This window comes from Drosophila yakuba, chromosome X (genome assembly GCF_016746365.2).
Source record: "Drosophila yakuba strain Tai18E2 chromosome X, Prin_Dyak_Tai18E2_2.1, whole genome shotgun sequence".
Lineage (NCBI taxonomy): Eukaryota > Metazoa > Arthropoda > Insecta > Diptera > Drosophilidae > Drosophila > Drosophila yakuba.
The window spans coordinates 3,164,797-3,227,500 of record NC_052526.2 but is presented as its reverse complement, the minus strand read 5'-3'; the positions used below and the strand labels follow the sequence as shown (position 1 = coordinate 3,227,500).

Below are 62,704 nucleotides of genomic sequence, written 5' to 3'. Positions count from 1 at the left end.
ACTTCACAAATTTGTATTTTTTGTGTGGTAATTCCTAAGAATGTTTCTCCACCCTGTGATGTTAAGATTCAATATTATGATGGACTGATTCCTCACTTAATAAATATTAAAAAACAAAAAAAAAAATCTTCTACTCAAAGATTAATTGCAATCGAAGCTTTGCGAAGCTTTAAATTTCCGGCAATTTAAGCAGTATGGTGTGTATTGATCCGTAAGTGATTTCCTGCATACGCAATAAGCCGAATGTCCAATAAATAATTGTGTGGTGCGAAGTGAGTGAGGTTTTAATAATGACGGCATATTTTCCCATATCGAGTGTAATTAAACAATTGAATGCTGAGGCAACTGAACCACCGAATCCTCGTTGAATCGCATTATAGCTTTTGGAACGTACTTAAAGTACTATATCTTAAGGATTCAACACTTGATAGTGCCACATACTCGTACGTCCGTGCGACTCTATGTTCAGTTTCCAAACGGATAAACCGACACCTTTGCCAGGACCGAGACATGCTTTATGGACCCACAGAACATGCAGGATTCTCAGGATACTCAAAGCTGTGGCGATTCAGCAGCGAAACCCCTGAGGCATATCAATCACTCGGAGTCTTTGTGCTGACCAAATTCTATGAAATTGAAATCGAAGTCCACTGTCTTGCATGCACTACACAGTAGTTTGTTGGATTGCGGGTATGGTACTAAATTTGCTGGCTGGGTAAATTTACAAAATAATTATTATAGTTAAGTTTTTTAGTTTATGTGAAAGTCATACAACAAGGTGCTATGAGTACTTGCCTACTATATAAAGCTATAAAGGCAGGTACATCTGACAAGAATCCACCCATTTCCAAACATTTGTTGACGTCACTTTCACTCCTTTGATCTTCCGAGGAATTCTTGCCATACTTGCCAACTTAGCTCCTTTTTTGTTTTGCCTCTGTGGCTTTCGGTGTGGTGCGCCTAGTGTCCTGGAAGGACATGCCCCAGGCAGGAGCGCAAAAATGCAATTATAATCCCAGGCAGCAGGCGGCAGGCGGCGACTGGCAGTGCAACTGCATTGGAAATTGCAGCTGGCCGTGCAACTTTGCATTTCAAAGCGCATGAGAAGTCCCCGGGGGAAATCCGAAATCAGAAGGACGAAAAGTTGACAGTGGGACGTGTTTCGATGTCCTTGGGGGCGGGCAACTACGCCTTCAAAGACACGGACAAAACGCTACTGTTTCCAATTTGATTATAAAGAAACATCGCTGAAGTGGGCGCACTTCATGCTTCTCCAATTCAATATGTTTGTTTGGCGACACACTGCGCGAAAGCGGGCGTGCAGAGTCGCTTAAACTGTGCACTGCCAAGCGGACTACAGAATGGATGTGATGATTTTTCTCGCCGTGCACAATCCGCCCACTCGGACGGCGAGTTGAGTTGGATGAGTGGGCTTATTGATTTCGGCAGGGCCACTCATAAACTGGGATCTAATCGAGTGCTGGAGCGACTCAAGTGGATGCCTGATGCCTGGGATGGAAACCAAAGCAACACGCTACTACTACTTGGCTTGTAGTCGCAAAATCGGAAATATGACAAGGAAGTCCATTTCCCCTTTGTCTAATCCGACAAAGGATGCCGAAGACGAGTTTCATGTGCAGACGACAAGTCATCGAACTTCTAATTGTTCACCTGAGCCGAAAGAAAGTCCGCCAGTTGGCAAGAAATCCAGAAAGCCAGAAATCCAGAGACTCCGAGAATCCAAGAATCAGAGAATCCAAGCAACAAAGCATCAATCAGCGCGCAATCGAATCAGGATTCAATTGAAATCTCCCGCAAATAAACCAGCCACATGCAATGAAATTAGAAAAGGATCTGCGACAAAGGACCCCGAAATGAAAAAACATGAAACCGATAAGGAAATTGCATTTCCACGGGCTCTGCGCAGCACATAAAAGTTAATGACTTTTAACCATTTTGCGCATTTCTCGCTGGCAAGTCAACGACCCACAAAACCAAAAAAACCGAACGCATAAAACGGCAACCGCAGAGTTAAAAAATCATAAAGCATCGATGCCACGCCAAAGTTTATTGGTTTGTTGTTGCTTTTGCCCAAATTGTAAGTGAATTTCCACAGAAAATCGCATGCAATGTGAATATGCGATTTATGAAGGTGTTCAAAAGTATGCTACTATACTCGCATGTGTACATTTCAATGATTTCAAGCGTGCTATCTGTTCAGCAATGCAAACTGTGAATTTCCGCGAGGCGATAAACGAGCACACAAAGTGAAAACTTTTCCCATTTTCCGCGAAATGCGAGTAGAGCATCCGTCGTTCGACTGACTGCAGCTCATGTGGAAGTGCGAAAGGCGGGAATCTCGTATCCCAAGTCACGAGTCCTGACTCCTTAAACTGAGATGCGGTTAAAGCTGCGGATGCTCTTCAGTTGTCGAGTGGATGGGGCTACATGACCAAGTGTCAAACACCTTGAGACTTTCTGGTCGATGGCAAACAGCTGAGAGAATTCAAAAACAAAGCGCGGCGCTAAGAGATTAAAAAGCGCTTAGAGAAAAGCAACAATGCCGGGCCACAATATAAATGGCTGGGAAAGCGGGACAAGCGGGAAAAACGAGGAAAGCAATAAAAACAAGAAACACAAGGGCAACCGGAGGAGTCAAGCAGGGGCAAGCATGTAAACAAACAAAAACAAACAAAAAACGAAAACTCCGAGCAAGGAAAACGCGCAGACGCACGGATAAAGTGAAAACTCGGGGCGGGAAAAGCGGACGGATAAGTAGGCGGCGGATATCCAGCAGCTGGGAACACTCCATCGAGGTTTTTCCGAGGCTTTTCCGAGCGGCAACGAGCGGCAAGCCGCTGCCGAAATATCCGCCAACACTTTTTCGAATAAAACTAAAGAAATTTGTTTGTTTTGATTCAGTCGTTGCGGGTTTTTTAAGGCGAACACACAGCCCTGAAAACAAAACCGGAGAGACAAGCACCAAATCAAATTCACCAAAAACCGAATTCCGGCTAACTAAAAAACGTTTTTTGAAAGCGAAACAGAACAACAAAAAAATTATAACAACTGTGAAAAACTTTTCAACGTTTCGAAAAAAGTCTTAAAAAAACATACAATAAATTTAAGAAATACATTTTTTTGCGCCTTTTTGTTTCTGTGCCCTGTGACCATTAACACTCAAGCAAAAATCAGCAAAGAAAATCGAAAATAGAAATCTGCCGAATGTCAGGAATTTGTCAGGTAAATATCGCATTTCTTCGACCATTTTTTTGTTGATTGTTCTAAACAAAAAGCACTGGACAGATGGCCAAACAATGGCCCAAAATTTATCGCTGGCCTTTGCAGGCATAAATAGGCGAAAGTAAAGAATTACGAAATCAAAGAACAGATCTTCCTGTCGCCGATACAATGGTCATTTATCAAGTAGGACCCACAAAAATCAGTGCGAATTAATGCCATAGATTATGATAATATATGTCTGCCCCATGGCATTTGACAATAGTTTCTTGGCACCAATTGAATTTAACTGGCTGCAGTAATCTTGGCTCTTTGTGTTGGCCAAATTGCGATTCCCACGCTCTCGAAAGTTTAAATATTGAATTTTTAAATCGTTTTCCACGACTTTTTGTGGACTTTATCCGGTGTTCAAAACTTTGCACCAGTCAACGCTGCAAAACAACTTAAAGTTATACGAAATGCGGAAACAACAAAAAGTGAGGAAACAAAAATTGATAGCAAAAAAAACACTTGCAGTTTGAAACTTGTCAGTAACTTGCACTTTTGCCCTGACTTTTCTATAAGTTTTGACTTGCTGACTTGGTGAGTCGCTGCAGAAAGGATTTGCCTGCAAACATTGGACAGCAATCAAAAGCAAAGCAAGGAAATAATACAAGAACATAATTGTGCAATATTTTGTGATGTTAAACTAGTGAGATTTGCATTTTAACCGAAATTGGTATGGTTTTATAAAAGTGAATAGAAATTTTGTATGAATGCAGGAGAACTCCATTTATATTACAGATTTTCCGAAGCAATTTTTCTGAAAAGAAAGTAATTTTGCTGATGGCATCGACAAGGACAATTGGCAATTATCAGAGTGCGCGAACTATTAAGATTTTATAGTAATTAATGCACTTAGCTGGGAAATGGCGATGAAGAGGAAAATCTGTTGGGAAAATTGGCAAGCTGCTGTACTGAAAATAAATTAATTTGCTCTTCTCCCGATTGCAATTTCCAATTCACATTTTATTGCGGTCATTCATGTGCTTAAAAAAAAGAAAACCTGTAACATTGGATTTTAGCTATGCTTTAAAAATTTCATCAGCTTTTTGGCAATTAACTTCAGTCTGAAAAAATGGGTTTAGCAAATTCCTACTTCTTTTCGGATGTTTAAAAGTTCCTTTAATGCTGTTTGTAGCCCGAATTTGAACTGCCATTTTGTGTGTCAGCTCAGCAAGCGATTTGTTAATTAAATGTGAAAATATGAAACATTTTTTCCACATAATTAGGCCGACATAAAATCGATGCCCGTTGATGCTGCAACAAATTGCAAAGCGAAAATCGCTCTTATCAGCGGCGGGCAGACCATGGTAAAAATAAATCCAAATAAATGGCAGCGAACGGCAGGGAAAACCTTTTGAGCTTGAGTTTTGACCTGCGGACAAAGGCAAAAAGGGCAGCCACTGCGGTTGCAAAACAAAGCCGGCGAAAAATAAGAAAAGCCCCTGGAAAAATGCAGCACGCACAAAGGCAGGCAAATGTCGAGAAGTCAAGTAAATCGTTTGGGCGAAACCCTTTTCGTTGGCCAAATCCGGTGACCTTGCACCTCCAGCAGCCCGCCACCCACCTCATTGAACTCATTGACTGGAATGTAGTCCCCTTTTTTTTTTTTGTTTTTTTTTTTGAAATTATTGAAAGAAAAACATTAAGATTTGGTCTTGCGGTCGGTCAGTTGGCCACTTTTTATGCCAGGCAAAATTCGACACGCAGTCGAGCGGCAAACACACAAAAAGCTAACTGTTGTGATCCCGTGGCCTTTTTCCACCGCTTTTCCACCCTGCTTTTCCCCCGCTTTTCACCGGCTTTTGCCCAATTTTTCCTTTTACTTTCCACTCGGGCTCCACTTAATGGCACCTGTGGCTCCTGCTAATCATGATTTTAATGACTTCTTGGCTACCCGGTTGTTTATGAATGCCGCCGAAAGGTTTATCCGCACATCGCACTGCCCGCACAAGAAAAAAAAAGGTTACAATTAATATTTTAAATGCTTTACAGCCAAAGTTTGTCTTTGCTTGTTTTTCTTACATTTTTCTCCAATTTTTTTGTTTTTTTTTTTGTAATTTTTCCGGGCTCTCCGGATTGAGTGTTAAAAATGCAATTTGGGGGGCTTGAAGTGGTTGTTGGCTAGCTGGACCCTAAAAAGAGTTATTGAGTTTATTGCGGCCACTTTTCACTACTATATATAAGGCATAATGTACTTGCTAATAACTGACAGCGGTCGCAGATTAACAAGTTTGCAGGCTCACTTATTTTTGGCCAACTTTAAGTCGGTTATAGGGATGGAGAAAACCAATTCAATCATGCGGCTTGATAACCAAAACCCAAAGACAAACTCAGCTTGCACAAACGAGGAGCAAAATCAACTTTGTGATCTCATTACCAATCAATGTCGGGTGTAACCTTAGACCCTCAAAAAAATGCTGGCCTTGGTTATATAATCGGGCAAAATTTAATTCCTTTACAAACAAGCTACCACCGATGGGCAATAGCGATTTCAATAAATTATGTGCCCGGTTTTTTACTCGACCATTTGTTTGCGCTTTCCGCTTTTTGTGCCCCTTGCTATTTTCGTTGTTTTCCTCAGTGAATGTGTGTGTGTTTATACGTATTGAGAAGAGCCTGGGGGCATAGTCAATATTGGCACAACACGTTGTTTGCCCACACTCACACACATTCACACACACACACACACACCCATCCATACACCCTAACAGACATACAGATACTTACACTTACACCTACACACAGGGACTATGCAAACGAAGCTGACCAAAGATGAAATATGTTAAACCGACAACATATTGAATTCAGATTTAGTGTCGCCAAAAAGCAGGGCCATCGAAAATTGAGCAGCGCGCGTGCACAAGGATTTTCATTTTCAGTTTTCGGCACTCGGCGCTCGATTCTGAATTCTTTGTAAACAACATCGATGCTGTCATAGTCAACGGAAGAGGAGTCTCGGTTCAATGACATCAAAGTGCTTGTGTGGCAACAACAGTGTGTGCCGCCGGGCAAGGACATGTGCCCCCAGGTTGTGGCATCCAGGAGCCAGGTGGCACGAGCGCCAATGCTCAATATGCATAAATACGACAGGGAACTGGGTACGGGGTACCGAATACCGAATACCGAATACCAGGAAGTGGCACGCCAATGAGGCGAACTTTCCTTCTTTGTTTCTTCGGGCCTAATAATAATTATACCTCAGCGGAGTACTTCAAAAAAAAAAGATCATAGGCTAAAGAAATACATATATATTTAAAAATGGCCGAAATATTTCGGCAACGTTAATCAGTTATTACGAACTTTTGTGTGATTTTTTTGTGGGATGTTTTTCCTCATTTTTCCTGTGCAAGTTCGCATAAGAGCACATCCTTGAAAGGTGCGCAGTGTGGCAATTATTACACGGCTCAGCAAATGCCAATGAAAAGAAAACATCAACGAAGTGAAGAAAATGCGAGTGGAAATGCGGATGGGGAAAGGGCATTCGCTGGGCTTTCCTTTTATGAGCGGCGGCCAAACAATGCTCAAAAAGTGGAAAGTAGAAAGTGGAAAGTTGAAAGTAGAATGTGAGAAATAGAAGGTGGCAAATAGAAAGTAGCAAGTGGAAAGTGGAAAGTGGAAAGCGGCGGAAAAGGAAACCGTGTGGTTACGGTGTGGATCCTCTAGAGAAGCTGGCTAGCAACAGGTTGGGTTTCCCTTTTTCGCTGGGGATTCTCTCCGAGATTGGGATTTAAATTGGCACTAAGACCTCTCCTTTGCTTTTCCTGGTAGCAGGAGTTGAAACCATGGGCAAGGAGTATCCCGATAGGCATTTTTCGTTGTGAAATATATGTGAAAGGGTCGCAAAAAGGCTGGTTTCACAGTGATTTATGGTTTTTATTTGTTTCCCTCAACAGTTCACATTGGAATTGCTAAACAATTCAGGAACATGAATAAGTAGCGTAAGACTAAGCTGGTTTCAGTCAACAATAATGATGTGCAGTCTCAAAAATGCCGTGTAGGTGTAGTTCTTATCTTTCGCTCTTAGTTTAGATTGCACATCTCGGAAATTTCTGGCTTTTGACAGATGGCCACGTGAATAACAAAGCCAGCACGACAGCCCAGACTCCAATTGCAAAATTCCAAGTCAGAAGATAATAATGCAATAAGGACACTCGTAAGACACTGTAAGTAATTAACGAGTGCAGCCATGTGTAACTACGAATCCATAATACATAATACATTTGCAGCATCTCAATGCCATTGCATTGTGATTTATGCACGCATATTACACACGCCTTCAGATTTGGGCACTTACATACATTTAAATAAACCGATTTAAGCCTTTTCAGCTCGTTCTAAATTCGCCTGATTTATTTGCACAGACATTCAGGTGTTTATACAAATGATAAGATTATTAATCATATTTGTTCGAGCCCAGCTAATTAGCACATCATTAGAGTAACTTTCGAAGGTTTTGGCTTTAAGAGCTTGTGCTTCACCTTGTACATGTGCATATATCTGTATATACATATACATATTTACATATTTGACTCTTGGCGCATAAATAACCATATTACGTATACGCAATGTGTGCATGAAGAACAAATTAATTGAATCAACAATCGAATTAATCAATGTGCAAAACGCAAGATAAAACCAGAAGCGAAAAAAGAAATTAATGACGGTAGCGAGAATGTCGACGTACTCTCTTTGTTTCTGTAGAAAAAAAAGGTGTTTGTGGCTATCCAATCCATCAATTTTATTTAATCATTTATTTAATCAAATTACTGATTATGCAATCAACCCAGAAAAATGGCAAAAAGTCAGGCAGAAAGAGAGACGCCAACGCACACATATCAAATATATAATAAAGTGTTCGAACATTCGGACTCTGATTCATTTCATTTTCATCCACCAACCGAATTTGATTACTTCGTCACCCAAATGTTGTCTACTTACACAAATTGGTATAAATATTGTTCACAACCCCAAAAATAAAACGGCTTACTTTGTGCGTTAATAGTAATAATGTTCATTTTAATTGGCACAATCTGCAGATTTACTTTGCCTCGCAATTTAAACAAGAAATGTAAATATATAATGTTGAAATGGAGGAAAAATTGCGGAAAAATGGGGGAAAAATGTCAAATTTTCAAAAGGCATTTTAAGCAGTCCCTTTTTTCTTGGTCTTTTGCTCCCTATCTATTCTTGTTTTCAACTTTTTTTTCCCTCTTGTATTTACTTTGTTAGGGTCCTTGTCACTTTGGTCCTTGATTATGATGTTTTGAGCTTGATAATGTTTGTAAACGTTTATACAAAACAATAGAGAAAGGGCGCAGATGTGCAGCATATGTATTGTAAATTGTAAATTGTAAATTGTGAATTGTAAATTGTAAATTTGTATGTTGTATGTCTGGTTGTAAAATCAATCGCAATTCCCATTAGTTTGCTCACTGTTGTTTGTTGTTTCGCAAATAGATTGCTGTCAATGTAAATGCCGTGTTTTAATTGTCATTGTCTCTCTAGTTGACTTGGGCGCCCGTTAACCCTCTTTTTGTGGCAACTAAATTACACAATTGGACATGAATGCGCGTTGCAGTGGCATTCAGTCATTCAGTTGACCCCATGTTTTGATGACACGTCAACAGTTTGTGATTTATTGATGTTTTGCTTGATTTATGTTTGGTTTGGTTTTGGTTTGCGACTGGCTCTTTGGCGCGTGTGCTAACCATAAATTTCATCGTGTTTTCCATCGACTTTATCAGCCAAACCCCCAATGGGCCAGACATTAATTGAAATTGCCCAGGGATTATTCCAGTAGCCGGAGCTAATGCAAATTTAATACCCTGCAAAATGTGGGCACACAAATTTAAGCTCTAAACACTCGGCACTCAACCTTTGGGTTGCCGCCCAAAAAAAGAAGAAAAAACACTGAGGATGCCAAGATAAACAATATCCAGTTGAGATTGCTGACTGGGCCACAGCAACAGCAGTCCACAACTAGCAAACTGTTGTCGTTTAGTTTTCCTCTGGCGCACATGGCGTATGTGTAACATTTTTGGCTGGGCTTGCACGTTTTCTTTTTTTTTTTGCGTACGCACATGGCGCTACCCTAAGTTATCACAGCCACCTATCTGCGTTCAATAAAATGTGCATAGTAATCATAAGCAAGGCTTAAGGGCAGACACTTGGCAACTCATCGATGGTATTGATGCCATCTTAAGTCCTCTGACTTTAGTTCAGTTCCTATATTAGTGGCTTCTTTCATCGATGTTCGCTGTATGCCGCATATCTGCGTGAGTAGCCTAATATTCCCAGAGGGATACCCATCTTTTTGGCCTGCGACTCTTAATGAGTGCTCTTTAAAAACTGTCACCTGGCGGGTATAGAATGGATGCAGGTGGCAAACATGTGGAAGACTGTGGCAAACTGTGGAAAGTCGCCCCATATGCGAGCACCTGTGTGACCTTCGTGGCAATGGGCGTGGCTACGCGGTGGGCGTTAGTGGGCGAGCACATTGATGTTTCAGCCAAATGTGTTAATGTCCTCCCGATTCACGATTAACGATTCAAGATTCACGATTACTCGAATTCAGCTGGGAGTTGCAGACTGCAGAGGTTTTAAAAGTCGCTGGAATAAAGTGGCTGGCTGCTGCACAAAGAAACCGCCTGCCCTTTTATCAAACTTATTAATTTGGCCATAAAAACCGGCATCCCACGCCAACTGGGTGCAACTAAAATGTAGTAAGAGCATAAAAACTTTTGGCCGATTTTCCCCTACAGCTTTGGGGGAAAAACAGCCAAGGGAAAACTTTGCGCCCAGACTGCGAAGCTTGATTAAGACTTAGTTACTGTGTGTATACTGTACATCATCATAATGAAGATGGGCGGCAGTTAGGACGATAATGCTGATGGACCTGCAGACATATTAAATTCTCCGATTCCCGGCTAGAAATTGATGCAGCTGATGCAGCCCGATGGGCAAAGTTACAACTTGCTTGATAAGCATATCAGGTGGTTTGAAATCATTTGCTGAGCCATAAAGTTTAATAGTTTGCCTTAAAACGTATTTTAGCCCAGCAGTTCTTCGTGTTATAATACTTTTTTGTTTACTAGAATTTATAAAAATATTTAAGTGCAGCTTGTTTTTTGTGTTGTTTTGAGGTCAGCTTACAAACACACTACAGTTTGTAAAAATAGACACAACATGGCATTCACCGTCACAGTTTTACGCGTTTGGCCATTAAAAGCCAGCGAAACCGCAACGTAAAATATGGATACTAATCCTGAATGAAAAAACAATATATATATACGAAGCGAAATTAATATTGGTGTAGCAAACATAAACTGTGCATAAAATGTAACTTAAGTAAACAGAAGTAGAAGAATTCAGCAGAACCGCAGCCACTCAGACAATGTATTCATTTTATTTTTGGGGTGCAGGAAAAGCGGAGAGGCGGAAAAGCGGCTAAAGCGGCGGAAAGTGCGGGAAAAGTGGCAAGTTTTATGAGCGAAGAGCGTCAATTATTTGTTTTGGGAATTTCCCATTTCCCGGTCAAAGAAAAAGCAAGGAAATGGTCACAGAAAAACACACAACTGACACACCCCCTCCAACAATTATGTGCGCCAATTAGTTGCCACAAAAGAAAAATTGGGAAAAAAGAAAAGGAAAAGGAAAAAAAAAGAGTGCGTGCAAGTACTTGCCACAATTATTTGGCGAAATGTATTGATAACAACCAGCAGTTGTACAATTAATGAAAAACCCCCGCTGCTGCCAAGTGAGCGATAAGAGAAGCGTCGTGCTGCGGAAAATTGAGCGAGCAAGGGTTTTGGGTTTGGAAAGCCAACAACAACCCAACCCAGCTGAATGCTACGACCTCTTCATTGGCATATGCAGGCATTATAAAAAGTTTATGAGCGGCTTTTATGAAAGGCACAACTGAATTTGCATACGAGCTTGGCAAACAGGCTAACGAAATGAAAGCACGAAGGCGAGCAGCGTGTGTGATATAACCAGCCATTGTCGCAGACATCTATATATATGTAGCGTATATAGCATATATAGCATATATAGCACTATACATACATTTACATATATATATATGGCATGGAGCATGTAACAGGCTCGACTGTGATTTGGCCTTGTTAGCATTCAGCCAGCTTCAATTTGGCCGAAAGCCATCCGAGATTCCAGATTCCAGCTTCCAGATTCCGGCATCCTCCCGCCTGTCACCTGTTTATTATTGTTGCCTCCGCCGTAATTGAGCGGCATTTGTTTTGTTGTCTCGCCACGCAGTTACCTGTGACAGGTAGCGAGAACTACCAGTAGCAATACCAGTAACAAGCAGCAGTAGCAGACAGCCATTTGGTTGTCGGTTTCAGTTTCAGTTTCAGTTTAAGCCAAGTTGACACGCCGAAAGGAGAGAAGGCAACGCAGTCGTAAGTGTAATTGGAGTGCATCTGTGCTTAACCTATCAAGCTGTCTAGCTGGCTAATTCAATTACATATTTATTTAACACATGGCGACATGCCGTCATGCCAAAATTGCATACTTACCAATCAAATGGAGTATCTTTCAGCTATAAATGCACATTTGTAGCAGCCTGTTTCTGCTGATGCTTTCTTGGCTGGCGCTAATAAAAATGTAATGCTGACCACTTGTGCGCAAACATTTCACCTGCTGTTTAAAGTTGGCATTCCGAATCCAAATAAATATAAATAAATATGCTTATAATCAAAACCGAGCCGTCGGAGCTTGTCAAAAGTTTATTTGTATTTGACCGTCTGCTAGCGACTTTCTTTCACTTTCTCCGACTTTCTTTCACTTTCGTTACCCGCCCCCCAAAAAAAATATCACTCATACGCAGCGTGGTCGTCGTCGGGCTGTCAGTGCTCGTGCTGGGAGAATGTATATATTTTTTAAAATTTATTGCGCTTTGCAACAGTTTCACGTTGCCCCGGCCATTATGTATATGACTGCAACAATTTTGAAGTGGCAACACGCGCCGCAAGATTCGCTTTTAGAGTGGAAGAGGCAAGTGGCAAGGAAGGCCATTGCCCATAAATATGAAAATTCCAGCGAATTATGCTTTTTATTAGCGCAGCAACAATGGCAATGGCAACCTGAGATTTGCATTGAGATTGGCCAGTGAGCCCGGCTTCATCCACTCGCAATGCCAAGTTGTGGCATCAAAATTAATGAACTCCAAAGGAGATTTTGGGGGGGATTTGATTTGCCTGTTGTCTTTTGTCTGTTGTCTGGTAGGGACAACAATCACAGTTCGCCACCAGATGAGCCCGGGAATTACGCTAATACAAGTCCGACCCTCGTTGAGCACAATAAAACCATTTGCTGGCTAAGGGGAAATGTGCATGGAAAACAATTGAGAGCAAGTACATTTTAGGGAAAGGAAAGGGGAGCCAGCCAAATTGCAGTTTGCAGCGGAAGCGTGGAAAAGCAGATAGCGGAAAAGCGGCAAGGAGGAAAAGCAGCAAAAATGCGGAAAAGCCAGGGCAAACCAGCTGAAAAATTACGCACATCGCACATCCAAGTGGATGCGTTTGTTAAATGAGCGTGTTGCCGCGGAAGGTCCACTGGCAACTTGCAGCTTGCAACATGCCACGCGGTGTTGCACTTTGTTGGCAAGAGGAGCTGATTGCCAGCAAGGATACTGCAAGGATGCTGCTTGTAAAAGCCGAAAATTAAGCTGAGAGCTGCGCTCAAAGGTACAAGTATGGAGCAGCAAATGTTTTAGTGCGCGGAGGTAAAGAAGCTTTTTTATGGCGGTGTCATTATGATGCTCCCTTTTTGTATCTCTAAGTAGTTAAGCTGCAGAGATGTGCAACTATCAGCAGTTGAGTTTCTCACTCATAATGAGAACCTTGTTCTTGAAGCTCTAGTGCCGTATGAAATTGGCTTTGCATTGACATTGCTTAAATCAATCAAATCCATCATTAAAGTTCAATTGAAATGCTGCAGAGTGCCATTCAAATGGTATTCCGATGTGCAAGTCAGCCATCTAATCTGTTCGCTGTATACGTTTCTTTACGCCTCGTTGAGATACAGATACATTTATATATATATATAGGGAAGATACATGACGAAGTTGTCTACCGAGTCTCGGTATCTCTTTTTTTGGTCGATACTCGTATTATTAAACATTCAAGGGCAGCGGCTTCATTTGCCCTTGCCTTTGGTATTTTTTTTGTTTTTATTCCCCAGTCTCCGTTCATTTTAATGGCCCAACTTGTCGTCGTTGGCAAACTGGATTGTCAACGTGTCTAGTCATCAGTTTTACGCACCACTTGTTCCATATACCCGTACCTCACTTCCATAACTCCGATTTGGATTTCGATTTCGACTGGATATCGCCAGGATATTTCCATTGCTATTGCCTGGAATTTACATATTTATTCCGATCGATTCGCCCATTCGTTCATTCGCCCAAAAGGACATCGAGTCGATGTCTACTTGCTACTTACTACTTACTAGCATGTCCTTCACTAATGGGCCTCTTGTCACAATTGCCGTCTAAATGAAATTGAGTTTAAGTGCAATCTGCTTATCCTGTTTTCTCTGACACTAGATTTTAATGGCCGACTAGAGCAAATTACCATTAGAACGCACTCAATTGCCTATTTTTTTGTTTTGGCATAATTTTTGGCTTTAAGGTTTGCTTTCGAAGTACAAAATCAGCAAGTTGCGAACAAGATATTTGCTGCTGTGCTCCTCCCAATTTTCCAATCGGATTAGGAAAAGCATTTGCTTCATCCGCTTTTCCCGAAATACGTGCTGCTGTTGGGGAAACGAGAAAAGCTTTAAGGCGACTTAAAAGCTGGCTTGATGAACTGCTAGATTTTTATTTAATTTTTAGTAATGCAGTTGCTCGCATAGGAAAAAGAACAATCCCCTCTGCTAAACATACAGAAAATAATTCCCTCAGCGCCAGTCAGTGAATTTATCTATCCATTTGTCATACACATAATTCAAATTGCCGGTTGTCTCCCTAATAGTTTTGTGGCCCGCCTCCAAGCGACCTACATATACATATACTATGTATAGTGAATGCTATACATATATATCTGAAAAGCATAGTGATCGGGGGAGTGGCCACGCCCAGGAGCAGCTGCTGGCAGTGGGCAACACGCCCAATAGCTTAATCATGGTCAGAAGGCCGAAAAAATGCGAGGAAAATGAAGAGGAATGCGGGGAAAATGTAGGAAACGTAGGAAAAGCCCTGGCTAACACCTTCGGGGGCAAGGCCGCACCCCATTGCCACCTTAACCCCCTGATGGCCATCTCATTTATCAAGTGGCAAACAAACAAACACGCGCCCATTGTTATTATATTGGCATTATTGCGAAACAAGCGAGCCAGCGAGGGACCACCACATACAAATTGCTCAATTCAAAATTGTGTAATTTGGGGCTGTCACAGTTGCCACGCCCCTTCCCTTGTATCACCTAGGATTGCGAGAGGAAAAACGAAGGGGGCCCTCCTTCAAAGAAGATTGCACACAGTGGCCACAAATAAATAATGTAATCAGCATTGAAGGCGAAATGAAAAGAATCAAAGGAGACAATATCGCACACGAGCGGCAAACTATGTACACTGCACGAAAATGGGCGCTAGTCTATGGCTATATTTATGATTGCAATATACTTGTTCGTCTTGAGTCTTGCACTGTTGCGCTTTTGAGACTGTGAAGCTGACCAGTCTTTTTTTGCCGTGCACTGCGCGCGAAATTTGAAAAAGATGCTGCTGCCCACATCGCATTTGAAATGACTGGAGGTCAGTCTTTAAATGAATAAATTAAACGTATTACTTGTGGCACTTGTGCACCGTTTTATTATGTTTTTTGTGCTTTTGGTTTGTTTTTTTTTGTTGTGTTCGGACTGCCCTGCATTAAACATTAAGCACATTAAGCATCAAACGGACCCTCATCCCGCCACTTCTGCTCCAATTGAGACGTTTAACAAAAAGGTCCGCTTACCTTTTTCAGTGCGTCCGTGTGTGTGCGAGTGTGTGTGCGTGTGTGTGTAATGAATGTGTAACACGCTCCGCTCTGCATATCCTTTGAGCTCTCACCCCCCATAAAAATAACAGTGGCGCAGTTTAGTAGCCTTCAAAAACTTGTTGATTTCAAAGATTTCGAACATATAATAAGACAGGCAAAATACTTATAAAATCATTCCAAAGCATACTACTATATGTATAAATATATGTACATTTCCCATGAATTCAATTCCATATGGAATGTTTTTGAACCTTTTTCATAACGTTCATAAACTAATTTTTTAGGCCGCTGCAACCACTGTAGTGCTATTATTATACCATATACTTGAGGAAAAAGGTTTTCGTTTGAGTTTTAGTGTTCAATTTTGTCTACGCTGGCCGGGCAAACGGACGAACGGGCAAATGGACAAATGGAGATGTGTTTTTTGTTACTTTTTCCGCCTGTTCGTGTGTGAGTTAAGCACTGGCCAAAGGAAGTGATATCCTTGGAGCACCCAGCCGATTTTCCAACCCCCTTTTCGAACAGCTGCGCAACCCCCAAAAATGTTGCTTTATTTTATTTTATTTACATTTCATTATTTATATTATTCCATTTTTTTTTATTATATTTATATTATTTTATTTTATTAAATTTTATTTCATTTTAGGTATACGGCTTGTGTGTGCAAGTATTTTTTGCCGCTCGTTTGGAGCTCGTTTAGACATCGTTTTGTCATTTTTGGGGCGATGTGTGTGTGCGTATGTGCTTTAAATGTCAAACCCTTTTCAAAAATAGTCCACCGGAGGCGGCAGAATTTTGCTCACTACTTTGTTGTCCAGCAGCACACACACATATCGTAAATCGTAAATTTTGGGCTCGTTTTTTTTTTACCAGTTTTCCGCCAGCTTCCTTGGCAGACAAATGAAATTGTATTATTAAAACATCTGAGATGCGAAAGTAATGTTTGGTCAAACGTTGCTAATACGCCCAGATTCTGAAGGCGGTCATGCAAATTGTTTACCTTACTCCCGGCATTCCCTGGATTCCCAGGATTCTAAGGATTCCCAGACTGACCGATCAAATCGCAGTGTCTGCACATTAGTCTCCCAGACACGCACACAATTTCCTTCGATTTTTCTCCGATTTTCCTACGAGTCTCCTTCCCAACTTACCACTGCCAGTGGCACTTGCCATGCGCTTTTCCTCGGCTGCTGTCTGAATGTCCATCTGCCAGTTTCAATTTGAAACAATGTCGCCCGGGGCCGAGAGAAGTGCAATTACTTTCATGTTTCATGAGGAAAAGGAATGAGGAATGAGGAATGAGGAATCGCTTAGCGAAATCAAGGAACGTCTCCGGACATTCCACTCTCGACTTTCTGATTGCTGGGACAGCAATTAAATGCGGGCCATGGCATAGTTTTCCCCATGAAAGTCGCCCAGCAAGTGCAAACAATGGAGCACTTGACAAGCTTGATGGCAAGTTTGTAGCCGACACTTTTGTGCATTTAAATGTGAGAAAATCCATTGGTCAGCTGCGACAGCAAGTGAAGGGTTATCGATTAGAATTATTCATATGAGTTCAGCGAGGCATAACTCCTCGTTTTTGTTATGGTCGAATTATCATCGTTCTATTCGCTTTTCCGGGTGTTTTTCCTCATAACTCTGCACAAAAGGTTCAGCATGGTGAAGAAATGCCTTTCCTGCACAGCTGACAACCGCAGGTTGCGACCCGTATCACTTTTTGGTAGATTTTCAGAGAATCATTTTTGGCTACAATTTGTATTACGATTAAATTTCAAGCTCAACAAGGTATGTCACTTCATATTAAGACTATTGTTTCCCAAGTTTCGGCTCCAAATCCCATCTTTTTTGAAAACTAACTTTTGTCAAATGGATGAAATAGATGACGTGGCATAACTTTGTCAAAAATGGTCGTATAGCTTAAGGAATGTTTTTTTGCTGCTGTTTACCATTGCTAAAGATCCCTATCACTTTTTGGTGGATTTGCAAAAAAAAAAAATGTTTCGAATTTTTGCATTTTCGGTAAGGGGTACCATCATCAAAATTTGCAAAAAATGGCTAAAAAATAGATTTGCCTTTTAAGGACACCGTTCGATCGGGAATTTAAATACGAGCCTAACGAAGTATAACATTCCATATTCAGACAACTATTTTGAATGTTATGGCAAAAAAACGGATTATTTTATAAGGGAAATTGAGAAAAACGACTTTTGGCTAAATTGAAGATATTTTATAGGAATTTTGATCATAACTTGGCTAAAAATGGTCATTAAGATGAAAGAATAACTGTTTTGAGCAGCCAATACTAACCACTTCTGTCACTTTTGGAGAAAGAATTTTTTTTTTTTTCGAATTTTTGCATTTTTTTAGGGGGTATCATCATCAAAATTTGCAAAAATGGCAAAAACTTAAAATTTTTAAATTTGAATACAGATCGATTGGGGATAAAATTACGAGTCTAACGAGGTATGACACTCAATATTTGAACCAATTTTTCCTTACTTTTTAGCTGAAAGCCTGAGAAAAATCAATGTTGGCCGGTGACACTCCGCTAACTTTCTTAAACTTACTCTAACTTTGAGTTGTGACCCATATTGATGAAGTATCGTTTGATAACTGAGGTTGCCTGGCAAAAAAACCCATTCGATTCGTAAGCACCACATGGCGTATGGGTGATTTTTGAAGAGAAACAAACTTATTTAGTGCACACAAAGGGCAGACTGGCAAACTTTGTCTGCTAAACAAAATTTTGATCACTAGTGCTAACCTTTTTATAAGTATAAATACGCTTTTTCAACCTTTTCTGTAGTTCGATTAACACTTTTTTTCTGCTACCAGAGTGACAGGGAACATGACAGCGAAAAATAAAATGAATACAGCCAGCGGAAGGCGGAAAATTTGGATGGATGGAAATGGAGATGGGGAAATGGGGGTATGGACGGGACAGTGTAACCAAACAGAGAAGCGGAATTTTCCCAGGACGTGGATGTTGATTTTCCACCGATACCGATTCTTTGCTCCCTTTCGTTTTTTTGTGTGTGTTTTTTTTTTGTGTTTTTTTTTTGTGTTTTTTTTTTGTGTTTTGCATGTTCACACATTGACCCTTCTTGTGACCGAAAGAGGGGCAAATTTATGGCCATTTGAGTGTTTAAGTAGGGCCAAAAGAAAAGGCGAGGCTTGTGGCAATTAGCAGGACCCGAAGTATTTTGTTGACCTTATTTAAAATTTATTTGCTCCTAGGGCAACCGAAAATGCGAAAATAAATTACAAATCAACCGCGAGCAGGACATTAGTCATCGACCCCAGATTCCCAGATTCCTCGATTTCCACACTCCCCGATTCCCAGATTCATCAAGGACGAACTTGAATCCGAAAGTGGGTGCTGGAGTGAGTCCCGATCTCGGAGAGGTCGTTGTCCAGTTGTAGTTGTCCGGCGATTTCGAGGAGCTGCCCTTATCAGCTGACAAGCAGACCGAACTGAACCTACCGGGCGTATGAGTGATATATGGCACTTGACCTCGCTTAATTGCAAATGAGAAACTAAAGCGCTTCGTTCACATTTTCATTGCAGCTCTGAATTCGTGTGGGAAAAACTGACAGCAGTCAAAATAATAAAAGGTAAGCCCATAAAATAGTTAAAGTAGTTAAGGCGGTTTACTTTAACCACAAATTTAAGCAATTAAAAACATTTAAAATCACATTTCAGCGTTTAACATATCACGTTGAAAACTAACCGAACCCCATTTGCCATAGAACCTTTTGATGAAAGATTGATTACTTTCGCTGCAAATTAAATTCAATATTGCCGTTACACCCAAGTCCACAACGGTTATTTATTCATTGAAAAAAATGGGAGAGCTTCAATTCAATCAGAGCGAAATACTTGAAACTCAATAGCAACATCTAGTGCAAACACAAAAAACAGATAAACAGCAAAACAAAAAAAACACAAACTGTATTCAATATGGGAAATAAAAAATGTTATTTCCAAGCTTAAACATCTAGAGAACTACCTACATATGTACTAGATAGAAGGGGATATCTCGGCCAAATAATAAATCAAATGCTTGTTCCGATGGTGCCATGATTTTTGACCACTAGTGCGTTCTGCTCGAACGCCTTGAATGTGGCCGATGTGGGCGTGGCAGTGGACAGTGGGCGGTGTGTGAGTGGTAACGATGCCAACAACAAAATGTTGGACAATGGACGAGACGGCGCCGTGACCTTTGCAGCGCCTTTTTTCGACTTTAAAACGTACAGCAAACAAGTGGAAAGTGTTGCCGAGATAAATATGTATATATAAATAAAATATATATAAATGTTTAGATATATAAATACATATATATATATATCCAATATAAAATAAGCAAAAACAAAGGCCAAGCCGAAAACGACGAATTTATTTGCAACACGCGCCAGTCTGGCCAAGATCTGTCGCCGTAGATAATCCCGCAAAAGGGCATTTAGTCGACTCGCCACTATGCCCCATGCCACATGTCACATGCCACATGCCATGTGTACTATAAACGCGTATATGTGTGCGATTCCTCACAGTCTCCGCTGACAGCCATTAAAAATGTTGTAAAGTGCGAAGATGTGGGTCCTGGCATGCAATTAGCAACCAGTTTAATGTGCCCCGCACTTCGGACATCAAACCTGTTCCTTTTTGCTTTTTGTTTGTTGGCTTGCAAGGAAGCAGCAATTTCTGCTTATTAGCTGAAACACACCTAGCAGAGTGAATAGAGCCACCGAACTTCCGGCCAACTTTGCACTCACAAGTTTATGAGCCCATTTGGCGTGATCAACTGCGGATGGATACCATTCATAGTAACTATTTTGGCTACCCTCTTTTGTCCATTAGATAAAGCCCTGTGGCAGCCATTCGAAATGAAAAGCCCGCCGCACGAGCAGCAAAAGTTTGCAATAATTATGCCAGTTTGGCCACAATGAAGCAGAAGGAGGCCTAGTGCTGATGAACTAGCTGATGAATTCCCTGCAGCACGTTCTTTATGAGGTGGGGCGTTAGGGGTCAGAGGTCAGAGGGCAGGGCAGGGAGTCGGCTGGTTAAGGGATAACTAACAACTATTAGGTGAACTTTTTAATGCGCAACTTTTGTGTGCTGTAAATTTGGGCCACGAACTGTGAAGGCATCAGAATGATTGGCGTACCCCGGGAAACAATGAAACTGCAGTAATTTGGGCTGTTCATTTACATCCCCTGAACTACGCAGCTACACTGAGCGTAATTGCAGTGAATGGTTTAATAAATTCATTTTAATATTTCAATACATATCTTACTTACTTACACATACATTTTATTGCCATATATTTATCCCACATATCACATTTAAAATCGCCGCACTTGTATTTCACGTGTACGTACATGTGAGATAACTATGCGATAAGAGTTCCCATGCGACTGCGATTAATATGACAGGGTGAGTGTGTGATATGGGTTGGGTTTTCCCACCCACCATCCACCACCCACCAACCAGTAGACTTGCCTATGATTTATAGCCGTAATTAAAATCTGTAGCTGCAGGCTCGAATAAGTCGCTAAGACTTTTGTCAAAAGACATAAAGGCGAGCTTAAAGCGCTGGCCAGACCAATATCCTTTTATTCCGTAATTTAATTAGTCTAAATCCTCCTAAACACACATACACGCATACATATATATGCACGCCGCACAGATTCCACAGGAGCCAGTGAAAATGTTGCGGGAAAAACGGAACTGGAAACGGGGGGTGGCACATCCAATACTGCCGCATTGTTCCCATGCTCGCCCCTTCTTGTTCCTGGGATCCGTCAACAGAACACACGATGTTGCGTTGCTATCTTTTCCGCACAGCCTGCATATTCGTTGAGTGTCCATTCTGGACAGGGACATTTTCCAAAAAAGAAAAGGGTGGGGAAAATCGGTCAACAATAACAAATAGGCCGACCACTTGGTGCTGCCTAGCACTGGCATTGGGAAAATGTCAACTAAAATGCAAGGATTTTCTCTACAAAAGCCGCAAAAAGGCCAATTAAATATTAAAAGGCATTAAACGTGTGCCATTCATTATTATTTATTAGGAATTTTTAGTTTAAAGAAAGTTTACATATATATTTGAGGGCCATATATATTTCCAGTGCCAGTGTACAATTTCTTGTGGTGTTCAAATGTGTTCCACTTGTTTCACCTAAAGCCACTCCACACTCCAACACCAAAAGGGCCAGAAAAGGCGAAACAATTCACTCAACACCTTCTACGTTCTACGCTCTACATGGAGCTCAATATAGAGATGTCTGTGCATATCATCGACAATAAATTGCTGAAAAGTGACTGCTTTACTGCCCACGGATATACTGCTTTTCTAGTTCTCTAGTGTTTTTTTTTCACTCTGTTATTTCACCCTGTTTTTACGTCGCACAACACGGCGTATGTGGAATATTTATCGCTTGTTTTCTATCCACAAGTAAAGAGACTATTTGACTATTTGAGGCGGTGAAAGGTGTAAATCAAACGCCTGGAATTCGCACATAAAGAATTTCACTCGCCAAGTGAGGACTGTGAATGGATAATGAACATGGCGTCATGGTTTAAATTAGCACTGATCTTTTTTAATTGGGAGGATAAGGAAATATTGGATCGTTCACTTTAATTACGTACGTTTAAGTTGTCATGTTAAGCTGCAGTTTTGCCTAGCATGCAGTTGGGCTTCAGCTTTCGTCGAATGAAGAAGTTCGTTTTTGCAACGGAACTCGTGTCTACATCAATTCCAAAAAAATGTAAGCTACCCCATATTTAGATTAAGTCTTTACAGAACTCTCCTTGTTCCTAGTTCCTTGTTTAATAGTTTCTCGCGGCACTTGAGCTGGATTCCAGTGCTGTAATGGATTTCAGTTATGGTTTACTTTATTGCTGTGACAAGTGAGGTTTTTTCGCATTTTCACAACTCTATGCTGCGCGATTTACGACACCACAGTGTTTATTTACACCTAAAGAACACCTAAAGTACTGGCACTCAAATGCAAAGTATACAGCCAAGGCACTGAAATGCCATGGAAAATATTAATAAATTGCATTTAATTGCCGGCAAGTAAGTAAGAAAAAATATTAGATAGCAGGTCGAGTGGGGGACTTCTAATTCAATTACCGTTGGAGCCGACGTCTGCCAAGCGTCTCAATATAAAAACTCAATTTAATGGATGCCAACTTTGCCGCACATATAGTATATACCTACATATATATATCTATATATATAAAAATGTATACGGGGTGTTAGCATCGGGTCTCGAAGTCTCGGAGTCCCTTGAAAGCCTGTCAACAACATTCAACGGAGCGAACAACTTCGGGCTCCTGGTCGCAATAACATCATCTCTAGTATTGGCCTATAGGATGGGGGTGGGTGGGGGGTTTTGGTGTAGAAGCAGCTTAGCCTGGTTTTAAGGGGTGGGAAAGGGGGAGAAAGTGCAATCAAAGCTGCAGCAGCCACAGCGGCACACAGAAAAACCCATTAAGGTACTGCAAGTACTCTCATCCAATGAAAATCTCTTGCTAAAATGAATAAATTACTTTTTTGGCGCTTGAGCTCAGGCAGACAAACTTTACCAAACGATTTGGGTTTTTCATTTTCTAATTATTTTAGTTTTCGGACTACACGAGTACGAGTACGAGTATATGAGTGATTTCAAATACTTCAAATTTATTGCTGTGCAGGACAGACGTTCGTTGCGTTTCTCGGAAAAATCCAGTGGAAAATAAGCCAAAGAGCGTAAAAGCAAAGAAAAGCAAAGACGAAGGAAGTCTAAAGCCACGACAGCAGAAAAAAATAGAAGCCCTGCAATGTTGGCTACGAGAAAAAGTAGAAAAAAATAGAAAAAAATCGAAAAAAATAGAATAGAAATGAGAGACACAGTAACAACGGCCATTAAAACCCCACAAAAGTTGCAAAAGCATGGCAAATGAAAAGTACATGCAAAAGGGCATGCAAAATGCTTCAACTACAAGTTACCTACAAATCAATTTCTTATTCGCCATATATTATTAAATATAGTAGTACAGCTGTGGTAAGCAGTCATGTTTCCATGTTTCCATGTTTCCAGCGAATAAAACGCTGTTCAGTGCTTTAGTGAACCCATGGCAAAAGTCAAATCAGCGAGAGTGAAAATCGGAGACAAAGACTGAGGCAGCTGCTGGACCAAATGGCATTTCCATGGAAATTAACAGTTCGTGGACCTTTTTCCCCAACGCACACATATAGATGTACATCTACATACACGTATAGATATATATATATATACATGTACATATAATTAGGAGCAGTTGGCATCGATGCCGCGGCATTCGATGCTCTTGATGGCATCGATGGCGACGCTTCAATGAAGTGTGCGCATCATTCGACGGAATTTGTCACGATTACCAAACGCGATATTCACTTCACTTTAGGCCGACTCGTCCGTCGACCCTTTCGAGTGTGTGTGAGTGTGTGTGGGTGTGTGTGGGTGTGTGTAAAAGAGACGGACAAGGGCTGGCCGATTGAGACGGCAACAGGGAGCGAAGTCGGCACGGATGGCGTAATTGATTCACTTCGATTGATTTTGGTCAGCAGCTGGGTCGGTCCTCTGGTTACCAGTTTTTCCTCGAATTTTCCCCGAATTTTCCGACTTTTCCGCTGCTCATCTGCTCATCTCACAGTTTGCCACGTACTCATGCGGCCTGCGACAAATGCTCATTATGAGGCATCAAACTAGTTAAGGAAAACTTCGATGATGTGTGGGTGTACGAGTGAGTGGCACGTCTCCGGAATGGAGAGGAAAACACCAGGGAAAGCCCCAAAACGAAAATGCTAAAATGTCCCCGAAGGAAAAGCAAAAAAAAAAAATTTAACAAAAACCATTTAGTGTTGTAACGAAAGGTCTTATTGGAATGCCGCTGAAATCGCAAGCACAATTGTTGCTTATTTTTGGACAGCGATAAACATAAGTGATTACAAAATCGCTGGCAAACGTGTATTTGCATTTTGTGAATTCGAAACTTTAGGTTAATTACAGTTCTTGAAATGCTCATGGCTTAGCTTAAATGGCAATTCCCCATCTGGAAATTTGACAGTCACTTTATGGCGGTAATTATGCTCAGTTACGTTAAGTAACTGAGTATTCGGAGGGGTATTGGGGCAATTAAAATTTGTTAACGCCTTGTATATTAATTATCTTTATGGGCTTGTATGCCCTGAATTTTGCACTGTTTCCATGGGCCGTTTTCCATGCATATTACTTGTAATATCTGGCCGTAAACACTCCCCGAGGAGAAGCCAGTTAAGATTGCGAGCGAAATAATTGTCCAGCTGTGGGAGACGTTACTTCCGCTACAAAAAGTCCCCAATGTCCCAATTCAAGCCATATCGACTATGCCTAAGCGAGTTCATGAAACCTGAAATGGCCTTAAGAATGTGGGGTATGCTGGACTAGTGGTGCGGCATGAGCATTCTGTAAGCATTACTTGCTATGCATGACAAGGAGATGATAATTAAAAGCGGGCTTTTCTTTCTATTGTTCAAGTTAATCGCAATCAATCGTAGCGTATAATCGTGTCTTTAGAGGGTACTTGGCTTTGCTATTCTAATTCTGGCTGCATGTCACATTATTATTTTAGCCAGTTTTTTTGGCCGTCTTCGCATTCGGTTTCGAGCTCATATTTATGTGGCCACTGGGAGCTGTTTGCCGAGACTTAAGTGATTTCGTTCCAAGTCCCACAAGAGTCCACTGCTCTTGGCCTTGGTCAGTTGTGTCAGTTGGTCAGTTGAGTTGGCCAGCTGTGTCTTCTTGATTATTGTTATTATTATTCTCGTCATACTTATTTTAGCTGATACTCCACTCCTGGCAGGTATTCAACTCTCCGTGTTGTACATACAAAATGGGCATTGCAAATTAAAAATATTTACACAAAATGCTTACACTAAATTTTGGATTTTGGTCACAAGCTAAACTTTTAATCTGCGCCTGGTTTTTCTTCGTGTGTAGAAGAGCATTTAGTTCATTGGACGCTGTCTGCCATTTTGATTCGTTTCTACTTGGCTGACATCTTTTTCATGTTTACTTTTGACTTAATTAGGTAGCAGACCTACCAACCCATCCACCCACCCACCAAAAGCAGACACGTGGCCCAGACTATAGTTCATTTCGCCCACATTTCATGACAATATTCTTCGTCGAAGGACCTCCAACTTGCTCTTTGTTCCGCTCATGTTCCTTTTTGGAAATATACCCCGCAGTCGTCCTTGTAGTTGGCGCAACTGAACTCATGAACTGAACAAGAATAATAAATGAAGCGCGGGCGACGCGAGTGTTCGACTGTGAAATACGCTTTGGAAAATGCCGGCCAATGGAAATGAGATTCGCCCTCGGACACAAAAAAGCTTAAGAAAGCGAAGCAAAATTGGATGCATTGGATGTGGTGTTCACCATAATTTTACATCTCCGCTGGGAGCAATTGCCCTCGGAGGTAGGTTCTTATCTGTTTCTGTTTCTCTATCGTAATCGTCATCGTAATCGTAATCGTAATCGTAATGAGATGCTTTTTAATTTAAACTCATTTCAAGTTTGATCTGAAAAAAATGAACTGAATGAGAAAGATGAAGGAGCCACGAGCCGCTGTTTCTGTTTCTGCTTCTGCTTCTGAAGCAGACGCATAAAGTGGAAATATTCAAATAAATATCTCGTTTTAAATCACCCATTTAGTATTAAGAACTTGCAGCATATTTACGCCCTATCAGACAATAGAGCAAAAATCTTTTTGTCTTTTTGTTTTGCCTAAGTTTCTTTCGGGGATTGCTGTGCTCCAATTTGTTGGGGCAATTTATAGTAAAAGTTTTTCCTGCACATCCAACAGCTTGCAGTGGATTTAGATGTTTTTTGTATCGCAACTTGCGCGCCTCTGAGGGATTTTCCGTCTTTGCTGCTCAATTTTCTCCGCTACAGCCACCGCATTTTGCCCAATTTTCCCCCATTTTCCCCGTTTTCCCCCACCAATGGAAAAGAGAGAGGAATGAGGGAGGGCTAGATAAATATCTTTGCATAATTAAATCCAATTGGGCGCACAACTTGCAGCTTTTGTTCGCAGCTTTCTGCTTTCGGCTTTCGGCTTTTGGCCAAAAAGGGCGACAAGGGGCCAAGTCAATCAAAAGTTGGCCCACAGCTCAGCTGGCCAGCGGCGAATAATAGATGGAATAAAGTCCAAATGGGCAAAAAAAAAATCAGCCAGAAAGTGGTCAAAAAAAAAAGAATAGGAACGCCAGCGAAGTAAGACTAATTGGCAGCCCGCTCGCCGGCATAAACTAATTAAATCAAATTATATAGATATAGTCCGACTCCCGGGCATATATATCTCCGTCGAGATCGTAAATCGCTTGCCACATAGACCGCCCGCCAGGCCTCGAAATGCTGAAATACTTAAAAACACCTATCCCAGATACGTATATATTTTTGTTTATCCAATTGCGTCTCCTAAAATTGATTTACTAAACTCATTGACGCAATTCAATTTGTAGAAATAAAGTGTTAAATAAATAGCCAATTCTTTACGCCGAAATTTTGTACAGCATTGCAGTGCAGTGATATTTAAATCCGGATAACTCTGTGTCCATCATTCAGCTGCTGGCAATTTTCATATTTTTGGCAAATTTCATTTATTTTACATATGCAACCGGGACATGGAGCAGCGGTTGTCCAGGGAAAATTCGAGTGGCTGTGGCCAAGCAAACATGCCAATGGCATTCAATTGTTTTCCCTGCATGCCGCATGATGCCACTGAAATGTTGGTTTCAGGCGAGCTGGGGGAATTTTCCCAACTGCAGCAGCAAAGCGGATAAATGCTTTCGGTAAGGGATTTTCCGGCTAACATTTTCAATTGGGCCACAGGGAAAAAGCTAAATTATCAGCTAAATTGTCAGCTAAGTTTACTCAGCCAAGTTTACTCAGCTAAGTTTACTCAACGATTGCCAAAAGTATCTTGCTTATGACTTAAACTCTATACTTTCGTAGTGGCGTAAGCAAATAAATCATTTACTACTACAAAAAAATAAAAACGAGAAGAATAATAAGATAATTACTGGGGTGGCGGACAGTGAATAAATCACTGGGTACCCATAAAGTAGTCACAGTCAGTTCTCACATATTTGCATTTATATTTCCATAAATTACTACCCAATGAAACTAAAACAAGTACCTTTCCCCTTTTTTTGTTTGTGTTATAAATGTCAAATTTCACACTTCTGTTGAGTTCACTCGTTCGGTTTCCTTCGATCCAGATATATATATAGCATGTATAGCTGACTTTTTTAATAAAACATTTTTGCGGCAAAGTTGCGGAATTATTACATATTGATTTTGTTCGCCTGCGGTTTCGAGCTTAATTGAGACCAAGTTGGGGAAAATATTTCATTTAGTAATTTCGTGCGATGAAAAACGATGAAAATAAATACCAAGCATTCGTGCATCCAGTGTCTGCTATCAAATGCTTGTCAAATGTGATTGACGCACAAAAATTCAGAGGACTATGTGTGTGTTTTTCTTTGTTTTTATGTTGTTTTTTTTCGGTTTTTTTTTGGGGCGTGTAATCTTGGTCGCTGTCCGTTTGTTTGATGGACACTGTTTGTTATTAATTTCTATGCCAGGTGGCAGCAAAATAAAATAGATAGATAGATAGGTATACCCTTGCTAAATACTGATAAATCTCGGCCCATTAAATCTCATGGCCGGCGATCAGTTTTTCAATTAGCGGTCACATCCTTGGGCCAATTCGCCTATTTTGGCTGCCTAATTTTGCGTTAAATCGCACAGGTGACCGGGGATACTGGCAACTATTTCAATTTGCCAGCCAAGTGACTTTCCAGCACATTAAACCCTGTCTGGAGTCTGCACTCCGCTCACCTTCACCTCCATATACATATATTTTTCTATATAAAAGTATATATATTTTTTTGAGCCCCTAGTGGCTGGCGACAAAAGCCAAACATTTTGTGAAACATTTGGATTTGCAGCCATCTCGGGTATATTTTTCTGCCTCTTTTTTTCTTTTGGCCAACAAAGCCCTGAATTGAAGATTTAAGGAGTGGGCTTAGTATTCCTATTCAATATCCAATTCATAACTACGAACGAAAGTTGTTGTGAACAAGTTTGCCAGGATTATTGCGAGTTTTTGGCTTTGGTTCTGGGGCTTTGCCAACTTCCAACTTTCCACTTGTTATGTGCAGATTAATTGTGCGATTCTGTCATCGGTCGAGATCTTGCATGTCTATACATAAATTGCGAAAATATTTATGTTTACTTGCAGAATTGATTAAGATTACGTTTTTTTTTATCCAAAAAAGGAGCGTTGACTCAAAAACGGATAAATCCGCCAGCATTTTAATTTATTTCAAATGCCATCATTTAATGCATTCAGTTTGCAATTGTATAATTTCTGTTTAAATATTTTAGTATTTGAGCAAGTTGAGAGCAATGTCAATACTAGCTGTTAGATGCTATTTGCAGTCGACAAAAGTTTGCCGGCCAAAAGTTTTGTGAAACACATGAAACATATTTCCTTTATTCCCGTTGTGGTTTGTCAACTTTTAGTTTAATTTATCGAGTTGGCAAAAAATTATATATTTTCACAGGCTCGTGCGTGCCGCTTTAAATTTTTGTTTAACTTTCGCACACATGTTTGCGGCTTGTGCGAGTGTTTTTCACATGTATTTAGCTTGCCTCTGGTTTTCCGCTTTTCCCGCTATTTCCGCTTTTCCCGCGCACCCAGTGCGGCCAGAACTTGAGCCACTTTTCAATGGAGGCGGCCGAAAAGATTTAGCCTGGCTCCTGCTAGCATTATGCCCCATTTTTCCCACTGCACCCCCCTCTCCGCCCGCCGCCGCTGTAGGCCGTCTGCCAAGGTATGAAAAACTCGTACATTTTCTACAAACATTTGGCAAATTGTTATAGAAAAAGCCCGCACACACATGTGGGAATACATATGCGGATAAATTTGGTTGCGAAACTCGACTACAACATATGTTAACGACGCATTTGCCTTTGGATCCGTCTGCTGCCTCTGTTCCCATACCCTTTACTCGGCGCTAATGTTGAGGGTATGATGGCCACGTGATGGGTTCAGCATGCAGTGCAGTTCTTAGTATACTGGTAAGCATTTTGCAGTAAGAAAAGCTACTAACTGTTGGCCAAATACATTTGTATACATTTCATACGTACTAGTAGTCGATCATGCCTGAGATACTTCGCTTCCACTTTCTTGTTCGTTAGCATAGCATAGCACGTGACACTCGCACACCGCACACTGCCTACCATAAGTATAGATTTTAAACTTGTGTTACGTAAAAACAACGAGAGGCAGCAGGCACAACGCCACAACAACCAGGAAATTGAAAGCAATAGACACTCGGGCACAGTGTAGAGCTGCACAGTATAAGTACATAGATTTAAGCTGGGCAAACAGCGAGGAAACTTTCAGACAACGGCAATTACTTGCTGAAATACTCAAATACTCGAGTCCTGGCTTAATAAAAGCTGCAAATGGAAAATTCCAAGGAAATTGAGTAATTTGCACAGCTTGAAAGCAACTTCTGATGAGGTCATTAAATTGGTCTTCTTGGTCTTCTCAGTCTTCTTGGTCGGGGAAAACCAAACAACCCGCAGCGATTTGAGTCGGCAGGCCACATTTTATTTAAATACATTTATAAATCTGCCATATTGCGTTTGGCCCCGTGTTTTCTGTGTGTTTCGTTCATATTCTCATTGTATAATTACATTTTCGGGCTACGCATTTATTATTAAAAGCTGCCAAGGATTTCTTGTTTCACACACTCGCAACTTGATCGATAACTAAGCTCTGCATAAATGCTGACCCAGAGTGTGGATGTTCTTTAATAAGTGATGAAAGTTCAGTTTTACAAATTGCTGCAAATTACAGCAATTTCAGGCGAGCTATTGTTCGATATTAAACATTAAACATTCGTAGAACTGCCTGGGCTTAAAATCGATATAAGTATTTGGCTTGCTTTCCATTATATGTCACCTTTATCCCACGGTAGCGCTCCATTTGGGCCACAGGTACCGCCCATTGCCTTTGGGGCGGACATTTGCATATTTTGCAGTTGCTAACGGTAAAGCTATGGCCAACGTCGACGGCACCTTTGGGTGTAAGTGTAGCGCTAACCGTAATCGTAACCGTAACCGTAATGACGAAGCGGATTTGTGCCGGCTTCGCGATGTAAATGCGAGCCATTCGAAATAACGAAGTGCATTCCACACGCACCGTCGCGATATATATTCAAATATATATAAATTTAGGGTTCATTGAACCTGCCGTGTGTTGTGTGTGGTTTTTTCCCTTTTAGTCTTATTCGAAGTTCATTTCCGGCGCAGAGCCAAGCGGATGCGGAATGGCAGCCATTTTACGGCTTAGCCGGCGGTATTCAAATTGAATTGCAAATAAAATGTGGGCATGGAGTGGCAGTCTCACTGTCTATTTGAATGATTCAGTTGTATTTTTTCGTGGCAAACTGCAGCAATAGGGCGTCGTCGGGGACAACAGGGCGTATGCGCAATATACAGATTGCTCATACGCAGTGTGGCCAATGCAAGCTCACTTTTATCATTTGCAGCAAATATTTGATTTTTTAGAAAGCACTAATCTAGGCTAATAAGAATAAGCTACTGCTGAGTACGATACGAATCTGGAGTGCCTGTGATAAACTAATCAGTTAATGCCGCATAATCTGCGTCGTAAGAAGCGCTTTTCCCTGCGGAAAGTGGAAAATGGAGCTGTGGCTGTAAAGTGTGCGGATGTGGCTCCAATAAAGCGGAGTTCCCCATTCAGATTGAGATTTTCTCCGTTTGGCAGGTTTTTTTTTTTTTTTTTGTCCTGTCATGTTGAGGCAGACATCTAATCCTTTATACATATGTGCCACAGACACGCAAGGTGCTGCCAATTTGTGTGTGGCGGCTTATCACTTATCTAGGCGGCTTTTCCCGAAAGTAGTAGAGGGTGGCGAAAGGGAAGGGGAAGTGGCACACGTTATGGCTTTGCCCATTAAAGTCGAAAGTGGCGGGAAAAGCCTCAGCGATGCGTGCCGAGTGGCCGGGAAAAGTTTCGGCGCGACGATCGCCGTAGGGAGCTGGAAAATTCAGCGAGTGCGGGGTGCTGGAAAATGCGGTGTGGTGGGGGGCTAGAGAAAATCCTCCTTGGCCAGAGGCCATCCAGCTATTATTGCTGATGCCTTTTTATTTTAATTCCCAAATCGAAAAAGTTTCGCCTTGGCGATTAGGAGAGTAAACTGTAAACGCTTTAAGCGTTTCTTGGAAAAGCTGCGCAAAATTGGTGGCAAAAGCGTATGTGAAATACTAATTTAACATGTCTGAGAAGTTTCCTTTTTTCTTTTTGCTTTCTGTGTCAAAATCGTGGAGTGGCGGAAAATTCACAGCCACGGAGTGGGGGAAAGCAGAAGTTCTTATCCCCCAAGCGATTACAAATGATTAAGTCTAAAAAGTTGGCGTGCAAATAACTAGAGTAAAACTGATATTAAGTGCACTTTGCACGCGCCAGCAAAACTAAAAAAGGTTTATGCTATTCATGCGGAAAGTTCTGTCAGCTGGGAACAGTGTTTATAATCATTAGGATCTGCGGATTTCTGCAGATTTTTGTCGCTGCCGATGCAAACAATATGGTTTTTCATATGGCTGCTGGCTATGAAATTTATTCATTACATTGCAACACAGACACACAACGTTAAATAGATGCCAGCAAAGAGCACCACCCACCAAAAAAACAAAATGAGAAAAAAAAATATAAAAAATAAAGAAATAAGCCATGGTAAGCAAACATTACAAAAAAATTAGGGGCAAGAGACAAAAATGCCAAGAGAGTCGCCTAGATGGTAAATGGAAAATGGAAAATTACTTAAGCCATTCGAAGGCGAGGGCTTCCATCGCTTTCATTCATCTTGTCCTGGGGCAACGGCCATGCCCACTTTTCCTGCGCCCCATTTTCCCACGCTCTGCCATTCGGGCCTTTTGGGGGAATTCTTTTTTTTTTTCATTTTCTGCTCTTTTTCCTTGCCATGTTCTGTTCTGTGTTTTTTTGTTTTTGGCCCAGCTAAAAAGTACAATTAAGTTCATCTACCAAAAGCAAAGCATGCATTCCCATGCTCCTGTCGATTTTTCGACGACATCGTTCTATTTGATCGATTTTTTTTGTGTGTGTGGTGCCACTGCTGCTGTTGTAGGCGAGGGCGGCACACGGGCGGAGTGGGCGTGGCCGGGCTGCGGAAAATGGTGCCAAAAATGGCACAAACATCGATGCAAGCCATCAATTCGACCTTGCAATTCGCACTTTTTCGCAACGCGAACTATTTGCTCTATACCAGATTCATGTGCCTATTAACTTGGCCCCTTTATACAATATACACACAACGATTTTCCGGAAAAGCTTACAGCATAAGCCCACAATGGCAGCAAGTTGGCCGCAAAACTAGTAAACATCTCGGCTCGCAGGTAATGCCCAATTGATGCCATCGAAGGCACCAGCTCCTCGGGCACAAGGACGAAACTATACTATATATATTGGAAATTCATTTCGAGCAGAAGTGTCCGAGTCTCAGGGCAGGAAAGAGACAAGGATAGTGTGGGCGAAAGAGAGAGGGAGAAACAGAGGCATTTTAATGGCAGTTTTAGTTCCACTAATCGCTTTATGATGATGACTTGCCTATGCAGTGAGTGTGTGTGAGCGTGCAACAGTGAGAGTACGTGTGTACACGGCGAGAAATTGCCTTATGCTGTATTATTTCAAACGTATTTTTTAGTTCCGCATGCTATTGCGAATTTCTGCCAGTGCATTCGGAAGTGTGCACGTGTTGTTTGCAAGTGAGATTCGCATCTGCGTTGTCCTACTTAAAGTTTTCCATCACCGTCTTCTCGCCTTTTCCTCACGTTTTCCTCACGATTTCCTCGCCTTTTCCTCGCTCACGTAGTAATGGATCAAAGATGGCGGCTAATGTCTGTGTGAAAGGGCGGGCGGAAAAGCGATGGGCGGCAGGCGGAAAATGGAAGATGGAAAATAGATCAGAGCGTGTGTCAAAAGAAAAGCCAAGGCGAGAGCATAATTAGTGTGCCGCCGTCGCCGTCGAGGAAATCGATATGCAACACCTAAGTTAATTAAACGGACGCCATCTGCGAACTCGAGTGACTTTAATTTTGGGATTTGCCAACAGCAGTTGGCACGTATCATTGCAGTGGAAATGGAGATGGAAATGGAGATGAAGCCGGGGAAAATCCCACTTAAGACCGGGCAAAATAAATACAGTTGACAGATTGGGTTAATTTCGAAGGGATTAGGTTTACATTAGACGCCTTTCGGCCATTCATCTGCAGAAAAATGGTTTGCGGGGAACAACTTCTATGTTTGCCCTTTCAATCCAAAACAGTTTTGCTTGCCAATATGTAAATGTAGCCCTTGAAAGTAGCTTGTTTACTTGTAAATAGTTTTGAAATGCAAGGAAAAGCCAAGGAAAAGCTAGCAGAGAAGTAGAGCCTTGAGGCAAATGAGGAAAGTGACGGATAGTTGAGAGTAAAGTGGAATTTCCCGGCGTGAGTTTTTCCAGGGCTAATTAAAGGACTCGGCGTGCCAGTGGGTTTAACGAGTGGAGATGTACTGGGATTTGAGTTATTTCCGTTGCGGTTTTGCGGCTGCAACTGACGGCGTTTTTCATCGGATTTTCCCGAGATTTCCCTTTCGTTAGCGCTTTGCTTGGCTTTGCTTTTCAGACGCCTTGATTGCATTTTGCATGTTCCCACGACATTCGATTTCGCGTTGATTGGCAGTCAACAATCAATGACAGTTGATTATTCCGTTTGGCTGTTTTCCACTCTTCCGCTTTCCCGCTTTTCCGCTTTCCCGCTCATCCGCTTTCATCCGCATTTTGCGATCCTTTTTTAATGGCCAGCAATCCGCGTCAAAATAGCCGGAACTAATTTAATAATTCATTCAATTGTGTTCAAAACGCATTGTGCTCGCATTATTGATGAGCTCAACAATTTAATCTAAAAGAAATAAACTGCAGATCCAGCAACTCTGTGCATAAATTAAGTTTGTAAATCCGCTCGTGTGCTCGGCAAGAAATGTTTGCTTTAATGATTAATGCCAAATGCAAATTGTATTTTAGTTTTTTTTTTTTTTACGAGTATTTCATGATTTATTCTCTATCGGCCATCGAAGTGCAACAGTGCGATTTAAAGCACTGTAAATAAATTATCATTGGCCTATATGATGGGAAAAGTTGTTAATCCAATTTTGGAATTTTATCAACAACTTTTCCCGTTTTTCCCATTTTCCCCGGTTTTCCTGGCGTTCCAAATCTTCAAATGGCCCACTTAAATCGCATTAGGCATGTAGAACATGCTGAATGAATGAGTTTTTCGGTTTTTCGGTTTTTCGGTCACATTCAATTTTCTTGGGAGACACAACCCCCGTGACCTCTGACCGCCCGAGACCGTTCTTCTTCCTGCGCTTATGTGGGTCAATGTGGCCATGACAAAAAAAAGAGAAAAAAAAGAAGTGGAAAATAGCAAACGGCAAGTCGAAAATATTGGCAAAGTTCTCGGTTGGCCAATGCGAAAAATAAACCCATTAAAAAGGCAGCATAAACATGACATAAACATGCGGAATGCTCTGTTGTTAGTTGGCTGCTGAGATCATGGCCAAAAAGTTGGCATCTCTTTTCTAATTTTACGACCCACACTTATAGTTATTCAACCTAAAGTTCATATGCTATCAAGTTGTTCATACACGAGCATCAATCAGTTCAACGACAATTTCCGAATGGAAACTATTCAATCAAATTACAAGAGTTGTAAAAAAATAGATACTGATAGCCATTTAGTTTGCAATTTCGCCGAGGGAGCACAGTTGAAAATATGCAATGCTTTTGGAATAACTAAATGAATCATAACCGTTTCTGAATATTCCACTCAGCTGGCAAACAAACAATCGCTGGCCTCCAAACCTTTTAGCAAATCGAAATCGCTCAGACAAATGAAAGTTTGCCCCGTTTGTTTGAATTATTCCCCAAACGGAAGCGTTTTGGGCCTTCGATGGCATTTTTCCTTTACAATATTGCGGACAATGCCGAAAGTTTTGCCAAGACTAACAAGCCGGAACAAACAAATCAGCACAAGAACTTTGCAATTGTACTTAAATTTGTTGCAGAAATTGCTGAAATATTGAAGGCAAAAGCCAAAAACAGTTATTAAAATTATGAACGTTCTATATTGTTTAATGTATACATTACTGGCACAAAGCTAAACTCGAGATGAGTGCAAAGTAGGCGAAAGTAAATGAAAGCACTTGGCTGGAAGCAGAAAGCCAAACAAGATGAGTAATGCAAACGCCTTTGGTTTAACGAGTAAACATTAAAACTATGTTACTTTGTGCTTTAAATTTTTCAAGAGCCATCTTATATAGAGCTATAAAACTAAAATAATAACATTCCTGTTTCCATTTCTTTGCAGAATGCGCGCTAATTGAGGAGCAGCACAACTAACCATTTTGATAGCGAAAAATGCCAGATTTGCGAGCCGCGCCTGGGAATTAAGGTAGCGAGGTAGCGCCAGGGGCATCCCGTCGAGAAACCCACGTCCACGAGATGGACAACTACACGGACGTACTGTACCAGTACCGCTTGGCCCCGTCCGCCAGTCCGGAATTGGAAATGGAAATGGAGCTGGGAGATCCTCGCCAGCTGGGACGCGGTCTCCATCTGCCCGCCAACGAGTCGCAGCTGGAGATGCCCGACTATGGCAACGAGAGCCTGGACTATCCCAACTACCAGCAGATGGTCGGCGGTCCGTGCCGCATGGAGGACAACAACATCAGCTACTTGAACCTCACCTGCGACTCACCGTTGGAGTACTCCATTCCGCTATACGGCTACTGCATGCCCTTCCTGCTGATCACCACCATCATCTCGAACTCCCTCATCGTGCTCGTGCTGAGCAAGAAGAGCATGGCCACGCCCACCAACTTTGTGCTTATGGGTGAGTTGGGTTAGTTGGGCATATGGTGCTCATATCGAGCGTTTACTGCGCCATCGCGCCTCATGCAAGTCACTCCATTTACCAGTTACGCGGGTAACTTAATTGTTATGCCTGCTTGTTTTGCAAGCAGCTAACAAATTTAGTGAAATAATTCACTGTTTTAATAGTCCCTCCCCCTCCCACCAAAAGATTAGGCCCATTTTGAATTTCCCCCTTTCTGCAGACGCCGCCTTTTATGATTATTATTTATTTTTATTCCATGTCATTTCATGCCGCTGCCTCCGCACGTCGCCCCTTTTTGGCGCTTAATGTGCCACAATGTTAAATCAGGCAGAAGTTTTGTGAGATTTCAAATAGCTGGCGATGTGCGTCGTTTGCTCCCCAGAGCCCCTTCCGTATCCATATACCCATTATCCCCCCCCATTCCCTCTTAGCCAGTGCCGCCTGTAACGCGTAATGCTGACACATTCCAATAGCGTGTGTAATGCTAATGGCGATGGGAAAACAGGGCTGACTGCAGATCAAACTAGGATTTGAAAGTGGCTAGCACGGCCATTCGTGAAGGGAGTTTCTTAAAAAGAAGAAGACAGTTTCTTGTGAGTTCCTGAAAAGGAAATGCCTTATGATAGCTGAAGGGCTGTGCATTTGATTCACTGCCACAGATGCTAAACTTCAGAATTTTGATACACTCGAGCATTCCGGCTATCAATGGGTTGGGCGTTGGGAGTCACCCTTTGACCCCTCACCACTTAACCACCCACTAAAATCCATAACCACCCACAGCGGGTGTCAAGCGCAGGCCAAGGCTAATCGCATTCGGTTCAAGTGACAGCGGAGCAAACGTGAGATGAACTTTGGCCCTGCAGCAGCGGCAACCGCAACAGAAATGGCACATGAGCACATGAGCATATGAGCGCAATTTGCCATTTGGTTTTGGCCAGCAACTCGTGTTTATTCTGTGCCCAAAATATAAGTTACTTGTATAAGTTCATCCATCATGTAGCCAGCTCACAAGTCGGGAAACTAATGGCATTACTAACCTGAAACAGCCATAGTTTGGAATTTACGTTTCACATTTAGAAGCAGCCATTAGATGTGCTGCTTTCCAAGTCAAAGTTGTTAGAGTAATTATTTGCGAAAGGCTTACAATTCGTGCTCTCTGTAACCAGACGGCCATCGAGGACTGTCATTTGAAAGGTCAGGTCAGCGGTCATCAGTGTGCCATCCGTTCAAATGTCTGTGGGCCGAGAAAAAGTAGCTGAAAACTACCAAATGCCGATGGTAGTGAATGGGTAAATTACTGGGGATTTTACACAAAATTGGTTGCTACAAGTATGATGTGCTAAATAAACATAATTTTGCAAGAATAAATTACTAATTATTGTGTGACAAGTTTATTTATCACATAAATAAATTCGTAAATCATTATTCCAGTTTTAATTAATACGCAATCAAATGGCAAAACTTTTGATTTTGATTTCGGATGGCCACTCTTTGCTCAGCAATGAACCATGAACTGCGGCCGAGTCAACACCCATTTTAGCCCATTTGGCATAGGAAGTCGTAGATAATTGATCATCGATTTGATTATTAGATTATCAGATTACAGATGCGATGCCAAATGTGTGCGTCGGTAATGTGACATGCGTAATGCCCAATCACACAGTCAGTTTACAATGCAAATAGCAATTGATTTGCATCAGCATTACCATAATTTCTCATTTCTAATATGCAATTTTGACTTTCTCCTTCTCTGCAGGAATGGCTATATGCGATATGCTGACGGTTATATTTCCGGCACCGGGTCTCTGGTATATGTACACATTCGGCAATCATTATAAGCCACTGCATCCGGTCTCCATGTGTCTGGCCTACAACATTTTCAATGAGGTAAGTCCACAAACATATCACTTCTCTTTCACTCAGCAAAATCTTATACCGACTTAGAAGTCAGCATAACTAAGATAAGTATCCAGCAAAAGGTTATTGTTAGGTAAATAACTAGGTAGTAGAAAAACTATTCGATAATTTCCTTTGACAAGAAAGGTAGTTATGTAGTAACATACCATATACTCTTATGTATTTTTGTGAGTGTGCGTTGTATTTTCTTGACACAAACTAATTGCCAAGGCTGGGCGAAAAGCGGGAAGAGCGAAAAACTGTTTGTTTTGCCTTCTGGCCACGTTTCCACCTCTCAACCCAAAACGTTTTCCCCCAATTTTCCTCGTTTTCCCCATTTTCAGGGAAGACGCGACGCTCATTGACCTAAATAAAATGCTCGGCTGGAACTTTTTGTGCCCGTCTCTTTCTCGAACCAATAGCCCCTCTCTTTCTTGCGTTGGTTCTTTGTCCTCGTCTGATGTACGATGCTTTGTTTTGGATCCCGTCGCGTTATCGTTATCGTTATCGCATTTGCTGCCACGTTACATTTAGCCCATTTTCCGTGATTTTCCCTTTTATGTGTGTCATTTCTGTCAGCATAATGAAAGAATGAAAAACGCTGCTAGTGCCACTTGCCACTTGCCATTTGCCACCTGCTGCCCCGCGAAGCCGGGGAATCCTCAGATTCCGTAGAATCCAGGGGAATCACCCACTCATACACATTCACATCCACACTCACATCCACCCATTCATTCAGTCATTCACAGTACTTATTCATTCGAGAGCGTTTTTCCACCATTACCATGCAAACTCCAGGCTTTCCCAGCTTTTCCTGCCCTTTGCACGTTTGCGTTGATTAATCAACATTTTCAATTTATGGCACTCGAAGGGCGCGGAATGAAGGGGTGGGCGATTGCGGGGTACTGGGGCTTCTAGGGGTTGGCAAAGCAAAACTGTTTACTCACTTCAATGGAGTAGTGTCAAGCTGATAAAATGCCCACCCCCCTTTGGGCCATAAGCATAAGCCCTCCGCCCCTCCGGCAAAGCCAAAGGCATGGTGATTCGGCATCAGAAGAAGAGGGCTATGGAAAAGTCCGGGTGTCCGGAGCGGAATTAATCCATTTCTGAGTTGGATTTTCCAGAACAAAGGCTGGCAAATCCTTTACCTTGAAAAATGCGACAACCATTTGAGTAATTAATTCTGCTTCAATACAACTTAAAGAAATCTTCAGTTTTAGAAACTTGATGTAAACAAAAAACAAATAGCTAAAGAGTGTAATTTACGCACAACAAGCTGCACTTGGATTATGACTAGTTTGCAAGCGCTTTTGCCCCACTGTCGTGGCTCATTGTAGCTACGTGCCGTTAGTGGACTCTCCGGGGATTTGTACCAGCTAAATTCCATGCTGGGCTGCATGTCTAGATGGATTCCAAGGGACGGGAGGGGGGCCCAAGGATTGACGGGGGGCTGCTTGGCAAGGTCCTTTGACAGCGAGACTATCTCTGCGTATGACTGCCATAAAATTCAACTCACATTCGGCGGAGCGGCGGCACTCGTCGTTTTTGGTAATAACCACCAGGCGGCCATTGCAGCCTCAAAGTTGAAGATTCCCTTTCATTTCCCCCAAAATTTATATGCTCGCCGGCAGCACGTCCTGTGGCCCCCCCTCCCCCCTCCCCACTCCATCCCCCATCCCGTCTTCATTCTAAATCTCTTTCCATTGCGAGTGGTGCGCATAATGACCATGTTAATGTGGAAAAGGGGGTAACCGTTTCATTGTAAAATATCCAGGCGAGTTTATCTGGCCATGTCGCTGTAATTGCAGCCCAGCCAGACGCATACACACAGCTACACACACACACACGCACGCACAGTGTCGGATACACATAAAGCGGATTAGGCCACAGATTGTGCATTATATGGCCAAGAGTCCGATGTCAGGCCCACAGAATCTCGCCCATGGAGCGCCTGTCTGCCGCAGAGCCGCACTCATAATGGCCCATAAATGGAGCAGACACCTGTCCAGGTGGCCATTTGCCAGCTACCATTTGCCAGTTACCATTTGCCAGTTACCAGTTACCCGCTACCAGTTACGAGTTACCGGCTACCAGTTACCCGCTACCAGTTACCAGGATTTCAGATGCCGCACGCCACACCATTCCATTTCCATTCCATTCCATCTTACTGCCGGCTAATGCAGTTGAGTACCACAAATCCGATTTGGCAGACAGGCTAAGGAATGAATTTCAGGGCCCTTGGGCCAAATGGTGATTTACTTACCTATCGCAGACATACATACATATATCTTTCCCGAATTCTCATGGGTATGCGGCGCATTTGATGGACATTAAGAGATTTGTTTGATTTTTTAATGGCATAATATAAAAGGATTTCGAGCAGTACTCATGCGAACCGGTTGCATGAAATTGAATGTAATATCTGTTTTATAAAATCAAAGTGCAAATAAAACAGTAATGTTAAGTAGCTAAGCAGCATGCCCGAAAGTAGGCTACAAATCACACAACCGTCTAATTTCCGCTGCCTTCCAGTAATCCCACATTTGTACCCATATATACTATATACTAAAACATATATTCCCGTATTCTTACTTACAGATAATGCCAGCCATGTGCCACACCATCTCCGTTTGGCTGACTCTGGCCCTCGCCGTCCAAAGGTAAGCATGTAATTGGGCCAATAAAAGTAAGACCACCTCAAACAGTTTTCCCCGTTTTCCCCGTTTTCCACCTTTCCATTTTCCCGCTTGAGATGTAACTGAAAGAGTGACTGACTGACTGACTGGCTGGCTGACTCGTCGACTTGTCAATGGCGGCAATAAATCAGTTTTTGTGTGGGCAAAAATAAAATGTCAATGCCCGGAGGGAAAAGCAACAAACAAATGGCCTTACCTTATGCCTTAGCCAAGTCAACGCTGCGTATGAGTGATGCGTATGAGTGATGCGAGTTATACCTTCAATCGATTCGCTTTAACATAACACCACAAAGCATTCACATTCGCATTGCCATTGACATTGGCCTTTAAAACCACACTGTTTCAGCCACCGAGCTCATAAAGTATAACCACTAATGTGAACAATAAACTAATTTCGTATGGGCAACATAAATTTCACCCTGTCTTCGTATAATAATTGCCTTCAAGAGTCCACAGAAAGTCTGAGCATGATGTGGGGTGCATAATGGGGGGTCGGTCTGGCGCTTTGTTCTATTAACTCATGTGTGGGATCATAAATTTTACAGCTTTGCAAATAAATTTGCAAAGTGGAGTGGGGCCCGAAGTTCCTCCAAAAGAAGCAAAAAAAATAGTCATAAATATTTGGGCCATTATGCGACTTTGGGCCGTTTTCAAGTGGTCGCAGCCAAGTGGCAGGATGTGGATGGGTTATGTACCACCAAATAGCTAAATAATACATATATGTATGTATGTGCATATGACAAAAGGACCAGCGGGCAGGGGCAGCGGGGTAGCGGGGTAGGACTCACTCTAAAATGCGTTGAAAATTGCCCGAGGACAAATAGCGCGATAAAAACATTCAGCGTTTATTGTTATTATTGTTGTTGCTGTTGCTGTTGCTGTTGCTGTTGCTGTGCCTGTTGTCAACTTATTGTATTTCAAGTGTTTTTATGGCCCTTACTGATGGGCGCAGAGGAGCGGAGTGGGACAAAGTGGGGCAGAGTGGGGTAAAGTGGGGAAAAGTGAGGAAGTGGGCAAGTGCCAACTGAGTGAGTGGCACTCTCCATAAAAATTTTATAGAACAAAAGTGTATGATGTGTGTGTGAAACACAGTACCTGTTTTGTTTTGTTTTGTTTTATTGAGTACGAGGCCTATTGGCATACTTTTTCATACATTTTCATACTTTTTCATCCTTTTTTCTATACTTCAACGCACAGAGATTGCAGCAATCCACTGGCTAAAAAGAATGCAATCACAGAGCTGATTAAGTATTGAATATATTATTCGGCCTATAAATATCAAGTGTCTTCCCTTTTAGTTGAGTGACGCAAGTCGGTTTATGGCCGAGTACTCATCACTTATTAAATGGGAACCGGAAATAGAAGACTTGACCACATTCGTGCATTAAAGTACACTGTTTTTCTCGCATTTTTGCAAAGTTGAGAAGCCACTTTGCAATCACAATAAACTCATCCACTCAAAGGGGTAATCCCACGAACAAAAAAGGCATATCCTTTGTTCTTTAAAAGTATTTATCCTTCGCGTAACATTTTCATCTGCAGCTGAGTAGCAGATTCCCATGGCAGATTCCCGTTCAGCTCTCGCTTTCAAAATATTCTGCCTGATTGATTTATTGTGTCGTTTTATTTTCCGAAATGGGTTAAGGTTTGAGGGTTGTTCTGTCAGGGGGTTTTTTCCCCCTTTTTTTGTGAACCTTTTAGGGAAAATTAACTAAATTGTTAAGATGACACATAGAATGTGGTGGTGGTGGGTGGGGTGCCAAGAACAACATAAGCTAGCTAAATGTTATTCATTTATTAATATCAATTCCGTTGCGGACTAAACGACTGGCAATCGCTTTCGTCCTTCGTCCTTGGAGCTCGGCGTTTTTGTTAGCATCTCTGTTGCTTTCAACTTTAATGAAATCTCCGCTTGACAAAGGTTCAATGAAAGATTGATTGAAACGCATTTTCAAGTGCCAGCACAGTGGGCGTTGCCATAATTATGCGCATAAATTAGACCAATACCAAGGACCTTCGACACCAATCCCATCATCCCATCACCCCACCCAATCATCATTCCACCATCAAAGTTCGTTCGCATCTGCGGATTGGAAAATTAAAGGGGCGATGGGGCGGTATTTTGGAGGCCAACTATAAAGCCAACTTTGGCCCAAATCTTCACAGGAAGCAAAATTTATTCTTTGACAGGACGCGACCCCAGACAAATTACTCAAATTATGGAATTACAAAGCGCCAACTTGATTAGCTTTTCAGATGGCTTTTGATTGCCCCTCCTCTTTTCGCCTTTTCCCTTACAAAAACGGCGTGGCGGAGTCGTGGCTGAAATTAGGATTTGGCCAATTCGTTGTCACCACATTGCCATCGTAAATTCTCACCTGGGGAAATTGGTTTATCTTCCGTTGACGTTGCTGTTGCCGTTGCCGTTGCCATAAAATTATATTAGGCAAATGCGTTTAAGACGCTGGAGCTCGTTACCAGGACTTAATGTCCTGACAGGATCGCTGGCAGCGGCTTTTGATAAAAAGTCGCATCATTCAAGTCGACAAATAATGCCCATCAGATAAAGTCCATTGATATTTAATAGCTATAGGTATTGCCCTCTGTTTGCATACTTTACTTTTGTTGGTTGTTTTTGGTTTTGCAAGCAAAACGCCCAAAAGTTCGCAACCGATTGCTATTCAAGTCCAAACATTGTAACTAATAAAAGTCCAAAAGTGAAAAAAGTCACCAAATAGTCCGTTTTTTTACCATAACATTCGAAATAGTTGTCTGAATGTGGAATGTCATACGTCGTTGAGCTCGTATTTCAATTCCCAATCGAACGAACCAATGAAAAGGCAAATCAATTTTTTAGCCATTTTTTGCAAATTTTGATGATGTTACCCCTTACAAAAAATGCGAAAATTTGTAAAATTTTTTTCCCCAAAATCAAAAAAGTAGTGATAGGGATAGTTAGTTATGTTTATTAGCAGCACAAAACAGTCTTCATTTTAGCTCTGCCACCTTTTTTGGCCAAGTTATGGCGAAAACCCTGATTGAAAATAGCAAATATGGCTTTTTGATACAAAATTATATAATCATATCACCGCCTAATCCTTTCTGCAATCCGTACTCCCCAGATACATCTACGTGTGCCACGCCCCCATGGCCCGGACATGGTGCACGATGCCGCGGGTGAGGCGGTGCACGGCGTACATCGCCCTGCTGGCGATCCTGCACCAGTTGCCGAGGTTCTTCGACAGGACGTACATGCCGCTGGTGATCGAGTGGAATGGGAGCCCAACGGAGGTGTGCCACCTGGAGACGTCGGAGTGGGTGCACGAGTACATTGGCGTGGACCTGTACTACACGAGCTACTATCTGTTCCGGGTGCTGTTCGTCCACCTGCTGCCCTGCATCATCCTGGTGACACTGAACATACTGCTGTTCGCGGCAATGCGGCAGGCGCAGGAGCGCCGGAAGCTGCTGTTCCGCGAGAACCGGAAGAAGGAGTGCAAGAAACTGCGGGAGACCAACTGCACCACACTGATGCTCATCGTGGTGGTGTCCGTGTTCCTTCTGGCCGAGATACCCATTGCCGTGGTCACCGCCATGCACATTGTGAGCAGCCTGATTATCGAGTTCCTGGACTACGGCCTGGCCAACATCTGCATCATGCTGACGAACTTCTTCCTGGTGTTCAGCTACCCGATCAACTTTGGCATCTACTGCGGCATGTCGCGCCAGTTTCGTGAGACCTTCAAGGAGATATTCCTGGGCCGGCTGATGGCCAAGAAGGACAGCTCCACCAAATACTCCATCGTCAATGGCGCCCGCACATGCACCAACACCAACGAGACGGTCCTCTAGTAATTGGTGATGTTGGTGCCGCGGCGGGGCAGCAGCGACCACCGTCGCAGCTCCACCAGCACCACCACCACCACCACCACAAAGACCATTGGTGGCGGGTCAATGATCATCGGTGGTGAGGCCTCAGCGCAGCACCAGCATCTGGTAACGCACCACCTGCAGACCCACTCACAGACGCACAGTCAGCAGCGGCGGGTCAGCACCATGGACATCATCACCGAGGAGCGGATTGTGTAAACTGGGTGCAATTCTCGGGATGGATAGATGGATGGTTGGGATGGTTGGGATGGTTGGGATGGATGGATGTATGGAAGGATGAATGGATGGATGGGTTCGGAATCGATTGGGTACGGCTATCGGTAATCAGAGATCCCAATATACTGTTGAAAATACGGAGCGCAATTTAAAAATACAATTCTACATTCGTTAATGGTCTCAGCATGAAATTTTTGTCAGAATTTGCAATTGCAACTAACCTAAACCAGCAAAAACCAAAAAAAAAGCAAACAACTCCACTTAAATTCACCCATGGTTTTCCAAACAGAGCTAAAACATAAAAAACAAAAAAAGTAAGGTTTCAGGAGAAAACTACATAGGCACACGGGTGCAACTAATATCAATATCAGAATAACTAAAATTAATAGACGATTGGGAAAGCGGCAGTCTGAATTTTGATGGATTTTGTAATTGAGAGATTTTCACTTTGAAATTTACTACAACTATTTGCAGTTGAAAAAGGTTAAGAAATAGATATGTTAGCGTATAACCCATACCGAATACGAGTAACACCCATACCGAACACTAAGTCTCTGTTCCCCAGAACAAGACACAAGTTTCTCCATTCGAATATGTGTGTATTTCTCTGTGCGTTGATGTCATATTCAGATTAAATGTTAGCTCCTAAGACCATACCATATGTATATGCTATGTGCTATTTTTACGGCTAAGGGTGTACTATGTCTAAGTCGAGGAGGGGTGCGGGGAAGTGATAGTGGTGGGGGAATGTGAGGGTAACAACAATAACATAATACTACAGTAGGGTTAGGAGAAATACTTACAGGAAACTCAAGAGTCGTAACTATCGGATTGAAAAGCGAAACTGAATTAATCGAGATAATCGATAGTATTGACGATTAATGTAAGATTCTAGGGTATTTACGAAATTTTGAAACCACAGACCTGTGTGTAAACATGTTTATTTAAAAGCAAATGTTTTGTGCGCCAATTTGTAAAATATTTTTGTATTCTATCTAGGGTTCCTTAGCGTAGTTAGCTGTAGGATGGAAAACTCGTTTAAATTCGTAAACCTTTTGAGCCCCAGAGTTTACCGATTTAAATGCAAGTTAAGAACACACAAAACAACATAAGACATAACAAATCAGTCGTAACGAATTTCAACTCAATGTTTCTAGGCTACGCGTACGTTCGTTTTTTTTTCTAGTGTAAGCAACAATATAAACAATTGTAGTGCATTGTTGATATGTGTACACGCGACACGCGACACGCGACTAACAGGTACAATTGCAGTTCCCGGTTTAAATGTTTTCAGTGTACACAACAAGCTAGGTGACTAAGCATACAACTATGGCTAAAGCTAAAACTACAACTTAAATTGCAACTACGCAACTATGAACTATAACCATAACCATAGCTGAAAGTTGTCTGAATGGAATGTGTTAACTATTTATATGTATTGGAGACAACAGATTCGGTTTCCGTTTCCGCTTTCGTTTCATCTGATTTTGATTACGATTACGATTATGACCTGATTTTGTACATATATATTTCGTCGGGTGGATCCAATAATTAATAAATAAACTAATTAAATGTCACACAGCTGCGTTTTGAGTCTCACCTTGGCTGCATTGAGCAAACACTCGTAAGTATTTTAGGGGAATAAATTCTAGTTTATTTATCACTCGGTTTATGAGTTCGTTGACTCAGGAATCTATTAAAACAATCGACAGTGCCGTCGCCTGTGCGAGGTGCCACAGTGGAAGGCCTCCCGAAAGGGTTTGAAGTGGGCAACGGCATCGTTGACCCTCTTCCTATCGCTGCCATGATCGCTCTCCTCCGAAAGCTCGCCATCGGAGCAGAAGAACCGGGCAAAGTTGAGGAAGAACTGCTGCTGCTGCGACAACAAATTGTCGGTACTTCGATGCCGTTTCCGATCCGTTTGTGCGGTATCAAAGTAGGCGGAATAGGCCAACTCCAGGCCACTGGCGTCCGCGAACTTCTCGTACCTTCTGCTCCCGAACTTCCTGTCCAGACAGCTGACCTCGTGCTGAAACCGCGGATTCCGTCCGATCTCCCTGTAAACGGCGCGACTCGCCACTCCGTCGGCGGAGTAGGTCACGCCCTCGGAATCGAAGCCGTGGGAGAGCTCATGAGCCAGGATAAAGCCCAGTGAACTGTAGGTTAGTATTGGCGGCTGATCGTGTGCGTAGAGCGGCGGTTCGAGGAGCGATAGTGGCACAATCAGCATATTCTTTTCGGTGATGTAGAACGGCGAGGCAAAGGTGCCGTACTCGTGCATTTGAATGGGCAACAAAACGCTTCTGGGGGATCGGCTTGATGCCAACGTGTTGAACTGCGGTCTGGAGTGATTGAGGCCGATGTACAGATTGCCAAAATAATCACTGGCATTCATGTGCACGTGCCTGTAGTGCCCATCGATGAGCTGCCCCATGTTCAGTGCCGACGCGTTTCTGGGCAGGATGCTCAATCGCAGCCGCATCCTCTTCAGTTTGCGCACAAGGAACTGCTGTGTGCGGCGTGTGAAGTTATTCCTGTTCGCCCGCAGCTTCTGGCCAAAGCGCTGCTTCAGCTCCTCGAAAATGTCCAGCAACATCGGCTCCTCCTGCAGCCTGGGATGGTTCTGCTCTATCAACCACACAGCGGGATGGCTGAGGATCTGTCTGGACTGCTCGGCGCACTGGTCGCGATCCATCAGCCAGGAGTCCTTCGAGAGTCCCTCTGGAAGTAGCTTCAGTCTCAGATACATGTATGTGAGCATAAACTGGGGCGTTCTTAGCGCCAGCAAACGGGCCACCGAGTAGAGATCTCTGTAGGTGAGATACCGATTTGGCCAGGGCAGCATCCAAAAGCTTGGTATCCAGGTAACTAGCTCATCGCGCGGAACTTCATCCTTCTCGCTCCCAATGCTCGTAAGTTCGGCTTCCAGCTGGCTCACCTGGTACCAGAAGTCTTCCTTTTCCGGAAAGGGTATTTTCGGCATCCTCACCCATAACTCATCGAACTGATCGCGAGTTAGGGACTCCCTATTCGTCGTATTTGGATCCCAATGCTCCTGGCGGGCCAGCAACAGCTTCCATATTTCATACTTATTGTAGTGGTTTATATTTGCGATCACTTCCAGACGAAAGGCGGCGGTCAGGCCCACTGTCATCTCTTCAAATTGGATGTGCTCCAATGCGATCAGCTGCTCCAGGCTCCGCAGTACCTGATCCTGGCTCAAAGGACGTCGGCAGGCGGTGTAAAAGTAGCGCAGCTGCTGCACAGAGTGCGGCTCATCTTCCCCTCTGCTGCAATAGATTCAGTCATCAAGTATACAGTTTCAATTTCCTCGTTTTGCCTTGCAAATTACTCAGTATCCAGCAGGTCGGCCAACTTGGCCTGGTAATTGTAGTCCAGCTGGCCCAGGACACTCTGGTACGAATCGCTCGCATGAATGGAGGACCAATTGCCGCAGGCCACTCCATAGAAATTCTGGCAGGGATCTGCCTGCGGATGCGACTTCACCTGCACTAGGAGTAAACCCACGATGAGCACCACCAATCTCCGTTTGCAATGCATGACTGAATGGGCTGTGCGAGGCTGCAAACAAAACCAACTCAGAGCTCAGAGGGTTATCTCTACGGATTGAAATCACTGGACTCATCAGCGGATCACGGAATTCCATAGAAACCTTCGACCAGACGACGATCGCTGAGAGATTAGCTTCTGGTATTATTTAGTAAACAAAGCTCACCTTGCTACCCGTCAAATGAAAGAGTTAAAGCTTTGTAAATAATACGCTTTTATTTTATTTTAAAACACACAAACTAGAGCTGCAACACAAGTTTAACGCTGGAAAACACTTTGCATTTTGCATTTGGAAAACTGCACGCTTTTTCTTAGCAAAGCACACATGAAAAACCGCAACTTTCCGGAGCCACAAAAAAGGTTTAAAATAAGGTGACGAAACTTCCTCATTTTAATATTTAATGCACTTTGGCCAGAAGCGTGGCACAGGCTAAGTGCCTAAATATTTGGTGGCAAAAACGGCAAAGGGTTCAAGGCAACGAAGGCTGTCGGCAAAATGCCAGTGCACTTGAAAGTTTTCATCCAAAGTCATGGGATTTTCGGCAACTTTTCGCAAGTGTTGCGAGTTCCTGACGAGGACTGGGCAATTGGGCAATCTGATTTGAATTGAGGAACCTTGCAGGCGACGACCCAACTCAGGTTTTCACATGAGATAGAGCTGATAGCAGCAATTTATAACAGGCGGTACGGGTTAATATGTGTCTGAAAGGAATTTACAATTTTAAGCCTTTTTGCGGCCCAAAAGGGCGGCATAAGCCTCATTTATTTCACTCAAAATTGATTGACGCCTTCCACACATACAGCATAGATACACAGATACGCAGATACACAGATACACAGATACACGTAAAGGACCCAGTGACGGACAGGCATAGAGCTACAGTGAGCACATCAGTTAACTTACTGCTTCTTCCAAATGAGTGTAACTAGAGAAGAGAACCGCTTAGCGAGGCCTCACTGTGCGTGAGTGTGTGCTTTGCAGCTAAAATCAACACGGCGACAATGAGCGGGCAGCAGATAATCAATCAGAAAGCTGCTTATTGGCTTTTCAAAATGCGTCTAACAAAATAAATAAAAGTCAAAGCAACAATGTGGCATGTTGTGAACCCAGCCAGCCCCCTTCCCCCTTTCCCCCTTTTATGCCCCTCGGATGTCTGGTTGCTGGTTGTGGCAAGAGCCGAAAAACGGCAAAAACAAGTCGAGCTCAATCCGATTTTGGGCCAGAAGCGAGCAGGCCTGCTGGTCCACACTGGCCTGACCTAATGCCAATTTAATGCTGCGTGTGGCTTATGCCTGTCTAAGTCGCCTCTATTACGCCATCCCATGCCCCATGCCACATGCCACATGCCACATGCCCCATATGCCGCATATCCCATATTCCGTAGCCCCACCCAAAACATCTCGTATATCTGCTGGATGAGCTCATGTGCGTGCTGCGATGGGGGGTAAGCCCATCGTAATGCCCGAGTATCGATGGATGGATGTGTATTATCAAAGGCAATTAGGCTTTCCAGACAATCGCTAATTAATTTTCATTATAATTTATGCACACCCGCAAAGTGCAGACGTAATCCATTGATTGGTTTTCTTCTAAATTCTACTATTGGCCAACACGGAATTAAAATGTTTGCTTTTTTCTTATTTATTTCAGCACAAGATAATTACTATTATAAACTGATGTTGTAGTCCCCAAATGGTTGACACTTGTTTTGAAAATCCGCATGTTTCGGTAACTAGATTGACCGCACTTTCCAGATATTTGCTGCCAGCTGCTAAGGAAAGCCGCAATTTCCATGGTCTGCGGTTCCTGAAGTGTCCTTCTGAAATGTCCTTCCGAAATGACCAGCAATTAATCGTCGCCTTATTCAATTTGCTAACCACAGTAGTGCGAACAAAAAGTGTATTATACTTGTATTTATAGTTGCACTTTGTCTTGGTTCATGTTTTATGGTTAGTCCATTTTGTGACGTTAAAATCTCTTCTGATGACCAATTGTGTGGGCTTTATACCATTTTATTGTACAATTTTCTAGAAAACGAAATATTCTTGCTACTGGCGAGTTACTATACTAGTTGCATATACTAGCAGCCCACGAATTTTGTGCAAGTGCAAGGGGAGCAGTTTAGAAGAGCAGGTGTAATCATGGTCATTCGTCATCCTTAAGTAGTCCCTGTCCCCAAATATACCATAGCAATGACTATCGACTATTCCTGCACCGAGAGTGTCAACCGATGACTCTGCATTCGCACTCCAGCCAAGAAGTAGAAGTTCACGTGCGGCAGGTCAAGTGGCAAATTATTCTGCGCTCTTTTTTCAGAGGGTTCATAAATTAGGTACTTCATTTAGGCCAACACTGGCGGAAATCTTTTGGCAAATACAGCGTTTAGTTAGCTTAAATCAGTCTCAGAGACAACTAAAGTGAGTGGTTTTCAGTGTACTCAGATCACTGGGACATAGTTTCGTTTGTAAGTCTAGTTACTGCCATGGAGTTAATACTTTATAATGTTTTTCTTGCAGTGCCCGCGCTTGAAGGTGAATGTCTCCAAATACTTCGGACATCACGAGTGGCGGCCAGTCATTAGCAGCCAGCACCCTGGACGCTAGATATTCAGCCATATTCAGCTGGTATTCACAGGCATTCACAGGGTGGATATGGTGGATGTGGTGGATATAGTGGATATAGTCACGAACCCGCAATCAAAGGTGTTTCTAATTTATGAATCAACGCAATTAGCTTTAATAACCTCGCCGGTTCCCAAATTAGCTGGACACACACACACACACACACAGACACACACAGGCACACACAGGCACATACATATACACGTACATGTGTGGGGGCGTGGCCGAAATGTTGACTCAACATTTGGCATTCATTCGCATTCATTAAGTTGGCCCGAAATGACAAACGGTTCTGCCGACGGCCAATGTTCAACAGATGTAGATGATTGTCATAAATTTCGAGGCCACAAAATGGAATCAAATGGGAAAGCGAAAAGGAAGCCAAAATTGTGAGCAGAAATACGGGAAAGGCAAAAGTGATGGCAATAACACGGAATCGAGTGAGAAAATACAAGTATATATATACGACAACTTGGGAAAAACAATTGCTGGCCAAATAAAGTTGGCTCAGAGCAACTAGCTCTTCAAAAAAATAATCAGACTAGCAAGCAAAACATTTGTAATAATTAAAAACGTACAATTTGGCATTGTTTTACTTGTATGCAAGTTATGTGGATTTCAATGTGCTGGTAAGCAGTACCATTCAAAATATATAAATATATAAATAAACATGAAACTCCGCACTTTCTTTTCTCGTCATTGCCAACGACAAGGACTTTTCATTAACAACCAGAAGGATGTGTCCATTGCAAATGGCCATAGAAACCACTGGCAGACCCCACCGCAAACTGGTTGTGTTCGATTTGGATTTGAATTTGAATTCGGGTTGATTAAGGACTTCGAGGGGAGCAAAAAGTTATGCGAGCGAAGTTCGCGACAAGTTCGAGTAGTTGCCTTGCCAAACTTGGCCAACGCTGCGTATGCGTAATGTGTGTAATTCAATTAACTTTCCGTTTCCACCCGCAATGGAATGGAAACTAAAGCGCAGGCAGCAACTCGAATATGCAATTTCAGTCAATTTGGCCGGCCATCTATCAATTAATTAGTGCTCGCCAGAAAGTTGGACATGCTGGAATTTCATACGAAACAACGTGAAACTCGGCTTGGCAATTGTAATTTGAGTTCTTATTACTTCGGGCTGCTTGCCCAACTTCTCTTTGGGTCGTTGGTCGTCGTTGTCTGGGCAATGGCAAATCGTAGGCAAAGTAGGAAAAGTAGGAAAAGTAGGAATAAAGCTGGAAAAGCGAACTGGGAAACGCCAATGGTCATTAGCGGGGATTTTGCCAAAGGACATTGAACAGTTAATTACTGAAATACTACCTGAAGTCCAACGATCAAAGAAGCCTGCAATCGAGACGAAACGGAAAGTATACCTCAAGTTTTGCTTATAAAATGACGAGTCATCATCAATTTGTTTGCTTTAGTTGCAATCTTGCAACTTCCATTGCCTTTCCAATTTCCAATTGGCCGCAAAGTTTGGCCCAAAGTTAATCGTCGGTTTAGACTTACAGAAAATCTGTGAGCTGATTGCAATTACACGCATGTTTCCCCATCCCAGCTCAGTTGAAAAACGGATTTTAAGCGCGGCTTGCAGTTCATTTGTGATTTTTATTGTTGGAAGAAGAAAAAAAAATGCAAATGCGTGGCTACCAATGTCTCAGATCCTTTAGGCGGAACTGGCGGTGGTGGTGGCGGTGGTGCTGGAGGTGCTGGTGGTGCGGCGCCGAGTGGTGGAGGTGCGTCGAGTGGTGATTCTGGGCCGGACTGGCAACCGGATGCAAACCTGCGGCTTATCGCCCAGCTGCAGTTGGCCACAGCGCCGGCTGTCGGTGCGCAGCCAGTCTGGATTGGAAAAAAAGGAATTGCGGGTGTTGGAGTTAAAAGAAAACGGTGCTGACTTTGTAAGCGACGGCTACTCACTGTTCCTGGGCTGGCTGTGGCAGTTCTGGTTACGCAGCTGGCAGCTGTTGGCCAGCACCTTGCACTGCCTGCCGTTCCTGCTCCGCACGCAGATGTGCTGGCTGGGCGGCGACCTCTTGCAGACGACGGGACGTGCGGGGCAAGGATTGTAGCAGGGTCGCCGATTGGCGGCACCGATGCCCTTCACGTTGCGGCAATCGATGTCGCGGGTGTGCCGCACGCCCACCACCTGCCCCAGCCCATTGGCCCGTATCAGTTGGCAGATGTTCTCGAAGCGCTGGCACTCGCCACGCGGAGTGCGTCCGCAGACACGCGGACTGGCCTTGGAGCAGACCGGCGGCACGAGCGGGCAGTTGCGGGGCGTGGTGCGGGGGGTGGTGGTGGTAATGAGCGGCGGACGCCTGGTGCTCGGCGGTTGGGTGGTGCCGCTGGCCACTGCCCACAGGAGGGCCATGCCTGAAAGATGGGATTTGGATGTGAAAAAGGATTTGGCCTTAAATGCTATGCATTAGTTTGCCTACCGAACATCAAAGTCAGTTGATGGCGTTGCATGTTGCTAGATGACGATTGCTTGGAGTTGGCGAAACTTCTGATGCTATTTTAGCCAATGTTTCGAAGTATTTATACCACCAATATGACAATTGGCAACTTGACAATTACGTGGAAGCAAATCCAAGACAATCCCTCCTTCTTGGCACGCGCCGCTTTCGGGTTTTGTTTAATTTAATTTTGTTTATATTTAATCAATAAATATTAAGAGCCATTTACCCGGCGCACTTGCAGCTGCTTTGTTGCAGAAAAAACATGTCGCTGGAGTCTTGATTCTAGAATTTTATGTATTTCAATAACATGCCCTAATGTAAGCATGCAGTTATGCAGTAATAAATAATAAGTAATAAAGTATTAAAGTTACAACATTTTTTAGTAGATGACTAGTTACATTGCACTTCACTTTTACCTTCATTTACCAAAGATTATTAAGAGTGACATTAGAGAATACAAACCTCTAAAATTTGTGAGAACATTCTTAAGAGATAATTATAAGTTATCAAAAACTCAAAGGACGGATTTATGAATGCATAGATTACCCCATTAAAATATGAATAAAACAATTCACGTTTCACATTCAATGAAAACAAAAAAACGGCGGCAAACAAGAAAACAGATGGCGTTCCCAAAAAAATATGACAGTAAAAATACGGTAGTATCCACGCTGCTATAGCTGCTATATAAACGCCGCCTGGCCAACGGAAAGGTATCAATCAACCAGCAACAGCTGACAGCAGCTAATCCCAGACTCGCAGATCCACAGATCCACCAGAGAAATCATGAGCCAGTTCAGCATTTGCCTCCTTTTCGTCGTCCTGGCCATCGCCGCCATTCACGCCGATGGCGATCGTCGTCCATGTGTGGGTCGCTGCACCGGACTGTCCAGTGCCGGCAAGAGCGTGTGCATCCGGAACAAGGCAACCAATGTGTGCACCCGCCTGCCGGCCTGTCGTCTGCGGGAGAAGAACTGCCGCCGTCGGGACAATGGACTGGAACCCATCCGTGAGACGTGCATCACCCGCTGCCGCAACATTCCCGGCACCAGCGGCGTCGGCCAGTGCGCCACCAGGCTGCGTCCACGTCCCCAGTCGGATGGAAAGCGCATCAGGGAGTGCCAGAGGAGGGTGTGCCTGGATGACAAGCTGGCCAGCTGCTGGAGGGACCAGCAGGGCGCCTGCATCCTGCAGACCCGCTGCGAGGCCCAGAGGAGGAACTGCGTCCGCAATCCGCTCAACCAGTGGGTGAGGGCCAGCGAGTGGAGCTGCCAGGGCAATGTTGTGGGCGGGGGCATCCGTCGCTGCCGCACCAGGCCTATCATCATCAAGGATTGAGATTCCTTGCGACTTTGGCTCTACACGCGGCTCCCGACTTGAATCCTGGCATTGACCCCCAGCTTATACACACTACTTTTTTTTTTGTCCAACTTCTTTCAACTTTCTTGCCTATATTATAACCGTACAAATATAAATAATTCAGTCACATTCCAAATGGTAACTACTTTCATTTCAATCAGTTCCATTTGAGCTCTACTAAAAGGACCTTTTTTCACTTTTCGCCAAGAAAATAATCTGCATTTAGGCCATTAAAATGGAACAACTTGCTCAAATGTGGAGTGGCATATCTCGTTGATCTCGTAATTGAATCCCATTTTTTTCCCCATTTTTGCTAATTTTGATGCAAAAAATGCAAAAATTCACAAAAAAAAATTATTTCTCCAAAAGACAGAAATGGTTAGTATTGGTAATAAGCTGCTCAAAAATGATATTCTTTCGTCCCTATGATCATTTTTAGCCAAGTTATGATCAAAACAAGAGAGAACGCTATAGTCGAGTTCCCCGACTATCTGATACCCGTTACTCAGCTAGTGTAAGTGCGAAGGACAGGTTTCGCGGTTTGTGGGCGTTAGAGTGGGTGTGGCCAAAAGTTTTTTGGCGAATAGATAGAAATTTACAAGACTAATACAAAAATGAAAAAATATCAAAACATTTTTCAAAAGTGTGGCCGTGGCAGCTTTGGGCGGTTTGTGGGCGTTAGAGTGGGCGTGGCAAAAAGTTTTTTTGCAAATCGATAGAAATTTTCAAGACCAATACAAAAATGAAAAAATATTAAAACATTTTTCAAAAGTGTGGGCGTGGCAGTTTTGGGCGGTTTGTGGGCGTTAGAGTGGGCGTGGCAACATGAATCGACAAACTTGCGCTGCGTCTATGTCTCTGGAGTCTGTGTGCTTAGTCTCAACTTTCTAGCTTTTGTAGTTCCTGAGATCTCGACGTTCATACGGACAGACAGACGGACGGACAGACGGACAGACGGACAGACGGACAGACGGACAGACGGACAGACGGACGGACAGACGGACATGGCCAAATCGACTCGGCTATTGATCCTGATCAAGAATATATATACTTTATATGGTCGGAAACGCTTCCTTCTGCCTGTTACATACTTTTCAACGAATCTAGTATACCCTTTTACTCTACGAGTAACGGGTATAATGACCATACAACATCTTAATTTTAACCAAAAGTCGTTTTTCTGAATTTTCCTTATAAAATCTTCAGTTTTTTGGCCATAACATTCAAAATAGTTGTCTGAATATGGAATGCCATACCTCGTTGAGTTCGTATTTAAATTCCCAATCGAACGGTGTCCTTGATAGGCACTTCTATTTTTGAGCCATTTTTTGCAAATTTTGATGATGTTACCCCTTACAAAGAATGCAAAAAATTGAAAAAAATTAAATTTCCCCAAGTCCGTCAAAAAGTGACAGAAATCGTTAGTATTGGTAATTAGCTGCTCAAAACAGTTATTCTTTTATGTTTGTGATCATTTTTAGCCAAGTTATGATTAAAATGCCCATTAAAATTTGTTTAATTTTTGCCAAAAGCCATTTATTCGAATTTCAGTCACAAAATAGTCAGTTTGTTTACCATAACATTCAAAATAGTTGTCTGAATGTGGAATGTCATACGTCGTTAAGCTCGTATTTCAATTCCCAATCGAACGAACCAATGAAAAGGCAAATCTATTTTTTAGCCGTTTTTTGCAAATTTTGATGATGGTACCCCTTACCGAAAATGCGAAAATTTGGCAAAAAATGAATTTTAGCTAGTCCTTCAAAAAAGTTCAGAAACGATTACTGTTGGTAATAGGCTGTATAAAACAGTCATTCTTAAAGCAATTTGATCATTTTTAGCAAAGTTATGATAAGAAATCATGCGAAAAATCGTATTTTTGGTAAAAGTTAAAGTTTGGTAGTTAGATTTTCCGCCCTCAAAAATAGTAGTCAAAACAGCAACTTTATTTGGCCTATGGAATTTATATTGAGTGCATGAATGATTTATGGCTATTATCCAAATGTATTCGTGAGCTGCACAAATTCAAGTGGCAAAAGGGCATAAATGGAATCGATAAGTGATGGCGCCCTAATGAACTGGGCCACAATTTTGAATATTTCAATGGCAATAACTGGGATAACAAGTTAAATACACTTGTGTGTGTGTGTGCAGGATTATTTGTGCCATTTGCGTGCTGTGAACGGCAACAGTTAGCATATTTAAATGCGTCTAGATGTTTGACTAGAAAGTGGCATTATTTAATTTCACGCCCGTTGAATCCATGGCCGGTGAACATTTAGCAGAGCCTTAATTTAGTTAAAGGTCCAGTTAGCTGTGCTAATGTTTTCCAATTTTATTATTCGCACTTAGCGCGCATATACGCGTACGTATGAATTTGCATTTGAGCACAAAGTGGCGGTGTAGTTTTCATATTTGCACTTACGTGGGTCGCCACACTCGCCTGAGCCCACCACAGCACCGCAGCACCACCACACTGGGAGTCCCACCAGCTGAATGCTGAATGGTAAATGGGAATGGTAACTGGTGAATGGTGGTAGGCTGGGGCTGGGGAACTGGAGTTCCAGTGGCCCCATGTCCTGTTTACGGACCCACAGCGACAGCAGGTAACGCAGCTGCGAAACAGCAAACGACGGCTGCACGGGTAAAAAAGCCGTGGAATCACAATCCTTTCTCTAGAATATCACAGCCACTGCACGTGGGAGGCATTTAAAGGGCTTTAAAGTGAGTAGTGAATAAAGTGAATGCAAAATAGTTACATATTGTATGGCCAGCCGGAGGTGAGTAGACTTTGCGCGCAGTGCACCATTTCAAAGGACAAGAATAACCGTTTGTGGGTGGTGCCGAGTGGTGCCGAGTGGTGCGGAGTGGTGCAGAGTGGTGCACTGTGGTGCATGGGCGTCTCGCGTGTACTTAAGCCGGGTTAAGGGGCACCGCCTTCCGCTTTTCCACTTTTCCCGCCCACTACGAGTGGCCAGCACAAAGCACAACTTCTCGTGCTTCACTTAACGTAAGCCGGGGGAAAATGTCGCTGGAAAAGCGAGGCAAAACGGGGGCAAAAAGGGTTAACGAGTTCTGTGGCGCGGTGTGGAAAAGCGCGTTGCTGACATATTATCACAATTTTAGAGGGAGGAGGAGGGTCTTTGGCTGTTTACTGCAGAGGAATGTAAGTCGAGTGGCTGATAGCGGAATCAAGTTGCCCCGCTCGTAAACAATAAACAATACCGATGGGTGCATTTAAATACAGATTTCTTTGATGGTGTGAAAACTTCTGACTTTTGGTTTGAAAAGTATGAAAAGCAGTGTTTAATTTGCTGTAGGATCCGTTGGATTCCTGTATAGTTGCTATACGTTTCGCATTTGAAAGTTTCATGCGGCAGCGTGGAGAAGTGGCGCTAAGTGCAAATATCGATTCGCTCTGCGGTGCGGCAACTCAATTAACAGGCTCTTCATTTTGCAGCGACTAAGCCGAGAACTTTGCGTCGGCTAACAGGTTAAAGCAAGCTCATGTTAACCTTTAACCCCTTCGACACACGCGCCATCTGATGGCCGCGGGAAGCTGAAAAAAGGGACTCGGCAAGGACACGGGCGCAGATGAAGGCCAAAGTGTTCGTAAGGCTGTCTAAATGCGATGCACTGTGCGAAAAAGCCATCGCGAATAAGCAGTTAGTTGGGAGGAGTAGCTAGTATAAAAAAATGCGCCTACTTTTCTGACTGTGCACGTTGGTTCGCTGGCATGCATGGCCTATAGACACATATTCACATAATTATAAATTGCTGCGCCCAGCGGAAATTGAGGGGCAACAGCGCCGCCGAGACGACATAGACCCAAATACTGTAATGCCCCCGGCGTCTCCGATTCCGGATAGTGTTCGCAATTTAATTTCCTAGCGCAGGACACGGGACACAGGACACGGGACGCAGGACACAGGACGCACTACAAACAAACTGCAGGATGCTGGAAAACTACGTCCGCTGATTGCGCCACGGAAATGAAATTAGATGAGCACGAGGCTTAAAGCGAAAGTGAATGTGAAAGTGAGTGTGAGAGTGAGAGTGAGTGTGAGTGTGAAAACGAAAGTCGAGAAGAAAAACATCTGGCCAATGCGCCCATTTCCACGCTCTCCTAATGAGTTGTCACTGAAAAGTTGTATGTGACCCGACTGGAAAAACTTGCTGACAAATTGTCGCCCGAATTTAATTACTTGCAAATGAGTTCGACTGCTAATTATGCGCCCTACAAAAAGCTAGATAATTTCGCCGTAAATCAAGCATACATTCGACACTTAAATGAACATTTTTCAACCAGCCGCACATTTCTCCGCACTCCAGTAAGTGACTTCTTTGCTGAAAATTATGTTTACACATTACACAAAAAAAGGTTTGTGTTTAATTAAAGTGTAATCAAATATCAATTGCTGCACAAGCAGAAGTCGCAACATTTCACTTATAAAATGGAAGAAATACACAACTCTAATCGTTAAACCCCAAATATTTATTGAGTGAACCGAAAATAACAAGGGACATATCATCTTCCTTGTAGAAAAGGGTAATTCATCGTTGACATACTCAGAAATGGGTAGTTTTTTCTGTTTTCCCTGTGATTTTGCAACTATGTAAGCGCTGCCCATCCAAATGTCAAATGTGGCTTCGTAATGCGTTTTAATAGTTCGATTTGTTTCCTTTAATTGGATTTATTGGCGGCCTGCGTGCGGTTTGCATGAAAAACGATGGGCAAAATAATCAAGTGCAGAAATGGTATTATGAAAATAAACAAAACTCATTTCCATATGCAAAGAGTGTCTCAATCCCTCGCCCCAAAGTTCCCTTTTTTTTGTTTTTTTTTTTTTTGAATGGGCGTGCGTGCATCTGCATATATTTAAAACTTTTTACAAAATTCTTTGTTTATTTACTTAGTGGTGCTCGTGTTTGCTTTCGCCGTTGTCCCCGTTCGCTGAACAAAAACCGAAAACGAAAAACAGAAGCTACCGCAAAAAGAAAAATATATATATACTCGTATAACAAAAAACAAAACCACAACCACAACCACAACCAGAGCCAGAGAAAAACATTTTTGCATAATTTTTTAATTTACTCGTTCGGCTAAAAATAGCGTGTTAACAATAAGGGTTGGCGGCCAACAAAGGCGCCTCTGATTATTCTACGCTTTTGAAATCGATCCCATGAAGAAAGCACCCCCACCCCCCACATCCCCAATAAACTCGACTTCTTCCTTAAGGTTGGCAAAAAAACCCTTTTGTTCTTCAATTTCTGTCTCGCTTCCTGTGAGCAAGACAAATGGTCGACGCACGCACCTCTGGCTGCAGTTAAAAGTGGCCTAAAGGGGAAATGCAGCACGATTCTGGCCAAATGGACCCCAGGACACCAAAGCACCAGGACACCAGGACACCAGGACACCAGGACACCAGGACACCAGGACATCAGGACACCAGAACACCAGGAGATCGGCACATCAGGATAACAGATGGAAGGGCGCTGGTTCTTAGTGGCAAGTCATAAATGTCAGGAGCTTCTTAGACCCAAAATCATGCGAATACACACACATGCGAGCAGCCAGCCGTGCACTGAAAGAAAACCCAGTGAATCCATGCAAATTTGCCAGCCATTTCACTTTTAATTGAAAACAGTTTCGAGTGAGCTCTGCTGCATCTAGATACAGTTACTTGAAGTGTAAAGTAGTGGCAGATGTGACGTGAGTTAAGTTCTTAACTTTGGCTCGTCGAGTGTATTTATTCGACTGACAAATAACTCAAAATGTGATTGATGACGGCCCTGACACGCTGACACATATAAATGCCTGCAAATGGAGCACGAGACGCTGCCGCTGACGTGTCATGAGGGTCCGGAATTTGAAATCCGGAATCCATACATGGCTACCAGTAGCCAGGATGAGCAGGATGAGGACCCCCACCCCGCCCAAAGTCGTGCTCCTAATCCTCCCCAGCCACAGACCATAAAGAAAGCAGAAAAAACCTTTGTTTTGGCAATAGGCGTGCGTGATTTTTGCGGCCGCATCATTACTCAACGTTCTAAGTGCTTTTCTTGGGAAATTCAGCAGCGCGGGGGGAGTGGCATGCGTTTAACCCACGATTATTGCCATTCATGGCCGAGACTAAAGTATGTCAACAAACTTCTCATTCCGCCAATTTAGCGTTAAACTTGCTGCGAGACAACTGTTTCTGTTTCAGTTTCAGTGGGTCGCGCGGCCAAATGAATGCAATTTGTAGTCCAGGTCCACGTGAAATTGGGCTCGAGGCTTTCATTTACATTAAGTAATTACCTGGAAAACCCACGGAAAATGGCCGGGTAATCAAGAGGAAATGGTTTGGGGATGAAAATGGGGGTTGGGGATGAGCAGGCCATGTTTAGAATCTATTTCTGCCCTTTCCGCGCCGCAGGCCAGCCTTTCAGACTTCCAGACTTTCCGACTTTTCGCGGAATGGTCCAATTTGTTGGAATCCACCATTAAGTGGAGTTTTTAAAGAGAGAACTAGTTTTATTCATGATTGTCCGTTTTTAATACTAATAGGGCAAATAAAATGAACGCTTATCTCTGAAATGATGGGCATCCTAACTTAACTTGAACTTAAAGTGAGGCATGCTGCTTGTTCCTTCGTTTAAAATTAATGCCCCAAAATGGGGCATCATCAGCCTGCTTGGCTGATATGTGAGTGCTGCCCATTAAGATCGGTTGACATATGTGTCCCACCTTATGTGTATGCCCCAAAGGGCCAGAAAAAGCGGTCCGCTGCTCATCTTCATTCAGCTCAAGTTGTCGCGACTGGCGAAGTTCGGAGTTCGGAGTTCGGCGATTGGCGTTTGGAGTTCGGCGTTCGGCGTTCGGTGTCCGGAGTGCGTAATACAAATTGCTGGCAATTTTGAAACATGACCCCCAGCCTCTGGGAAAACCGCCCACCAGGAGCACCACCCGTTCCAACGCCGGAGCGAGGCAGCACTTCAAAACTGATGACACTGTCAATTTGGATGGGCGCCCGTTGCACGCAGACATGTGGGGCTGCTGCCCCGCCCACTTGCCGCCACATGATGAATCTCTCACTCCACACCGCCCACTGAACCACATCCACATCCAAACACCCACATCCACATCCAGTGAGCCCATCCCCCTGGGTGATGCATTGCAATGACATTTTCATGCTTTATCTGCGGCTGGCCTCGCATAAATTCCTGTTTTCCACGCTCAGCAGGATGGCAGGGTGAGTTTTTCTTTTTACGGGGGCCATCGCAAACTCCCACAAAGGTGGTCAAAAGTATATGAAATACTTAATGGAATATCTATATTATTGCCTTGCTTTGGTGAGGTATTCAATCTACAATTTAAGCATCTCAGAACATTGTTTAACCCCCCGCAACAACTTTGCTGTGAGCCACTGCTCAATGGCTGATGCTTGACATAAAAATGCAGTCAATCCTCTTGACAAATTTTACTTTTATTACACGCTTTGTTTATGTGAATTTGTGTACATGGCATTTGCACATCATCAATGTACGAGCTCTTCCCCTCGCCCCTCGCCCCTCGCTGTTTGTGCGAAACATTGGTGAATAGGAGTAAAAATACGATTGCTGCTCCTACAGCTCCAGCTGCCATCATCATCATCATCATCGAC

At 42.9% G+C, this 62,704-nt stretch overlaps 4 protein-coding genes across 6 annotated transcripts; 2 read left to right on the top strand and 2 right to left on the bottom strand.

Moving 5' to 3' along the window:
- Window positions 1–2,952: 2,952 nt before the first annotated feature.
- LOC6524145 (sex peptide receptor) lies at window positions 2,953–46,622 on the top strand. 2 transcript variants are annotated; one of them, XM_015190034.3, is made up of 6 exons: window positions 2,953–3,243; window positions 18,852–18,898; window positions 35,819–36,343; window positions 38,103–38,233; window positions 40,841–40,902; window positions 44,061–46,622. In XM_015190034.3, exons 3-6 carry the CDS (start codon window positions 35,953–35,955, stop codon window positions 44,788–44,790), a joined length of 1,314 nt encoding a protein of 437 aa, XP_015045520.1. In that variant the 5' UTR covers window positions 2,953–3,243; window positions 18,852–18,898; window positions 35,819–35,952; the 3' UTR covers window positions 44,791–46,622. The 2 variants fall into 2 exon arrangements, with proteins under 2 accessions (XP_015045520.1, XP_002100008.1); XM_002099972.4 differs by lacking the exons at window positions 2,953–3,243; window positions 18,852–18,898 and adding an exon at window positions 21,904–22,051.
- Window positions 46,623–46,676: 54 nt separating this feature from the next.
- On the bottom strand, window positions 46,677–48,621 carry LOC6524143 (neprilysin-3). Of its 2 annotated transcripts, none has more exons than XM_002099970.3 (2): window positions 48,398–48,621; window positions 46,677–48,335 (listed from the first exon to the last, which is right to left on the bottom strand). In XM_002099970.3, exons 1-2 carry the CDS (start codon window positions 48,604–48,606, stop codon window positions 46,742–46,744), a joined length of 1,803 nt encoding a protein of 600 aa, XP_002100006.1. In that variant the 5' UTR covers window positions 48,607–48,621; the 3' UTR covers window positions 46,677–46,741. The 2 variants fall into 2 exon arrangements, with proteins under 2 accessions (XP_002100006.1, XP_015045519.1); XM_015190033.2 differs by having other exon boundaries at window positions 46,677–48,332.
- Window positions 48,622–52,825: 4,204 nt separating this feature from the next.
- LOC6524142 lies at window positions 52,826–53,749 on the bottom strand. Its single transcript, XM_002099969.4, has 3 exons — window positions 53,679–53,749; window positions 53,158–53,613; window positions 52,826–53,079 (listed from the first exon to the last, which is right to left on the bottom strand). The coding sequence occupies exons 1-3, from the start codon at window positions 53,707–53,709 to the stop codon at window positions 52,904–52,906; spliced, it is 663 nt and encodes a 220-aa protein (XP_002100005.1). The 5' UTR covers window positions 53,710–53,749; the 3' UTR covers window positions 52,826–52,903.
- Window positions 53,750–54,446: 697 nt separating this feature from the next.
- LOC6524141 lies at window positions 54,447–55,194 on the top strand. The gene has a single exon (XM_002099968.4). It carries the CDS (start codon window positions 54,486–54,488, stop codon window positions 55,035–55,037), a length of 552 nt encoding a protein of 183 aa, XP_002100004.1. The 5' UTR covers window positions 54,447–54,485; the 3' UTR covers window positions 55,038–55,194.
- The last annotated feature ends 7,510 nt before the right edge of the window (window positions 55,195–62,704 follow it).

Coding starts and splice junctions, on each gene's coding strand:
- LOC6524145 (XM_015190034.3), top strand. CDS start 35,953: ATGGACAACTACACGGACGTACTGTACCAGTACCGCTTGGCCCCGTCC. Junction 38,234..40,840: donor CCTACAACATTTTCAATGAG/GTAAGTCCACAA, acceptor TCTTACTTACAG/ATAATGCCAGCCATGTGCCA. Junction 40,903..44,060: donor CTGGCCCTCGCCGTCCAAAG/GTAAGCATGTAA, acceptor CGTACTCCCCAG/ATACATCTACGTGTGCCACG.
- LOC6524143 (XM_002099970.3), bottom strand. CDS start 48,606: ATGCATTGCAAACGGAGATTGGTGGTGCTCATCGTGGGTTTACTCCTA. Junction 48,336..48,397: donor GCCGACCTGCTGGATACTGA/GTAATTTGCAAG, acceptor AATCTATTGCAG/CAGAGGGGAAGATGAGCCGC.
- LOC6524142 (XM_002099969.4), bottom strand. CDS start 53,709: ATGCAACGCCATCAACTGACTTTGATGTTCG. Junction 53,614..53,678: donor TCAACTGACTTTGATGTTCG/GTAGGCAAACTA, acceptor CCCATCTTTCAG/GCATGGCCCTCCTGTGGGCA. Junction 53,080..53,157: donor CCACAGCCAGCCCAGGAACA/GTGAGTAGCCGT, acceptor TTTCCAATCCAG/ACTGGCTGCGCACCGACAGC.
- LOC6524141 (XM_002099968.4), top strand. CDS start 54,486: ATGAGCCAGTTCAGCATTTGCCTCCTTTTCGTCGTCCTGGCCATCGCC.